General features: G+C 34.3%; 2 protein-coding genes across 8 annotated transcripts in view; both read right to left on the reverse strand.

The window, feature by feature from the left end:
* LOC136034883 (histone-lysine N-methyltransferase, H3 lysine-79 specific-like) overlaps positions 1-22095 on the reverse strand; it is an 80971-nt gene extending 58876 nt beyond the window's left edge. For 5 of the 6 annotated variants that reach the window (XR_010619266.1, XR_010619267.1, XR_010619268.1 and 2 more), the window contains exons 1-2: positions 21925-22078; positions 4408-4526 (exon numbers count right to left, since the gene is read on the reverse strand). Coding sequence is in view for 3 of the 6 variants with exons in the window: in XM_065716372.1 (XP_065572444.1) it covers positions 4408-4526; positions 21925-22014 (209 nt within the window). In the remaining 3 variants the exon portion in view is untranslated. Of the gene's footprint in view, positions 1-4407; positions 4527-21924 lie in introns of all 6 variants that reach the window. The other variant, XM_065716371.1, reaches the window with a different exon arrangement.
* A 7651-nt stretch (positions 22096-29746) lies between these two features.
* LOC136034875 (calcium-independent phospholipase A2-gamma-like) lies at positions 29747-60683 on the reverse strand. Of its 2 annotated transcripts, none has more exons than XM_065716354.1 (8): positions 60480-60683; positions 53835-54225; positions 51648-51785; positions 49312-49513; positions 46597-46874; positions 40377-40568; positions 35308-35512; positions 29747-31657 (listed from the first exon to the last, which is right to left on the reverse strand). In XM_065716354.1, exons 1-8 carry the CDS (start codon positions 60509-60511, stop codon positions 31383-31385), a joined length of 1713 nt encoding a protein of 570 aa, XP_065572426.1. In that variant the 5' UTR covers positions 60512-60683; the 3' UTR covers positions 29747-31382. The 2 variants fall into 2 exon arrangements, with proteins under 2 accessions (XP_065572426.1, XP_065572427.1); XM_065716355.1 differs by having other exon boundaries at positions 53835-54222; positions 60480-60613.
* Positions 60684-60948: the final 265 nt, after the last annotated feature.

Genomic DNA, 60948 nt, shown 5'->3' on the forward strand with positions numbered 1-60948 from the left:
ATATCATAAATCATCTTTCGTTTAAAAAACTCTAGACTCTACTAGCCATTCTTGAACTTTCGAATTCAATATATGGGTTATTTTTGAACCTGGACCTTTGGAGGAAAGTAAAAAGCAATTTCAAAACTAAAATGAGCATAAATTCTGCCTTCGAGTGGTTTACGATGTTAGCCCTTTAGGAGAATCTTATTTTCTTTTTATTCTGAACATTTTTTTCCTTTTTTTTAACTTAAAAATTCTTCCATGTTTTTGAACTTGCAGTTTTTTGGGGAACTTAAAATTTTTTTTAACTTTTTCCTAAATGACATTAAATATGTTTATAATAATAAATTCCATTATAATTTGATTTGATATTATAATTATATTTATTATGATTTTCCATTATAATTGCAAATCCGAGCGTGATTAACAGTGAAGTCCCTGAAACAACCTCAACAGGAGGCTTTTCTTCTCACTCAATTGGACTACCTGTCTTGGCTTTTTCTACAATAACCATGACTTGATGCCCACAACTATTTCATATTAATTCAAATGGGCTAAGCGCTTATGTGGCACTTGTGACGAGGCCGGACGAGAGCCAAGAGCTCATATGGTATGAGCTCTAGCAAAATTCTAAGAATCAATAGATTGATTTAGAAGAAAAATCAGACGGTTATTGCTGGTCGGGATTTACAATAAGAGCTCTGAGTCATGAGGTCCTTCTAAATATCAAAATTCATTAAGATCCAATCACCCACTCGTAGGTTATAAATACTTCATTTTTCTAATTTTTCCTCTCCCTTCAGCCCCCCAGATAGTCGAGTCGGGGAAAACGACTTTATCAAGTCAAATTGTGCAGCTCCCTAACACGCCTACCAATTTTCATCATCCTATCACGTCCAGAAGCACCAAACTAGCCAAAGCACTGCACCCCACCCCCTAAGTCCCCAGAAAAGAGTGGATCCAGTACGGTTACGTCGCTCACGTATCTACGACATTTGCTTATTCTACCCACGAAGTTTCATCCCGATTTTTCCACTCTAAGCGTTTTCCAACCTTTCCGGTTTCCCCCTCCCACTCCCCCCAATGTCAACAGATCTGGTCGAGATTTAAAATAAGAGCTCTGAGACATGATTTCCTTCTAAATATCAAATTTCATTAAGATCCGGTCGCCTGTTCTTAAGTTAAAAATACCTCTTTTTTCCAAATTGTCCAAATTAATACCCCCCAGCTTCCCCAAAGAGAACGGATCCGTTCCAATTATGTCAATCATGTATCTAAAACTTTTGCTTATTCTTCACATCAAGTTTCATCCCGATCTCTCCACTCTTAAGCGTTTTCCAAGATTTCCAGTTTTCAAGATTTCTGTTTCCCCCTCCAACCCCCGATGTCCCAAGATCGGATTCGAATTAAAAATGGAACATCTGAGACATGAGACCCTTCTATATATCAAGTTTCGTTAAGATCCGATCACCCATTCGTAAGATAAAGATACCTCAATTTTTACGTTTTCCAAGAATTCTAGTTTCCACCTCCATCTCCCCCCAATGTCACTGGATCAGTTCGAGATTTAAAAAGAGAGCTCTAAAGCACAAGAATTTCTAAATATAAAATTTCATTAAGATCTGATCACCCGTTCGTACGTTACAAATACCTCATTTTTTCTAATTTTTCCGATTTACTCCCCCCCCAACTCCACCTAAGAGAGCGGATCCGGTCTGGTTATGTCAGTCACTTGTCTTGGACTTGTTTTTATTCCTCCCACCAAGGTTCATCCTGATCTCTCCGCTTTAAGTGTTTTCCAAGATTTCCTCAGCCCAACTTCCCCCCTCCCCAATGACGCTGGATCCGGTCGGGATTTAAAATAAGAGATCTGATTTACGAGATCCTTCTAAATATGAAATTTCATTAAGATCCGATCACTCCTTTGTAGGTTAAAAATACCTCATTTTTCCTAATTTTTCAGAATTAAACCCCCCCCAACTACCCAGAATAGAGTGGATCCGTTCTGGTTATGTCAATCACGCATCTAGGACTTAATCTTATTTTCCCACCAAGTTTCATCCCGATCCCTCCACTCTAAGCGTTTTCCAAGATTTTAGGTCTCCTCCCCCCCCAACTCCCCCCAATGTAACCGGATCCGGTTAGGATTTAAAGTAAAATCTCTGAGACACGATATGCTTCTAAATATCAAATTTCAGTAAGATCCTATTACGCGTTCGTAAGTTAAAAATACCTCATTGTTTCTAATTTTTCCGATTTAACCGTCCCCTCACTCCCCCCAGATGGTCGAATCGGGGAAACAACAATTTCTAATTTAATCTGGTCTGGTTCCTGATACGCTTGCCAAATTTTGTCGTCCTAGCTTACCTGGAAGTGCCTAAACTAGCAAAACCGGGACAGACAGACTGACCAACAGAATTCGCGATTGCTATATCTCTCTTGGTAGATACCAAGTACCATACAAAAACTAAGTTCCAAAAAAAGAAAAAAAATCAAGGTTAAAAAAATTATAGGGTCAAAAAACTAAAAAATCCTAAATTCAAAAACAAAAATTTTTAAGTTAAAAAAAAATGTTCAGAATAAAAAATAAATAAGATTCGTCTCAACGGCTAACATCATAAACCTCTGAAGGCAGAGTTTATGATCTTCCAGATTTGAAATTCCTCTTTACCTCGCCCTGGAGGTCCAGGTTAAAAAATAATCCACGGATTGAACTCAGAAGTTCAAAAATGGCTAGAAGGGTTTGGAGTTTTTTAAACTGAAGATGATATATGATATTCAATCACATACAATTTGGCAACTGTAAATGTGTTTTGATAAAACAAAACTGGACAAAACTATCCAGTATAACAAAAGCATATGACAAAAAATATTCAGATTACGAACCTCTTCCAGTGGTACATTAGAATCCTTATCAAACTTCTTTCATTAGAAATATAGACACTAAGCTCAGTTTAACCAATGATAATGAGCTGGACCATTTCCATGTTTTATACCCAAACTCAAGGCCAAAAGGATTACGTGATACTCTCCAGATGCAATGGACGAAGCGGCCAGAACCACTGTGTTGTGTCAAAGACAACATGCTTGGCAATCAAATGCATGTTCCCGGAAAACATTTATCTCAATGGCATAGCAACAAGACCAGATTTTGGCTTTCAAAAACAAAGATACAGCATGAATGATTTTGCAATGCTCTCCAGATGAACGCAGCGGCCGGAATTGTTGCATTGTTTCAACAACAACATACTTAGCAGTCAAATCATTACGCAATTCAACAAAAAGAGAATACCGCAATTAACTAGGTATGATACGTTGATGCTTAACACCAGGTGATTGGCACCCGGGAACAATGTCTTGATAACATGTTCTTACAATGTATTTCTAAGAACATAATAATATCAATGACGTGTTAGCTCAATTGACTTAAGCATCGTTCTTTTATCGTAGGAAATCATCGGGTCTCGCGTTCGATTCCTACACCAGACAAAAATTCATATATTCTAAGGAAAACTGCTTAGAAGCTGAAAAATGGGTCATTGGAAAAGAAAATATGTTGCCATCTATAACTGTAGATAGATAGACAGATAGATAAATGTTTATTTACAACAAGAATTAAACCATATAAACAAACAGTGCAAATGCCTAATGGAATACCTAAGCGCATGGTAGTTAACAATAAAGCCATCCATGACTTTATTTATATAGATAGCAGCACTGGAGATGATTTTAAACCAGTAATGAAGAAAAGAGTAGTGCCTGTGGGCCATATCAGATCTATAGACTCATTACTACTCATTTCGGCAATAAAAGAAAAACGTTACAAATCTTAAAAATCTCATTCAATACTTACATTTGGTACTTTTTACTTTTACAAATCGTTAAAAATCTCATTCAATACTTACTTTTGGCCTTAGGATAGTTCTTCCCCCTCAGTGGATATATCTTCTAAGAAGAGAAAGTAAAAACTTCAGCACAGGATGCATTTCGTTTTCGATTTTTTTTTTTTCATTTACAACAGCAAGTTGTGAACCTAAAAACTCTTTTAAAAAATTATAGTTCTAAGTGCTTAGTTTCAGTAGATTGGCTAGTTGAGAAGATGCTTCTAGTCCTTCCAATAGATGACTTAGACCTGCTAGAAGCTATATTAAACCCCAAACTAAAATTTAATATGGCTTAAATAACTTTCAACTCTACGTAAATTCAGGGTAGGCGATTCTTAAAATGAATCACAAAGGATGGTTGCACTGTCGTGACCTCGAAGAAACCCAAAAAATTACTAGTGGAATAACTTCTCTTACATTTTTTTTTGTGTTACTCACTTCAAATAGGGATGCACTCAGAAATCAGACAGGAAGGAGAGAAACAAAACAAATAGCAAAAATGAATAGATGAAATTTGATTGTAAAAATAAGAAAAACTTGCCTCTTTGTATCATAGTCACTCAATATATTGTTTTCCATTGCGTATTTCATCTCAGGAAAATCTTCACATACAAGTTTGATTGTATCAACGATTTCCAAGGCTCCATCAATCCTATCCTGCTAATTAAGATAGAACATGAAACCATCATAAAAATTAGAAGATCCAGAAAACAGTGGCTCTATAGCACAATCTGTAAACTAGATACTACGAAATCTTTCGTATTTCTTATTTGCTTGAGCAGAAAGCAGTTACACTTCTATACAATGACAAGGAGTGGGAGGTAGATACCCCTTGGTTGTCAGACACTGGAGTCCTATTATTTTTTTTTTTACGCTCCTATTAAGGTACTTTATTCACTAAAACATTATTTACGTATATCTTGCCCCCCCCCCCCAGTTTATGAGGCCTAAACCGTTATAGAAGGACAGAGTTTGATTAACTTTTAATTGTTCAAACCCTTGAGATTGCTGCCATTCTAGTTTAAAACACGTGTCCTCTACTTGCAGCCTTCAATAAACAATCCAAGTTTGCCACAATGCATAAACAAAGCATTTGATGCATAAACAAAGCACCACAGGACCAGGCGATACTTCTAAAGAAAGCAAGGGGAAGCAAAGTCACACACAAAGGGGAAAAGAGAAGGGGCGTCAGTCACCTTCATACCTTTAAAGATCTAAAAAGAGGAATTTTTTAAAAACATTTAGAAAAAACCTGAAACTTTAGTCACATTTTGAGAGCTTGCTGGAGAGTTTGGCATGAGAACCCACTCTCTCAAGAAAAAGACTTTATTTTTGAACTATATTCTGGTATATTTTGTATAAGATATAACAGGTCACAAATACATTATCTCAGATTTTGAAAGACCTTGGTAGGTTTATTCTTTTCATGAAAGTAAACCACTGTGTCTTTTTGGGAGAAAGTAGATGTCTTTATGGTCAGTTAAGTTTGTTTTTTTAATTTTGACTGTTCCATCATGGAAGACGTCTACAACAGAAAATAATTTATACCATGACAATATTATCACATAAATCATTGGTAAACTGCAAAAATAAATTAGTGAATACTAATTTATGTCACTTGTTATTTGATAGTGTTACTAATTTATGTCTGTTTATAAAGTAAATTCAATGAAATCCATGGCTTTTAAAATATTAACATATACTACTACTACTACGATAGCTCACTGCAGCACCAAGACACCCGAGTCAAACAAAGCTATAAACGCTCTTCCTCCATCTTAATCTATCCAAATCCTCCCTTAACCTTCCCAACAAGTTCCTACTTCCCTTAAATTTTTTGTTAAGACATCCTCCAGCCCCATTTGGGGACGACCTGCTTTTCGTTTGGCCCTAAACAGTTGGCTGAAAAGGACATAATTAAACCACGTTTGTCGTAGTTAACTGATTGAGATACAGCCAATCAGTCTGTTACCCAAAACAATCCATAGGCAATTTCTCTGAAAACCATTTAGCAAATATGTCTCTCTTTTTCACCGCCCACGCTTCATAACAATACTTGACCACTGTCATCACCATAGCTTCCAACAGTCTTCTTCTTCTTCTTATTCAGCAGACGGGCTTTTCAGTCGATGGAATTTAGCCCTTTTCCTTTTGGCTCACTCTGTGGGATCGATAGAGCTATGGAGCTGGTTTGTCTTATATGATTTGTATCTGCTCAGACTTCTTGAAGTATATCTTTTGATACCAGCAGTTGAAATAAAAGAGAATATATATTGAGCTCTGTGCTCTGCGAGAAAGTATGGTCAGCAAGACTCTCGGCTGTTAATGGAATTTTGTGGTGTTTGAAGTATTCTAACATTTTACATCGCAGGGTATACTGTGCAGACGTCAGCATATTACATTCAAATAGGCGATGATCTATTGTTTCATTCTTAAGATTACATGACCTGCAAAGGGGTGACGAGGGAACTTCGCCACTTGAATTAGGGATCTGATATGAAAATGCCTGAAAATTTAGCCCATTTGAACCCGACCGAATTCTATCATAAATCTTGGAAAGGTGCTTACTTGGGAAAGGTGATAGGGTAGGATTCTTATTATTTAGCAGTACCTCTGTAAGTCTCCAGCGGTAAATATCTCTAATGGGGATTGGTCTCCCACTTGGCTGGTCAATATTTAAAACAGTTTTTGCTACTTCATCTGCCTTATGGTTACCTATTATACCCAAGTGGCTTGGAATATACTGGATATGAGTTAAAATACCTTTTGAAGCAAAAACATCAATAATCCTAAGACAAAGAAATGTGTCAATATCCATCTTATATTGAGAAGCTGAAGAAAGAAGCTCAAGGCTTGACAAAGAGTCAGAATATATAATAATATTTTTAATATTAACATTCATATATTCATTAACCCTGAGGAAATCTAATGCCATGATTATGGCATTTAGCTCGGCAGACATTACAGATGAATTATCCTGTAATCTCTCTCCTAAAGCCATATTATGGGTTGGGAAGAATGCTCCGCTTGCCACTTTCTCATTCATTTTGGACCCATCTACAAAAATTTGGAAATGGTTTTTATAAGCAACATTATTTAGCTCGACAAATTTTTTCTGAATAAAAGAAATGGGGGTAAGTTCTTTGGTCCACTTTGAGAAGTCAGTCTTTATTATGGGGATTGACCAACTCCAAGGGGGGGTTTGGGGGAATGTGGGTGCAATAGATTTTACTGGCACTGGGAACTTCTTCTGGATATTTGCATATTCATTTGCAACGCCTCTAAACATAGATGGATTTCTTAGCCAGTTATGCAGGGTATGAGAATCATTGGCTTCAATTTTTGTTAGGTAATTAATTAGTAGAGATCTTCTTCTTTCGTTTATTGGTGATAGTCCACTCTCAGTAAGCAGAAACTTAGTTTTTGTTGGTTTCCTAAGACCAAATATAAGACGAATTATATCATTTTGCGTTGTTTCGATTTTTTGCATGTGGGTCTTAGCACAAGCACCATAAACTATGAGGCCATAATCAATATGGGGTCTTATATATGATTTGTAAAATTGGAGTAGTGTTTTCTCATTACAGCCCCAAGGTGTGACTAGTAGCCTTTTAATTATTCTTATTTTTCTATAGCACTTTTTTATTGTGTTTGTGATGCGGAAGTTTAGTTTTTGGTCAAGTATGAGCCCTAGATAATTAATTTGATTGTCCTCTGGGATAAGTATTCCATTTAATGTTAGCCTTGCATTGGAATGATTTCGCTTATGGTGGAATTGGATAATTTTTGACTTTGTGGGTGCAGTAGGTAAAATGGGCTTTTGAGAAAACTTTTCAAATTGGAAAAGTGCATTTTGCAACTTTGAATGCGCAATCTGGAAGGTATTGCCAGTTGCCCATAATACCAGATCATCAGCGTACTGTAGATTGGTATGTGGGAGGTTCACGTCCCAGAGAAATAGTGAAAATAGGAGGCAGCTCAGGACTGCACCCTGTGGAAGGCCTTTGGTTATTGAAGTTTTGGGTGAAGAGGCTGAACCTACACAAACAATGAAACTTCTGTTTTCTATGAAGGATTTTATGAAGGATACAAGTTTGGGGGGTAGTTCAAGGTTTGTAAGTTTAACTAAGAGAATCTGGTGGTCAACATTATCATATGCTCCTTCAAAATCTAGGAATGCAGCAGTTAGGACATTATTTTTTGATGGGGATTCATTTATTGCATTTGTTAACATTATGAAAGCATCTGTTGACGAGTGGTGTTTCCTGAAGCCAGTTTGAGTATGAGGTATCAGATTATTCTTCTCAACAAACCATAGCGGCCGATGGTAAATCATTTTCTCCATTAATTTTCCCAGCACTGGGGTAATCATTATAGGTCTATATGACTCAGGGTCATGTTTAGGTTTCTTTTTCTTTAAAATTGGTAGGAGAGATGAACATTTCCATTTATTAGGGAATGTGGATGTAGCCCATGCATGGTTATAGCAATTTAGGAGCTCCCGTTTGTACAAAGGGGTAAGATTCTTTATCCATATAGGGTGTATATCATCATAGCTACTTGTAGCATTGGCCTTTATATGCTGTATTGCATTATTCAATTCATGTATTGCGAAGGGATGGTTTATATACTCTGAACCTGGCCGGGGCTGGTAAATAGGATTTGTCAAGATTTGAGTAGTGATATTTTTGTTTTTTGATGTTAGCTTATTTGAGAAAAGGGAGGCAAATAATTTTGTCTTATCAATGTCATTATCATAGTGGGAATTCTCATGTATTAGTTCATACATAAGAGGGTTGGGGGATGTTTTTTTCCCACAGATTTTGCTTATAAGTCTATGTATGCTTAGCTCAGATGTTTCTCTGGAGAGATTATTTGCAAAATTATTCCAATAATTACATTTAGCATTAATTATTGTTCTCTTGAGGTTAGCCTCTGCTTGTAACTTACTTAAATATGTGGCAGGGGATGGTTTTTTTAGGTATGCTCTCCTAGTTGCATTTTTTATTCTACACATAATCTGGCAATCCTTTGTCCACCATGCTTTAGGGGTGTGTTTAGGGATGGTTTTCCTAGGTGAAGTTTTGGGGATAGCTTGATTAGCTGCATTTGTTAATATTGATGTCATAGCTTCAGCATACGTGTCAGCAGTTACAACTGAGGTATGAGATTTCTGGGTTAAACTTAGGATTTCTTCATTGAGCTTATTTCTAAACATGGTCCAATTTGTTTTGGTGTTGACATATTTAGGGATATGTGGGAGAATTTTGGCTGGTTCATTTAAAGAGGATACTATTGCAAAATGGTCAGTGCATAGATTTTCAATTTTCTTAATATAAATTTTATCTAGTATATTTATTGAAACAATTTGTAGGTCAATAGTTGAGAATTTGCCACTTTTGGGGTTAAAATATGTATTTAGATTAGGAGGGGTAGGAATTGCTAAATCGGCATTATTTGAAATCAATCTTTCAATAAGCTTACCAGCTTTGTTTGCTGGTTTATCCCCCCACAGAAGACTGTGGGCATTAAAATCCCCGCAGATGATTATGTTTTTTTTGCATATTAGAATTAGTAATATAAGTGAAAAAGTCCATGGCATCCGTAGTCTGGCCATTAGGGTTATAAAGACTTAATATGTATGTTTTTGTATTATCTATCCAGACATTGATACCAATACCATCAACACCATTTGAAAAATCTGGGAAATTAATACCGCAAAAGTTAATATTATTATTTAAAATTATAGCTATACCAACTCCTTTTCTTTGTGAAGACCTATCCTTTCTCAGGATAGTATATCCTGGAAACTTTGTTTGTTGGTTATTAGTCAAATGGGTTTCTTGAAGGCAAGCAATATCAATGGAATTATTATTCATAAAAGATAAAAGTTCATTTAACTTATTTTCTGAAAGTGATCTTACATTCCACTGAAGTATTGAGATATGCTGCTTTGTTGTTTTAATTTTCATATTGCTGTGTATCAATGTTTAGCTTTGCTAGGAGCAGAGCAAGATCTTTTTTTGCTTGGATATGCATGTGATTGGGTAGGTACAATTTTGCCAATTCGCTTATAATTTTGGCTTTTTGTGGTTGTTTTAGGTTCATTGACTGTACTGCATTAGGATTTAGTATAAATAGGCAAATGTTAGGTGTTAATTCATTTGGATTTTCATCTGGCTTTTTGTTGATAATTTGATTAAATCCCGTTAATACTTCTGATTCTTTTCTACTTGGGAGAGGTGGCCATTCTGATCTTCTATCATTACTTGCAGAGGCTAGAAGGCTTGTCCAGGGTGAATCTCTCTTATATGAATGTGAGCTTGGTTGCTTTGAGGAAAGAGTCTTATTGGGGGTGCTTGATGCTTTTGGTAGAATGGTTTGTCTGTGGGTGAGAGGGTTGGGTGGTTTCATAAAGTTTTTGGTCAGGTGTGATTGAGCTGCATTTGCTTCCATTGCTGCAAAAGGGTAAGGTATGTTTTTTTCTGTTGCTATTTGGAGTGTTAGTGCTCGTTTTTTATATACAGGGCATAAAGTTTTATTAGTAGAATCGTGGGGACCATTGCAGTTGATACTTTTTGGCTGATTGTTTTTACAATTTGTCATTCCAGTGGGAGTCCTTACAAGAATTGCATTCATGTAATGTTTCACTGCATGTGTTTTTTGTGTGTCCTAGTTTTAAACATTTTTGGCATTGGATAGGTTTTGGCTTGTAGGGCTTGTGGGGTTTCCTTTGTCCAAAGAGGAATATCTGATCCAGGTTATTATTTTCTTCTCTTAGTGTGAATAAGAAAGACTTGCTTAACTTTTGGCCATTGGCATCTTGTTTACCCAATTGGGTTACATCAGCTACTGGGATTGGGTTACCAGTTCTGTCAGAGAGCCCTTCTTTTAGATCCTGAATAGGAATTTCTGGAGGGATGTTATACACTATTATTTTAGTTGGGTTTTGGTTTGGTGTCCAGAGAACAGATTTTATTGGTATGTTAAGAAGAGATTTTGAATTCTGTAATATATCTGCTGATTTAGAATCTTGAAGGGCTATTAGCAGAGTTCCATCACGGTTAATGTTTAATGAAAAGATTGATTTTAACACTTTGAAGATTGCAACCATCAAGAGAGCTATCTTTTTTATGTCAAAGGGGGTATCTGGAGTGATTTTTAAGTAAATTTCAAGGTTTTGTGAGGGGGATGTTGGATCATGAGGAGGGGTATTATTTTTGATTGGGGAATTTTTTCCTTTTTTTTGAGTTTCTTGATAGGACCTCTTGAAATTCATTTTCATTATCATCCTGTATTGTGACATACGCCCCGACTTCCACCATTGTATTATTCAATGACCCATCATGTGAGCTTTGAGAAAGTTGACTTGACCAGCCAAGGGGTTGAATGTTTTCGGCGGTACTTGGGGTAGGGTCCAGGGGGATTTTTTTGGGTGGTGTTCTATGCATTGCCTATTGGAATAAGCTTTAATACAATCAAAAAGAAGAAGAAAAAAATGATATTATAAAACCAGACTGCATGCACTCTTTCAAAGGGGGGGACTTCACCATCCACAAAAAAACACTACAGTGTTGTCCAGAAGATGGTTTGGTGTAAGATTGGTTCAATTGACTGCTGATAAATCTAGGTAAATATCACAAGAAATTTTATTATAAATTTCTTAAAGCGTTGCTGTTGCGGTTTTCCTTGCTGTTTGCAAGTTGTTGCTGTTTTGCATTGATAGCAAATGCTATCAATGCTGAAACTTTCAGGGCATGTTAAGGGGGATTTTGAACTAACCAAAAGGCATTGTATACATATTAATACTACTCATACAACTGATACTACTAATACTACAACAACTACTGCTACTACTAGGACTACAACTAGCAGTACTACTAAAGCTAAGGGTTTTAAGGCGAAATATTCAGAAAATGTTGAGAAAGATGTTAAGTTAAATTGAGATACTCCAAGTGAATACAGACTGTCAAAACCGCGTATCAGTAGCATCTCGAGAACGGGTTAGAGTATTAGGTTGAACCTTTCAGGGCATGGTTGAGGGGCATGTTTCACTAATAAAGATGCACTATTTGCATACTACTACTACAAATATTAGTAATACTATCACTGCTACTGCTATTAGTACTATGATTAATGGTATTAATGTGAAACTTTCAGAGACTGTTTGGATGGATGTTTTGTTAAATCTAAACACACTACTGGCATGTATGTTTTGAAATAAGCATATTAGCAATATCTCAGAAACCTATTAAAGTATTAGGTTGAAACTATCAAGGCATTAAGAAGAAACATTGAACTAGACCAATAAAGCATAATTTGAATACTATTACTGCTAGTACTGCTACTAAAACTACTTCCAACGTTCCTACCATTACTTCTACTACTATGACCACCACAACTGTTAATACTAAGGGTATTAGTAAAACTCTTGAGGATTTGTGTGGAACTGAATCAAAACACACTATGTACATGAGGGTTATCAAAGGGGTATATAAGCAATTTCCCAGAAACACCTTAGTGTATTAAGGTGAAACTTCCCAGGCAACCAATATTACTGCCACTTTTTCTACTACTACTTCTACTAATATTACTGTTACTATTAATGTTAATGTTAAAGTAAATCAAAATATTAAGTGCATCAAGGTTGTCAAAATAGAAAACGCTTTTAAGACATCCAGGTTGAATATCTTAGGACTAGGGTAAGGCATAAAGTAGAAATTTTCAGGGGAAAGCTATGTTTTTTTTTAAACAAAATCAAATGGTACTATTTGCATGCTGGTTGTCAATAAGATGTCTCAGAAATATCTAGAAAAGAACAGAGGCAATTCAGTTGAAATATTCAGGGCTACTACTATTACTATTTCTGCTTTTACTGTAACAGAACAGATTAAATCAAAACGAACTGATATAATAATAAACAAACGAGTCATACTCACAACGAGAAAAAACTAAGAAGAGCAAGGCTGGCACACCCATGCCTTCTAGAGACCAGAATATAATTCGCACTTTACTGAAAACAGTTCTTATTTCGATCCATGTGTTTTTATATCTAAAAACAATGAAAAAAAAAACACCACCATAACCAAGATCATAGGTAGCACAATAGCACTGCATAAGGAAAGAGCAAAATGGTCACAATGTGCACACTTTTCTGCCTGACCAAGACACTTCGTATAGAAGGAGTTGTCTTAAAAACTTCAGGAGCTCATTCGATTGGAAATTGAAATTTCTAGTTCCCCTTTTAAGATTTAAAGGTGATTGGAGGGCAACCAGCACCCCCATGTCCATCATTTCTACAAACACATCCAATCAAAATATTGGGATAGCCATTTTCCTTAACACAGTTCAAAGGTCCAGTAATTATGTATTTAGGGTTGTAATACCCCCCCCCCCCATAGCTCTCAGGGCAAAACTATAATTTATACTAGTTGTCCATTATTAAAATATAAGGTTTTTATGAAAGGGGTTGTCATATAAACTTTATATGTCTGATACTTTATTATAGTATCAGACAAGTAGAATCTAACCTTCAGATGATGGAGGGGGGAGGAAGCACTGTAAACTGTACACTGTGGATACTGCCTTGAGTTTTTGTTGGTGAAAACAGCCATTTTTTTTTGTTTTGCTTTTGTTATAATATTGCTTTCATTAAAGCGCAAACAAGACTGGCATTGTAATTGGGGTGCAAGGGGGACGACTTCCCAGTTCATATATCTAGTAATTTTTTTCTATTCTGAGTTGAATATCAGTTTTATTTTTGGTACATTATAAGTTCATTATTGGTTTCATTTTTTTATAATGTCTAATGCCTGTTTCTTTTAACTTTTAGTTCAATGTTCATTATAATTTCTGTTTTTTTCTGTAGTTATTATTTTTTTTTCCTCAAGACATAACTTTGCTCTATACTTTTCTTTAATAAACTTGTTTTATTTTTTGTTTTTTATTTAAATACTGAAAAAATAAGCAAATGAAGCTTGACACTTAATATAAACACTGATATTAATTACTGAAAGTCTTAGTATATTGTATTTATTAAAATTTAGAAAAAGACAAAATATTTAAAATGTATTTTGTTTTTAGTAAAGTATTAATTATGTTGTATTCTTTATAAGACATGAGGGGTATCAGCCCTACTCCTCATAGTTTTTGCTCACTTGAGCTTGATTTAATTATTTATTATAGTTTATGTTTGTTTTGTTTTTTTATGGCACTTGGTATTTAATTAGAAAAATTTAATTCAGAAAAATTAGAAAAAATGAGGTATTTTTAACTTACGAACAGGTGACCAGACCTTAATGAAATTTGACATTTAGAAGGATACTGTGTCTCAGAGCTATTATTTTAAATCCCGACTGGATCTGGTGACATTGGGGGGAGTTGGACAGGGAAATCTAAAATCTTGGGAAAAGCTTAGAGTGGAGAGGTCGGGATGAAATCTGGTGGTAAAATAAGACACGTGATTGACATAACCGGAATGGATCCACTCTCTTTGGGGGATTCGGGGGGGGGGTAATTCTGAAAAATTAGAAAAAATGAGACATTTTTAACTTACAAAGGAGTGATCGGATCGTAATGAAATTCCACATTAAGAAGGACTTCATAACTCAAATCTCTCATTTTAAATCCTGACCGGATCCAGTATCACTGGGGGGAGTTGGGGAGGGGGTACTGTAAATTTTGGAAAAGACTTAGAGTGGGGAGATCAGGATGAAACTTGGTGGGAAGAATAAGCACAAGTCCTAGATACATCACAGACATAATCAGAACGGATCCGCTCTCTTTGGGAAGTGGGGGGGGGGGGCTTAATTCTGAAAAATTAGAAAAAATGAGGTATTTTTAACTTACAAAGGAGTGATCAGATCTTAATGAAATTTCATATTCAGATTGATCTCATAACTCAGATCTCTTAATTTAAATCCCGACCGGATCCAGTATCATGGGGGATAGTTGGGGGGGGAGGAAATTTTGGAAAAGGCTAAGAGTGGAGAGATCGGGATGAACCTTGGTGGGAAGAATAACCACAAGTCCAAGATTCATGACTGACATAATCAGACCAGATCCGCTCTCTTTGGAGGAGTTGGGGGGGAGTATCAAGTCTGATATGTGTTACTGACAACCAGCATGGAAATAGTGCCTTTTGATTTAGCTTTAAACCAACATAAACTTCACTGATAGCTTCTACTTTATATCCTTTGCCATTCCTAAGATATCCTGCCTGCATATCTTGGCAACCTGGTCTTTTTTGGCAACCTAGATGCACTTATACTATTCTGATTTAATTCAATAGTAGCAGCAATAGTAGCACTAGAAGTACTAGCAAAAGTGGTAGTGATATCAGCGGCCCTGGAAGTGGGGGAGGGCTGGGGTCTGGCAGGGTGGGGGGCTACACGGGAGAATTTTTCCATGAGTGAATTTTAGTGGGAGAAAAGAATTGTCCATAGATAGTGGGCCGCTTCCTGGCATTATATAAAAAATAAATTAAATAACAAAAAAGAGTTTTTTCAACTGAAAGAAAGGAGGAACATTAAAACTTAAAACAAAGCAAAATAATTATGTATATGAGGGATATTTCCCCATCCACAATACCTTGCTCTTTATGCTAAAGTATTTTTGAACTTCTAAAAAAGCTTATTATTCTAATCAAATTGTCATTGTGTTTCAGGAGCCTTTCTTAAATAATTGGAAAATAAAGTAAAACTTCAGCGTAAGCAGCCAAATATTGACGAGGGACAGCCTAACTTCTGCCCAATAGTCTCTATAAGTTGCAAATGAATACCATTAGCCTTAGTAATAGTAATACTAATAGCAGAGGCAGAAGTATACTACTACTACAGCTTATAGTTGTACTATGCACATAATCCATTTTTATTAATTCAATACCCCATGAAAGTTTCAACCTAGTAATCTAGTCTGTTCTGAAGATACTGCTGATATGCCTTTTTGACAGTCTGCATACACATAGGGTGTTTCAATTTAATTAAAAATACCATTCAACATTTCCTGAAAATTTCTCCTTAACACACTTTCATAGTAGTAGAAGTATCAGTAGTAGTATGCACATAGTACCTTGGTTCAACATCTCCCTTAATATACACTCAAAGTTTCAACTAATACTCTTGGCTATCTCTAGGGTATAGCTGTTACATTCTTTTAATAAACTGAATTTTAACATCGTTCTTACATTCCCACAAAGTGCCTATTTGTTAGTTCAACATTCCCCTTAACAAGCCCTGAGAGTTTCATTTCATTACCCTACTTCAGCTCAATTCATTACCATTACTTCAGCTCATTACCCTATACCCATGATTCCCAACATGGGGTGCAGACCCCATTGGTGGGGCATGGTAATATTTTGGTGGGTTATGGGCAGGATGTGCATTCTTTAGCTGACTATACTTCAGGGCCTTAATTTTGAAAAAATTATTTTAATGTGAATAAGGTTAGACTTATATGCATTTAAAGAGCAAAAAAAGATACATGATAGTACTGCAATAAAGCCATGCATTATATAAAGGTTGTTTTACATAGAAAATATTATTCATTAGCATAAAATATGCTTAGAGGACAACCTAAGAAATTACTAAGTTAATGGCCTTTAAAGCTTTCTTCTAGCAAATAAATGTAAAATTTTCAAAACAACAAAGTTTAAATGTCACAAAGGGGGGAGGGGTTGTGATATAGAAATGCCTAAGTGGTGTATGGCCCAAAATTGGGAGGCAAAAACTGCCCTACACCAATTCTGGCATATTCAAGATATGCTTTTTTAACAATCAGCATACACAAGGTATGTTTTGATTTAGTTCAATGTCCCTCAAAACATTCCCTCAAAACATTCCCTCAAAGTTTCAATTTTGTAAGCTTAGCTTCAGTAGTAGTAGTTGTAGTAGAAATAGTAGTAGAATTAGCAGCTGTAATAGCAGTAGTAGTAGTTGTAGTACTGAATTAAAAATACCATTCAACATTTCCTGAAAATTTCTCCTTAACACACTTTCATAGTAGTAGAAGTATCAGTAGTAGTATGCACATAGTACCTTGGTTCGACATCCCCCTTAATATACACTCAACGTTTCAACTAATACTCTTGGCTTTCTCTAGGCTATAGCTGTTACATTTTTTTAATAACCTGAATTATAACATCTTTCTTACATTCCTACAAAGTGCCTGTTTGTTAGTTCAACATTCCCCTTAACAAGCCTTGAGAGTTTCATTTCATTACCCTACTTCAGCTCACTTCATTACCATTACTTCAGCTCATTACCCTAGACCCATGATTCCCAACATGGGGTGCAGACCCCACTGGAGGGACATGGTAATATTTTGGTGGGTTATGGGCAGGATGTGCATTCTTTAGCTGACTATACTTCAGGGCCTTAATTTTGAAAAAATTATTTTAATGTGAATAAGGTTAGACTTATATGCATTTAAAGAGCAAAAAAAGATACATGATAGTACTGCAATAAAGCCATGCATTATATAAAGGTTGTTTTACATAGAAAATATTATTCATTAGCATAAAATATGCTTAGAGGACAACCTAAGAAATTACTAAGTTAATGGCCTTTAGAGCTTTCTTCCAGCAAATAAATGTAAAATTTTCAAAACAGCAAAGTTTAAATGTCACAAAGGGGGGAGGGGTTGTGATATAGAAATGCCTAAGTGGCGTATGGCCCAAAATTGGGAGGCAAAACTGCCCTACACCAATTCTGGCATGTTCAAGATGTGCTTTTTTGACAATATGCTGTTTTGATTTAGTTCAATGTCCCTCAAAACATTCCCTCAAAGTTTCAATTTTGTAACCTTAGCTTCAGTAGTAGTAGTTTTAGTAGGAATAGTAGTAGAATTAGCAGCTGTAATAGCAGAAGAAGTATGCACAGACCACATAAGCCTTTTGCTTAGTTCAACATCCCTGTCAACAAGCCCTAAAAATTTGAACTTAATACTCTGAGAAGTTCCTGAGAAAGTGCTCATACATCCTTATGAGAACATCAGATCATATGATACATTTTGATTTAGTTCAACATACCCCTAAATATTCTGTAAAAGTTTTACCTCAATACCCTTATCCTTGGTAGTAGTAGCCATAGCAGTACTGACAGCAGCAATAGTGGTAACAGGCACAAAGTGCCTTTTAGTTAGTTCAGCATCTCCCTCAACATGTCCTGAGAGTTTCAGCTTAATATTCTAAGCTGTATGCATTTAGTGTGATTTGATTCAGTGGAAAATTCCTCTAAGCATTTCTGAAAGGTTTCACCTAAATATGATCAGCCTCACTAGTAGCAGTAATTGTAATAGCAGTAGTATGCTCATTTTGTCTTTGGTTAGCATAATAACTGTTAATGAGACATTGCTGGAACTGTACACCTCTTTCAATAATCTATATGCTCATAGTGTATTTTGATTAAGCTTCCCAGAAAGCTCCATCTTATACCCTTGGCTTCAGTAGTAACAATAGTTATAGTAGTGGTAGCAGTATTGGCCACTGTGTAGCAGTAGCAAAGTCATTCTCATACCCAAGGGAGCTTTGTGGTTAGTTTCTTGTACTTTTCTCAGGGATTTATTATGGAATACCAACCAAGAAACCCAGCTAAGGATCTAGTGTAGTCTAACACAATCCCATGCTGATTTCACATCCATCCCTGTATCATCCCTCATCAAGAAAACTACTACTACTACTAATAACTCACTGCAGCACCAAGCCACCTGAGGCCAACACAGCTATGCACACTCTTCCTCCAACGTAATCTATTTAAAGCCTCCCTCTTTACATACTCCCAGGAAGTTCCCATTTCCTTTAAATCTTTATTTATGACATCCTCCCAACCCAGACAAGGACAACCTGCTTTCCATGTAGCCCCAGACGATTGGCCAAAAAGGACAATCTTTGGTAATCTGTCATCCTTCATCCATAGAATATGGCCTAGCAATCTCAACCTTTCTTTCATTATAGCCCTAAAAAGCGGGATTGAACCACATTTTTCATACAGCCTACTGTTTGAAATATGGTCAATCAGCCAGGTACCCAGAACAATCCATAGGCAATTTCTCTGGAAAACATCTAGTAAATATTCATCTGCTTTTTGGAGCGCCCATGCTTCAGAACCATATTTGACCACTGTCATCACTGTAGCTTCCAATATTTTAATCTTAGTTTGCATACTTATCTTTCTATTTTTCCAAACTTTTTTTTAACTGTGAAAAAAACACCCTGAGCATTAGCTATTCTACTTTTAACATCTTCACTGTTCCCACCATCTTTACTAATAATACTACCGAGGTAACTGAAGCTCTCAACCTGATCAATCTTTTTGTTACCTAATGTCACCTGTTCATCTTCACTTATTCCTAGCCTTAGTGACTTAGTCTTCTTAACCTTAATTTTCAAGCTTATTTTAGCACCCTGAACTTGCAAAACCTCTAAAACTTCATTCATTTTGCTCACACTTTCATCTAATATGCTTAAATCATCAGCATAATGTAAGTCCAGGAGCATTTTACCTCCCCATTTGATTCCATGGTCTCCAATTGCCTTTCCTGTGCTCCTTAAGACAAAGTCCATCAAAATGATCCATATAAAGAGGGATAGAACACAACCCTGATTTAATACAAACCAGTTGCCAACCTCATTTCCTACCTTAACTGCAGCAGTATTATTCTTGTACATGGCACAAATCACTTTAATGTATTTTTCTGGTATACCATATAACAATAAGATCTTTGTTAATGCTCTTCTATCAACAGAATCAAAAGCTTGCTCATAATCAATAAAACTGAGGACCAAAGGTGTTTGACAACAAAGGGACTTCTCAATTATTAACCTAAGAGTGAAAACTTGGTCAACACATCCTCTACCTCTTCATCAAGAAAAAGATATTGGGTATCTCCATCCCTGCCTCATCCTTCTCTATAAAAGGTAACTAATTGCCACATTGTATCAATAAAGAAAAATGATGGGCAACCTCTGACAACAGAATACTCCTAGGCAGTTGGAAAAGCAATTTTCTCATTTACAGAAGTGAATTTTGAAATACTTTCTACCAAAGTGGGTCAGTAGATTTATTGTTAAATTTGTAGTAAACGATATAACTGGCTTTTGTATAAAGTGAATATACCACTCAATGCCTTTTTTTATGCTCTCTATGAATATCATAATTGCTTCTACCTTAAATTCAGATTTAAGCACTTTTTAACTTAACCTAACCTTACTATGTGTCATGTATTATCAACTCTGGAGTTTCTACAAAAATCCTTAGATTGCTCCAAGCTGCAATTTAAGGTAATTTACCTAAACTAACCTTATTATAAATAATTTTAGCACTGAGAAAATATAGTAGTATTTTGTCAAAAATGGCATGGAGAAAACATAGTATTATTTTGTCAGAAACAACAACAACTTGTACTTTAATTGAAAATTTGTCATCTTTAAGATCTTAAAAAGTGCTTAAATTTGGATTTGTGGCAGAAGCAATTATTATATTTGTAAAGAAAATAAAAAAAGGCATCAAGTGGTATGTGTACTTTATTGGTAAGTCAGTTGTATGAACTGTCATAATTTTTTGGAAATTTGTCATTTCAAGAGCTAAAAAGGTGCTTAAACCTGAATTTAAGGTAGAAGTAATTATTATATTTGTAAAGAACATAAAAAAAGGCATCAAGTGGTATATTGACTTTATATGAAAGCCAGTTATATGGTTTGCTATAAATTTACCAAATTATTTCTCTCATCTGCACTTGCTCCAAACCAAATCTGCAAAGATCAAACCAGATCCTTATTCCTAGAACTCTGATTACTGCTGTGTCCACAACAGACACTAAGTTTCTTAAATACATCCCTTATAGGGTTGACCTATCCATAGAAGAGAAAGAAATTAAATCAGAACTAATTGATATTTCAGGGGCACTAGTTGAAGTTTCAACAATAACTAGACTGAGTATGAAAATGAGGCCTGATGTGATTAATAGAAAAACTGCTTCATAGCCTAGGTGTAGGCAATTTCAAATAAGAATTTTGTCATTTAAGTGTTTGTATAGGACCATCTCACCAGTTAACTCACTAATGAGATCAGAGTTATTCTTAGGGAGGAGGGAATGATACACCACCAGATGGTTAATTTGACATATATATATATATATATATATATATATATATATATATATATATATATATATATATATATATATATATATATATATATATATATATATATATATAAATGTGTAAAGTGGGCAGGGTTTTGAAGCCAAGGGAAAAGTTGGGGTTGTACAATATGAATGAAATTATATTTGAAATACTAATTCTAGTTATCACTGGTAATTTCTGTATAGTAGGAAGTCAAAAAATAATTAAAAATCTCATGCATCCATTAATGTTCATATCCAAGATGGTTCACTTTAACTTTCAAGTTTAAACTAGCCAGCTGTTTGTGAACAAAACAAACCTCCAATTTTGCTTACATATAACATTACCTATAGAGCAAACCATTATAGTCCATGAGCCCTGCAGGCAGTGGGGTGAGGTCTGTATTCTATATTTATTAAATAAATATAGAATACAGACCTTGTCCTGCTTCCAATGGGGCACTTGGACTAATATGCTTGACTCTATAGGCAATGTTACCTGTAAGCAAGCCCACTTTACTCATTTTTAGTTTGCCCCATGGAGGAGGAGGGTCAACCAGAAATGGATGTGCTTCTAGAATCAGTTTTTCTAAATGCTATAGTATGGAAACTATGCTGCTTTGCAGCATAATTTTGAATTTAGACAGCTTGTGATGAAACTAAACAATTATCATATAAATAGTAGCTAAACTAGAATCCTGCCTCTCACTAGTGAGTTAGGCTAAATAGAAAGTTTTCCAAATTGTGAAGGTTGCAATTAGGTCTAGCCTAGATTAGGCTTATCATATTGGGAAGAGAATTGAAAGTGACATACAATTATATTTATTTATCACCTAGCAAGGAAAGTAAAACTTTAATTTAAACTTTAAAACAATATAATTTGTCTACTATCAGCCTAAGATAAGTTTTTTCAAAACCCACCAGCTCAATTCATACAGACCTTTCCATGACCAACATTTAGTGGCCAAGCATAGATAGCAGGTTCTCCTCCAGCAGGGCTATGGAGCTTCAGTTCAGCCCCTTGAGCCATGTCCAAAAACTAAAACTTCAGCTTTTGTTATTGACCATTTTCCTTCATGTTTAAAAATTTGAGCTACATCTTCTAAAAAGGATAAGTTTAGGCAAAAACTATCGGACCATAGAGTATACACCGATGCTCTCAGCTTAAGATTAACCATGAAATAAACGAGATTTTGAAGTGAAAGTGAAGATCGACATTAGAACTTGAGGCAAACAAAAAATCATTTCGTCTAATATATAAAATAATATAGAGAGCCCATTCCCGTTTCCTCTTCAGCCCTAGTTCTTCTGTGCTAAAGTTTTATGGTGACAAGCTGAAAGCATTTATGAGTAATACACAATGAACAACCAATTAGTTTTTAAGACATTTAAGCGGAAAACGGTATTGTTTAGAATAAAGAATCAGGCATAAGATACGATCTTTCATTTTTGAGATAATCTGAATTTTTTTATTAAAATGTCCTGGTCTTTATTTGGTGGCATCTGGGAAAAAACTAACTTTAGTGTATAAGAGCAAGGGGAAGGAAAAACACACGACCACCCAAAAATAGATACACAGGCATGGAATTAAGGAGGATAATATAATAACACTCTCACATAATGAATAACTTCTGTTTATTTTAAGTCTAAACGCCACTAAAGGTATATTTGTTTTTCAAAGCATAACAAGGGTTACTTCAATTGTAAAAGGGGCTACTTTCACTTCAAACTCATCAAACTTAAAACCGAATGTAACGTTTGCAGATTAACGGCCACAGACAAGAAATACCTAATATGTTGATTCTATCAAGCAGTTCGTGGTAACGAAGTGTGAGCAAAGTCCAGCTCAATAATAACAAAAACTCTAAAAAAAACAGAATTTTGATACCAATAGATACATCAAAAGAATTGGATTTTATACTAATTTTAAATACATACGTTTCCTCAAGTTTAGTCTTACCCATCAAAAGTTTCAAGCCTGAGGAAATTTGCCTTATTTACGAATAAAGGGCGAAAACCCCCCCGAAAAGTCAAAGAATCTAAATGAAAATTACAACATCAGATTCAACGCATCAGAAAACCCTACCGTAGAGGTTTCAAGCTCCTGTCTGTAAAAATGTGGAATTTTGTGTGTTTTGCCAGAAATTTAGTGGCCATTCTTAATGGCCAAAAACATACAGTAGGTTATCCCCCAGCAGGGCTATGGAGCCTCAGTTCAGACCCTTGAGCCATGTCCAAAAACAAAAACTTCAGCTTTTTCTATTGACCATTTTCCTTCATTTTGCTATTTAAAAGTCGCATCACGAACGCGTTTTTATCTGTTGTTTTTTTTGCTTTTTTTCCCCCAGGGGTGATCGTATCAACTCAGTGATACTAGAATGGTGGGAAAGGGCTCATTTAACAGAAACTAAAAATTATAGTGCCCTTTTTAAGTGGCCAAAGAATTGGAAGGCAACTAAGCCCCATCGCACGCTCACTCTTTTCCCAAGTTCACTGGATCAATATTTTGAGATAGCCATTTCGTTCAGCATTGTCGAAATATCTGATAACTATGTCTTTGAGGACGACTTATTCCTCTACAATCCCCGGAGGAAGGGCTACAATTAATGAACTTTGCCCATTATTTACATATTGTATTGGTTACTGATAAGTATACAGACGTTAGTGGAAATTATCAGGGGGAATTTTTCTGGTGGGGGGGGGGGTCGGGAGGAATGGGCTACGTGGGAGGATATTTCCATGGAGGAATTTTTCATGGGTGAAGAGAATTTCCATGAAGGGGGTGCTGGATTTTCCAACATTGTTTAAAAAACTATCCAAAATTAAATAAAACAGCAAGTTTTTTCAACTGAAAGTAAGGAGTAACATTGAAACCTAAAACAAACAGAAATTATTACATATATGAGGGGGTTTGTCTGTTCGTAAATACCTCGCTCTTTAGGCTAAATTGTTATTAGTAATTTCAAAAGAGCAAAATATTCTAATTAAACAGCTGTTGTGATTCCGGGGTTATTCTTAAAGAATTGGAACAAAATTCATACTTTACCATAGAGAGTGAGGTATAGACGAGGGGGAAAGCCTCCTCTTAATATGTATGTGAGGAAGTTTGCCCCCTCGTCAATACCTCGCTCTTTACGCTAAAGTTCCAATTTTGTTAAATAATGGTGGATACAAGCATTAATTTGCTTGTGTTATTTTACGGCCAATCTTAGCATTTAATTTTACCTTACACAGCTTCATAACTATGATTTTATGTGATAATAAATCAAAGATTTTTTTGTCTTCGGTTTGTAGCTGTTATTAAAAAAAAAAAAAGAAGTTTTTTCTAACTGAAACTAAGGAATAACATTAAAACTTAAAACGAACATAAATTATTACGTATATCTTTTAAAGATCTTTTTTTCATTCATTTCAGTCATTTGAGAATTGCTCAACTTGTGACTTTCATTTCCATAAAAACAGTTCCGACCTCTCTGGCCGTTCTATTACAATGCCTTACAAAATTAGATCCGCAAGAATCGCTAATTTAAGTTACGTAGGAGAATCTTTCCACTGAGATATTTCTCATGGGGGAAGGGAATTTGCCATGGAGGGGGAGCTGGATTTTCCCGATTTTATTAAAAAAAATATCAGCAATTAAATAAAAAATGAGTTTTTTCAACTAAAAGTAAGAAGCAGCACTAAAACTTTAAAGCAAACAGAATATATTGCGTATATGAGGGGGGTTGCCTCTCCTCAATAGCTCACTCTAACGTTAAAGTTTCTTTTTTAACCTTTAAAAGAGATTATTATTATGATTAAACAGCCTTTGTGATCCAGGAGTCACTTTTAAACAACTGGAACAAAAATCAGACTTATGTTATCATTAGTTAAAAAAAAGGTAAAATTAATATGCAATATTTTCTTAATTATTTATGTACGGTGAGCCAAATTCAAAGCCTGCTTTAATTCAAAAACGTTCCGAAATTAAATAAGAAAAACAGGTTTTTTACTGAAAGTAAGGAGCGGCATTAAAACTTAAAACGAACAGAAATTATTCCGTAAAGGAAAGGGACTGTCCGCTCCTCAACGCCCTGCTCTTTACTCTGAAGTATTTTATTATTTTAAAAAGTAGAATTGTAAGAGAGTCAAAATTTAGCGTAAAAAGCGGGGTGTTGAAGAGGGGACAGCCCGGATATCCCAAGAATACTTATCAGACACTCCAAATTAATAATCTTTAGCGTTGTAAGTAACGTTAGAGATTAAGAGGATTACTACTTGAAATAATCTGAATTAATTGTCAGATGAGCTACGCCGAGAAACCCCTAAAACACCAGATAGGCGAAGATAAAGGACACCACATGTCAACAGAAGTCCAATCTTTTCCGAAATGGGAAAAAAAAAAACGAAAAAATGTGTAGAGAAGCAGTAGGGACAGTAACTGGGAAGTGTGACACAACTTAGGGGATTGTTCAATAAGCTATTTTTACAGTGGAATACATGTTTTGAATGTTGTTATTCACCTAGTTGTGCAATACCGTTTCAGTTAAAAAGATGCCGAATAAGTAGATCCATTATAAAGCTGCAAGACCCGTTACACAGTTGCTAATACCGTTCTTTATATTGAAATGGCTATAAAGTAATAGATTTGTTTTAAAGAAAGTTAAAATCTTTTATGTTGTATGATATGTGATCGAAACATATTTAATCACAGTTTCTTCCAACTGTTCTTAATTGAATAGAACTACTAAAATTAATAGGTTTCTTCTGTAAAAATGTTCAAAAAAACTCCGAAGAAGATAGTGGAAAAATACAACCATCGACTCATTTAAGATACTGGATTTATGTTTAATTCATTTATTAGCTTTTCCCCTTGACAACAAGCTTTTGAATAGTTTGAATTTGATAAGATAATACTTTACAACGCCACCTTTTATTATTGATTAGACCAACATTTCTTTTTTATCAAGTTCCATGAATTTCTAATGTGCTGGGGTTTGCTCCCAAAGCTGTGTCAACCAACGGTGCACCACAGAAAATAATATCTTAGCACGTCGGCACACATGTACATGGTTACTAAGATCGGTTCTATAAGGTTACCAAAATACTAAGATTGCTACGTCGAATATCTAGAAGTTCCCAGCTTCTGCCCTGAAAAGTAGTTTCACCACTGAAGGTACAGTCTAAGCCGACAACGACAAAAGAACAGATATTCAGCTGAATTGCACTGATCATAACAGACATATGATCCATGTTGACACAAAGAGTAGAGTAACGAAGTAGTAAAAACCAGTAATTAAAAACTTGAAAATTCTTTTTACCATGCTATCTCCAGCAACTGTTGGGGCATCTGGGACTAGCTAAGAATTTAAAAATCAACAGTGAAAACAATAATGGAGTAAATAGTTCTCCCATACAGAACTTTGTACAAAGGATATATTAATTAGTGTAAGACATGATATAATGAAAAACATGGAATGAAAGTTTTCAGCATTAATATTGTAGAAGTACGAAGTCATTACTACTACAAGTGTACTCACGAGATGATTTATTTAGCTAAAAACTGTTAAACATCAAAATACCAGTTCTAAATGGCAAGGTGCCATTTTAAAGAAATAAAGCGACACTTAATCTTATTAGAACTGATTTTTTGTTATTTTGGGCATTCAAAAGCCAACTGCAATCGTTAAGTTGGCTTCATAATTACTTATTTTGAAACCTATTACATTTATTTATTTGCATCTGTGCTTCAGACCTCAATAAGCTATAATTCGTAATCTTACGTATAGAAAATAACCAGAATATTTAGCCCTTCTTTTAGCATAAAGCTAACAATGTTTTTGGTTCATTTCAAAGGTTCTATGGGTTTGCAAGATCTTCTTCATTTTTTTTTTAGAAATTCATCTTGATAATTAAACCAGCATTCAATCGGGAACAATAATTACGATTGTTCAATGAATTATTGCAAATAATTGTAATAAGCTCTGTTGACAGCAGGGCAAGTGTCAAATATCTGTATTTTGATCACTAACAACGACTAGTCCGACCAATATCGTGATTTGATTTGACCAATACTGTCGCAAGATTTCAAAGATATCAAACTAAAAAAAAAAAAAAAATCAGATAATAGAATAATCAGCGATGAACCAGCAATTCACTCCGGAGATACTAAAATAAGGCAAATTCTCTTCCTAGATTTATAGAACACGCCCTGTATTGATGAGCTTTGTTTGAAAATTTGCGGAAAACCAGTGCAAAACCACAGATACTTTGAAATTAGTCTAATCCTCCTCCACAGGTTCAATTATGTGCTACAACTTATTTTCTGGGTGGAGTCCTTAAAATTTTCTCTGAGAAATATTATGGTTAAATCATTAGCGCACACCCTGTAAAGAATGAACCACAGCCTATAGTAGCCAAAAACAAATTTACAAATATTTCTCATATAACATTGTTTTTGAAAGTCGTAATTTTTATTCCGAATCAACTGAGCAGCGATTTCGATCAATAGAAGAACTTTTCCACAATTCCGAAACCACGGTTGCCAAAAATCGTCAACAGGATATTTACTCTTCAATACGTCAAGCAACAAGAGAATTATATTTAGCACTGATAAAATTGATGTCATCCTTTTATCCATTCTCTGCTTTACGCGGCATATTCAAAAGTAAATAGATTTTATTAGAGATATACGTTCATAAATGGCTCTCCTTTCGGAAGACAAATTTTTATAAATCCAACAGAGACATTATACTAGTAATCGTCTTCCAACCTCTACCTGGTACAAACGCTGTTCTTCGAAGATTTTTTAATGAGTAAACTCTTTTTACACTTACATTCTTACTACCCTCTCTTTAGTGTTACCCTTCCCCCCAAGCCATATATAACTTTTATTGTTACTGATGGTCAAGGAAACTTAAAGCCTAAAACAATGGATAGTGACGGTATTTTGACGTTTCTTCTGCCCATGGGCTGCACATCCCCTATGTCTCACCTTCAGCTCAAATATGTCTCTGCATATCGGGGGCACCAATGAGTAATCACATCAAAGATAACATATACTACAACGAATGAGCAGTAGATACACTCTAAAACGAATCGAAATCACGTCCAGCTTTAAAGGAGCACAAACTTCCGCAAATAATAGAAGAGGGCCCAGTCACCCAAGTCTGTAAAAGGCAAGTGTGTGATTTACGCTTTTATATAAGCGACACCTATTTTGAAGAGTGCGGTTTTAATTTGTCAAAATATCAACAAAATAAAAAAGAAAATCGCAAAATAAGCCAAGATTATGGGATTGAAATAAATTTTGTTACAATAATTACATTTGTTGCTTTCAAGTTAATTTTACTATTTCAAAACAGGTATTATTATGAAAACTTTTCATTGGATTCTATTTCATTAAAACACAGAAAATTGATGCCTGAATAAAACCTTTAAATGAACATAGGTAAATTTTTGAAGCAGCCCCCTTGGTTTGTCGAAGCATTATTTAGAATAGATGGATCTGCAAATGATTTGACAGTTGGTTTTTCTGCACATTTGAGTATAATGTTTTTAAGAGAACGATTAATACTTTACTGCCTTTCATAGTACTGCAACTAGATTAATTGCTTACAAAAGGATGATATATTAATTACTGAAAGTCTAAGTAATCTTTGATATCTCGATGATAAGAGAATCTCTTTAAAACACACTTTATTTTCAGTAAAGCGAAAATAACACCCTAGCTTCAAAGGGTTTAGGTGAGTAGTACTTCTACTCTTGCACATGATAGTTTCTGTTTGCTTTAAGTTTGACTGGATTATTCATTTTATTGTCTGTTCGTTTTAAGATTCATCAATTTATCCATATAAGCATTTCCAATCTTTATGTTTGATGCAAGTACTCGTTTAATTCAAATTTCATTAATTCATTCGTAGTAATTTCTGTTCGTTTTAGTTTTTAATATAGTCCTTTTCTTTTCTTTACAAAATTTCGTTTTAAAAAATACTTTTGTAAAGTTAATTTCTTTTCGTTTTTAAACTTACTTTTTTATAACTTTTTAACTTACACTATAAAGTAAATTATCGGATTATTTTTTTTTTCTGGAAAATTGAAGATTCAGCCAAATGTCAGCCATATATTTGTGCCATAATTTTTCGGTAATATTTTTGCTATAGAATTTGGGATGCTAATCAAAAGTTTACTTCAAGAACAAGTCACTACACGAGATATACTATGTCGGGTTGTAGACCACAGAAGAGATAGAGAAAAACACTTCACTTATTTAGTGACGTCACAAATCGATACAGCCTAATTAACTTTTTTTTTGTCTTTATTAAGGTTTTGTCGGTCCTATCTGTATGTAACTTTACAGCCAATTCACAGAAACGGTAATTATCGGTAATTTTCAAATCTGAGTATGAAAAAAATTCTTTTGGCCCTCTCTTGATACAAATGTGAAGTCTAGGCAAAAAATGAAAATGGGCGAGGTGACCGTATCTATGTTTATTTATGGTTTTCATCACTTAATTAAGCAAATTTAACAAATCTAAATGTTAAAGTGTTTTTTTAACAAGGCTTTACAGATGTATGTAAAATTCGGGATGGTAATCAAAACCTTATTTCAAAAACAATTCACTACACGCCATATATTATGCCGGGTTTTAGACCATAGAAGATATAGAAAAAAAATACTGCAATTATTTAGTGACGACACATATCAATACAGCCTAATTGATTAAAAAAAATATTTTTGATACAAAAAAAGTCTATGTCATAAATGAAAGAGGACAAGGAGGTGATCGTATATAATTTTATTTTAAGCATTTGTTATCGTCAGAGCACTAAAAATCTGAGATACGGTAATTTACGTCACAAAACCTTCACTTCGAATGTTTTAAAACGGAATAAAGAAACAAAACACATTTAATTACCAGCTGACAAGATTTGCTACTCTATTATGCTTTCATCCAAGCGTGACTTCCGCAACACACCATTGCAGAAAAAAAATTAATTAGTTTTAATTTTAGTGACCATTGATTTGATACAATCGCAGTTGAAAAAAAATAACAGTATGATAGGGTGAAGGGGATTTGCAGTTTATTTTTTGAATTGTATGAGTTCGTTGCATCACTGCAAAATAATAAAAATTTTATTGACCGAGCTTCCGACGGAACAAATCACTTCAAAGTACATACTCATCCACACCATCTTAAGCATTGTCAGTTTGTTTATTACGTAGGATTATAGGAGGGGCAATCCCCCTCTTACACGGAGGGAACACACTTGTGTTCGTTTTAAATTTTGGTATTGTTCCTTACTTACAGTAAAAAAAGAAATATTTAATTTTTGAAAAAAGTAACTAGGTTTTCACAAATATTATATCATACAATTATTAAGGTTTTAATAAACAAACAAGAAAGAGGAACAAAAACAAAACAAAAACACCGTTACGTGCTTAAATACTCTTTTCTCTTTGCAGTTTCAAACTGTTGGAACATTTCCAGATATTTAAAGTTTTATCTTATGATTTGCACCCACAGATATATCCAAAAGTTTTTTAAAATTTAACATTTACCAGAGGATAACCTGCCGTACAGCTTGTAACGAGAAAAGGCACTCTGAAACTGAAAATGTCACTTGTCATTTTGAACCATGCTTGAGGGAGCGCTCACTCGACTCAAACTCTAGCTAAGAAAAAAGAAACCTGACACACGAAAACGATGTATGGAACATAAATATTCATTAGATATGCCCACCCCCTACTATACAACCCTGTGATAGCACAGCGGTTTGATGCTGTTTGGCGGGCCGCAATATTGGGCAAAAGATCTGCGCCCAGTCAATTTAAATAAACGACGAAAATAAAAAGTCAATTCGACGCCCTATGCGCCGTCAATGGCCCGAGGAGATCCTAATCGTTTATTCTATCCCATCGTCAGAAAAACATGTAATCGCCACTGTATGACACTTGGTCACCTGAATTAAGCAAGGATTTTTCAAAATTTTGAAATGAGAAAACAGAAAACGAAATAAATTCTATGAACAATTTACTTTGTAAATGATGCTCAACAAACGATACTAAAACAAAAGGAACGATAAATTTTACCACGACACGGTAAGTATACACAATTTATTTACCAACAAATGGTTGCTTGCGTTATACTGAAAACTTATTACAACACAACAGATACCTGATTTCCGACTTAAAGTGCTTGATCGAGTTTAAAAAGTAGATACATTTTCATTATCTCAACACAAACATTAAAGATGTGTTGTTTTCAGTAAAGCACCAGTGCCCATTTGAAAGTCACAAGTGTTGTTTTAAGAGTTTATTCGTCACTGATTAAAAAATGTCTTTTAATTCGATCGTTAATAATAAAGCTAAAATATTCCGGAGTAAAATAATAAATTCGCCTATGTGTTTTGCAATGCTCAAAAATGATTTCTCAAGACTTCAGGTTGATGCATAATCCTTTTTTCTTCAATCCAATCTAGTCCTCTCAGAATGCGTCCTCGTTTAACTTTTAAGCGATCACAGCATTTTTTCAATTTATTCTCATTCTTCCTCAAGTACATATCTACGTCTCGTAGCATCGAATCAAGTCTGGAGGGATCCACCTCGTCTAATCCATAAACTTGTGTCAAATACGGATTGAATCGAAAATAACTTCGAGGCGGTAACAAGTCATGCAGGATATTATGAACTCCTATAAATATAAAAACATTTAATAAACTAGATAAGAAAACCAATGACTTCGAAAATAAAGAACAATAGGACAAACCAAATAAAAGCGAAAGAAGTAACAGACAAAAACATTACTTTATATAAGTTGTAAATGTCCGTAACTTCAAGGCAATTACTAATCTAAAACAACCACGTGATGGTTCAAGACGGGTACACGATGCGAGAAATTTCTCCAGAGACCTTTTTTTTTTATCTTTTTTCATGCCTGAAACCTGAAAGCCAGCTAGTATTTCTTATTATAGAGAATGCATACACTCAATAGGTTTCATTTAGCAATCTTGTCTCACAACCGGGAATCATGTTGAAACTTTCAGGATTTCTTTTAGAAGGAGGGGGTTAAGGGGAATATCTGTGATTTAAATATCTGTGTTTGAGAAAAGCGAGTAAATTGTTTTCTCTGATCCTCACAAAAGCGTATAAGCTAGGTTTCTCTTTCTCTTATCAGGCCAGTCGTCTGACAGACTTTGGCTAATCCGTGAATAGTGCTCCAAACGGAAATAGTGAACCAAAACCTTTTGACTACTTTATTAAATCATCCCATAAACTTGTACATCACACAAATTTTATCCAAAAGGCTGCTGACATGGCCGATCAAAACATCAAGTAGCAATTGTAATACTCTGAATTTATTTGATCTAGTTGAACTCTAGGAAGGACTTAACTGCGGCAGCACACATGAGGGATTATTGGCGACTTTTCTTAATGCCCTGGGTGCCTCAGGTGTCACAGGCGCTCTTAAGGTCTAAGTAAAAATGATATCTGGTAGGTTCAGGAGATATTTTTTTTAATAGCTTACTTGACTTAAAGCTCTTGCTCGAAACCGTCGCCAGGGTAGAGGGAGCTAGGCATCAGCACAGTTAGTCGTCTCCAAAGTGGGATGTCCTGGGCAAGAGTTCGAGAAAGCGAAGCCTGATTTTGGCTGCAGCCAGCCAATAATTGGTGTTCCCAAGTTTTGTACCTCGGTAGGAGCGTCAATTTTGCACAGACAACAGCCATCGCTGGCGTAAGATGAAGTAGCCGAACCTCTTCTTTTGTCAATCCATAGTGCTATACCAGGTATACTTGGTTATGTCGGATTTCTGAAATCACGTGTTTGCGATTGTGGGTCAGACAGCAGTTCAGCATTCTTTCTCCATTGTCATTTAGGCCATTCACTGTTACGGGTCCAACGACGAAATCCCACTGGCCGGACTCATGGAAATTCTAGCCTTTATGTTTCCTACTAGGACAAGGTGGTCATGAGGAGGTACTGAGGACAGCTCAGTACTTAATAGGGTAAAGAACATGACCTTATCTTCTTCCTCGGCTAAATTTGTAGGGCCCTAACAGATGACGATTATTTTTTCATGTTTTTTCGAACTGGGTTCGATGAGCCTGGCTGTTAATGGTAAGACCGACAGAAGGGCCTTTCGGGCGGTGATATTCAGTGCTAGGCAACACCTATCTTCTCTGACTGCCACCGAAACAGAGCTATGTGTTCCTTTCACCAATAATATCTTTATTATTACCAAGGAGATATGTTTCAGTCACTCCAGCTCTAATCACTTCTATAGTTCTTTGACTAGAAGAAACTTAGAACCGGGATGATTCAGCATCAGGAAGTTCTAGGTGGCACATTAATGCCGTCTTAGTCAACGACGTTTAGAGGGCGGTCCTTAGAGGCTCCTTGGGTGGTTTAGAGGTTCCTTGGGAGGTCCAGGGTCAAAGAGGGATTTGAGATTATGTTTACGATGCTGAATTTCTGGTTCCATTTGCAGCAATAGGAGTTTCGAGAGGAGGGCTGCCAGCCCAACGTCATTCATCACTCACCAATTTGCATGGGAACCAACCCCGAACAAGCACCATCACCTCCAATACATCTAACTCGTCCTCTTCATGCAAATGAGGAGGTATCTCGTTTGTATATTATCTCAGGTGAGGAGTTTAATAACCGTAGATTTTGCTGATGAAATCTTACTTATTTCGCTTCATTGACTTTTTTAGTCTTCTTTTTTAGGCATTTGAATGAAATTAGGGCTTTTCTTGTAAACGTTTCCCCTGAATAATTTATTTTTCTTGACGAAAATATCGGACAATGAACTTTGATTTTAAATAGTCAATCCTTTCACTGTTATTTATCATATTCCATTGTTCATTATTTTCAAACCATGGGGTTTTCTTATTCGAAATACAGTAAAAAGCTTAAGAAATTATGAAGAGGATATAATGTTCTTCTTTACATTAACAGAGAAAACTCACATTCACCCCCCCCCCCCCCCAAGTAAAATTAAGATCAACAATACACCGCAATTTCAGGCAAAACCATAAGACTAACTATTAAACCCGAATAAAAATTACTGTTAAACTTTACATTAATCACCTTATTTTTCGAACCAAAGATCAAAGACCGAATTTTTTCCTAAACGGGCACAACATTTCAGGTTGAACCAAAGAAAAATTGACTTTTAATTTAAATTGGAATTATAACAAATTGAAACTTTTCTTTGGAATTATACCAAAAAGCTTTTCATGGCAAAAGGATAGAAAAAGAATAAGCGAATTGCTTAAACACAAGGCTTTGCATCTTATACATATTTCTTTCGAAGGAACAGTCATTCCTCTCTAGTACACCACGAGAGAAAGTAGGGGTAGGAACTAAGAATCGTATCTTTAACAAAACCATTTGAAAATAGAATACCATTTATATATCCAGCAATAAGGAAATTACAGTCCTAGGAATAACAAGAGCAATGAAAGATTAAGAACTTCCAAATAGCTTTCCTGTCTGAAAGTACCCATAACCTGAAAAGTACTCAAATAGACTAAATTTGAATACCAACTAGACAAGCATAACTTTGACATGCTAAAGGCAGACATGCTGCCTTTACAAGGCAGCACTGAACTGGAATAAAATCATGATTGGCTATCATAATAATTAGTTCATCAAAGCACGCTTTATGCCTTACCCGACTTAACTTTCCCGGGTATAATCTTTAAAAGATAATAACAAAATCTTACTCGGCAACTCGTCAACTGGAACATTATGGGTGCTAGGCGAATAACAGCATTAATCTCGTGTACTCAACTTTAAACATGTTTTATTTAGAGTCCCGTAAGGTGAACCACATTTCACAACGTCCTTTCTTGTTCTCGGCATATAATTTCAGCATAAAAGTCTATTTTCGAAAAAAAATTAATTTTACGTTAACATATGGCGTCGCTTGTCCTGCATTTCACTGAGTTAGCAGGTGTAATTTATCCGATAACTAATCGGATTTAAGTGGTAATCCTTCTGACACATGACTTCATTTTATCTCGTGAAACGCTAAGGATAAGTGATCGACCTTATTGGATAATTAATCGAACGATAACTGGATAATCAATCGATAAATAATCGAACACACTATTTTTGTCCTTTTATTTCCACTAGATTCATAATTTTGTGATTTACTTTAATTTATCATTTAGCAATAACTTCCTAAAGGATTTGATTTGTAATAATAATAAAAAAATAGATTTAAACTTTAGGATCTCCCCCCACTCCAAAAAAATCAGGAGTATGATGAAAACGATAGAACAATAAAAAAAATTTTGGCGATATAGCAAACCTAAGCCGTAAAAAATACAACTTACTTTCTGTATCTGTTGCGCTGTCAATAACTTTGACAAGCTTTTGTTTCAAAGATGTCCCTGTTGGCATAGCTACCTCCATTGTAGACAAAGGCTGATTTCTTCCTGTGCCTATAGATACGACACAATGAATTTTTGACCGAGGCCATAGATTTTTGGCTTCATGGATGGCAATTGATGTCGGATTATTCGTTAGTAAACCTCCGTCCTATAATAAGAAATAATGGATAGCTTAATCTACATATTCGCATTCTAATCTTGCATTTTGAGACGAAGGTAGCAATGTCATTACACAAAATCAAAAACTCTGAAACTGTACAAAACAAAGCGGAATATATCGTTTTCGTAAAAACCAGACTTGCAACGTCGCTATAAGGATTCCAGCTAATATGAATGGTTGAAAACGAAATTACCTGAAGTCTCACAAAAATATAATTAAAAGAAGTCTAACAAGAAAATCAAATACCCAAATAAATACCTGTCTAGAACAATTATAACAATAACATACTTTTGTCGGCTCATAAACAAAAAGTTTTTCTTGATTTCAAATATAATTTTGCAAGCTAGACGAATATATATATATTTTTCAAATCATTTCTAAAATAGAAATAAGCTGAATATTCGATACCTGAAGATACAAGTTCTATCCTATGACACAAAATCCGGCTGCTAAAGAGAAACATACAACAGACGAAAATGAAATAAGACGAAGAAACAAAAAGACAAATTAACTCCATTCTATCTCCTTTTTAAGTGGTTTTATTGGATTTTCTGAGGAATTCGAAAGGTTGCCGTTTTTCTTCTACATTCTTTTAATGTTAAAAACGGCTTAGCGGAGATATTTATTATAACATCTACTTTGTTTCGTTTTCCTCTTTCACTGGTTGAAAATTACTCTCGTTGTTGCTGATTCTTTTTGTTTCTTAATTATTTATAGTATTCGTTTTTGAACGTCAGGTATAGCCAGCATGGTCTGACAACTTCTTTATATCAAAGCAGAAACCAAACCTATCAGAACCTAACCGAAGTTCTATGTTTTTATTTAAATATACGCGGTTGGACTTTCTACCATTTGAATTCTTTTATATTCTCATAATTTTCTACTTCTTCTGAATGGTTACCGTCAATTTCTGTCATAAAAAAAAACTCCGTAATCCCTACTACGCAGGATAATAAGGTTTAATAGATCAAGGAATAATATTCAAGAGCTCTCGGCTCTTACTGAAAGGTTCAGTTACCAAACCTATTCACCAAACTGAATGTCAGATTACGTTGTTTTTTTTTATTATAATATATTATACCAGCAAGACGTTTTTCTACTTTATGCTTCATAACTGAAAATTTTCTCATTACATCTTAGTATGGAGTATGCCAAAGTTGGTACTAAAAATTATTCAGTACTCGGCATTCCTGATCCTATAGCGCAGGTGTCAGTATTTATTCTTTAAAGTTTCACAACGTGAATCAAACAAAAATAAATGAATGACAGCAAAATTAGAATTAACTGGAATCTGATCCGGTCAATTTCGTATCAATATAATTCAATGAATTGGACAATATTCTTTACCCATAAACAAAGACTATAAATCCCAAGACTTTGCCCTAACGTTTCCACTTCTTCTTCTAATAAAGTTGCGCAGGCAAATCCCGATTACCTTGGATGAAAATCAATGATGGTAGAACTACAGAGGGATTTTTTCCTGGAGTTGCAGTCTCCTACAGCTGTATTTCATTTAATGATACCTTGAGGGTGCATCACTAACAAAGTGTTGAAAAGCTACAAGTGGTAGTAACCCTGTTAGGACTATGCTGTTTCCACCTTCTCTTTTCTACGCATTATATATACGACGACATATTACTTTAGATTCAAATAGAATGAATATTTGAAATAGTAGGGGAATAATACAAACTTATAACGTAGAAACGTTTTTTCATCACTAGTCAAGACTGAACAAATAAAAATTTATAGAAAATATCGTAGAATTGAAAAAATTGATTTACCACCGAAAAACTTGTGGAAGATAATTCATTTGGCAAGCCCTTGAGGGTACTTGACTGAATGAAAAAGATATATGACAACCAAATCTATTCATTAAATAATTAAAGTGAAAACGTAACTCATCTCAATTTTCACCAAAAGGGGATTACTCTCATCTGCACAGTAGGTTTCAGGAAGGTAATCAAAATATTACCATAGTTAGTAAGCCATATTTATTAAAGTTAGTTCTCAAGGCCAGAACATAATTTGTACTTAACGGAAAAAAAATGAATGAGGATATCAATTTATATCCTTAATAATATTTTATTTATTAAATTTAAAAAGGTGAAAATATTTAAATGTATTATGTTTTCAGTAAAGTACAAAATTATTACATAGAATTCAATTCAAAAATCAATTTCACACTGTTATCTAATGTAGTTTCTGTTTGTTTTGAATTTCACTTATTTATTGATGGTGATTCATGGTAATTTTACACTTGAAAAATTATTTGACGATTCGGCTCTAATCAGATCTGGGTCAGGAGATGTGACAACGTCGACGCTAAGGAGGATGGAGAAGTGGTCTTCCCATCTCTCAAGCTTAGTGCAATTAGTGCAACTTTAATGTCCATCAGCAAGGACGAAAATACTTGCCAAATATTTTTATTAAAGACAGGTTGAAGTGATTTCGGTTCTTAACACCGTAAAATACCACTTGGTCATTTACGAGTATTTCCCTTAAACTTTTTGTTAAATCAAAATGAAGTTGGGAAGCTTTTGGGGATAATTTTTTTCCACGGCCAGCACCAGCATCATTTAACCAAATTCATCAATATAACATGACAATATCAAAGCACTTAAACTTTGCATGATTTCAAACTATAAACAGTTTCAGATGATACTATGTTATACAAGATTACGAACGTGAAATAAAAGCCGTTCAGACGAGTCTCATACCAGACTGAAAGGATATCCACTCAGCGGCCCACTTGAGGAAGACTACTCACTCACTGACGCCCCAATTGTCCCCGGAGGAACATACGCGAGATAATAATATTAAAAACCCAGAGTAAATAGATACACTAAGTACATAGTCCACAAAATTATAATTCATGTTAATAAGCCGCAGATAAAAAGTCTTAAGACGTAATTTCTTATTTTTTGTTGAGCAAAATATTTGAATCACTCATTTTTTATTCCTTAAGTAAAGTTTGTCTACTAGATGGCGTTTCCTAGGAAATACAGACCCAAAATTCTTCCAGTTTACTCCAAATGGTTCAACGCGTTAGCATTATAAGTTTGACCTAAAAGAGGTCATTCAAACTTTGCTACTTTTGTCCCTGTAAAAAATATACAGAAGCAATATGAAAAAAAAAATCATCATGGCCTAAATATATTTAGTCTTACTTTTAATGGCATACTTGAGCATTTTTTACAAATTTGTGCTTATCTTAATGAAACAAAATAGAACACCGAACGACTATTTATAAAGATGTTTAATTTCTATTTACGTAGCTTTATCTAAGTATCGTTTATCAACCAGAAGGGTCGTGACCCCCCACGGATTAAAGGAGTTCACAGCCTCTTAGACAAAATGTCAACTGTCAGTGATAAAAATAAAATAAAAATTATATAAACAAGGCCTATTATTCATAAATTAGTAGTTTTCAATCAACTGTGTGTATAAATGCAAAAATAGACAACAAAATGAGCACAAGCTAATCAGTGTGATAATTTTAATACTGACGTTCGTATATAAACAGCGGTAGTTTTGTTCGGAAGAGTATTGATTTTTTTTCATCTCTATGTCACATTTTTGTTTGTACAATATACAAGGTCTTTGTTCGTTGAAGGTTTTCATTCCCTGTAAAACGTGGAATTTCTCGACAGGGCTACAGCTGTAACTTGTACCAAAAGGACAATATATTTACATCATTCAACTATTGTTTCTGATCTATTCATCAATCGAACATGAATCATGATGGTGCTGGAATTTTCTATTAGAGAATGATCCAAACTTACTTAAAATATAGAAAAACTTCCTATTTTTCAATATTTTTTAAAATGATTTTCAACGTATTGAATCGCAGAAGAATGCAAATCATATTTTAAAAATGTAATTAGGCGGATGAATGAGTTTAATCTCAGCTATCTATTGATAGCATTACCATCTTACGCGGAAACAACGCGAAATTCTCGCTGGGTATGACAATACACCGGATGTTCATTTCTACTTGTATTGTCATTTTGTTGTTTGGGTGCTCGTGGGCATTTTCTTTTTCTTTCTTTACTCCTCTATCAACACGTTTAATGTTTTGTAAATAGGGTGCAAAAAAATATTATTAATATTAAAGAAAAGTAATTAGACTGGAATTATTTGATTTTAAAGGGGCCGTGAAGTGACTGACTTTATCTTGTTATACCTATTTTATGGGGCCCCAATACTATGAGACTGAGAAATGTTGACCCGAAGCATTAGCCATGGTCATCTCTTTTATCTTATGGTGTTTTTTATGTTATATTGTACTTTTATCTTTTCTTTAAATTTTAACTTTCTAGCTTAAAAGAAAATCCTGGATTGGCGCGGTGGATTGCTGCTCTGCTTCGCAATTCGAGGCCCGGGGTTGCATTCTAGCTGCCACCCAATCTTAGCCAGGCCTGCTGCCTGTCTCTGTAAAAAAAAGACCTAGCAACTGAAATTTCGACACACCAAATGCGCCATCAATGACTCTGGAGTACCTTTACCCTATCTTTTAGATTTACAAAATAAAAATGTAAAAAAAATACCAAGCAAAGAAGGCTAGAGCGTGATAGCGACGTTATATTCAGCATTCTTAAATAAAAACCAGCACATAGATTCAAGATCATAAGATCGAAATATTCAATATTTTTACAACATTCATTTATGGAGAGAAGCAACAATACCTTCTTCCTCAAAACCTCATTTATTAATTGGTAAGAATATTTATTTCCAATTTCTGTTGTACCCCCAATTCAGTTGTACAAATTCATCTTTTGTATTATATTGTAAAATAATCATAATATATCATAATCTAGAACATATTACACCTCTAAAACTAGTTTCTACTAACCTGATGCACATTGTCTTCAAGAGAAAATTCACTGAAATAGCCGGGTGCCGCTGACGAAGCCCTTGTGGCTTCCCAAGATCGATGACGACTCGATCCGTGGTAGCGAGACTGATGCCGCGGAGGTAGATTATAATTTCGAAAAATATATGGAAAAGCTTTATCTTGGTTTACAACCGAGGAGACAACACCGACCTGAAATTAAAATTCCAATATAAACATGAACCCAATTTTAGAGGGAGTATCTTCTTGGACAAGTAAGTACTTGACTTACAATATTAGGGCACTCTATACAGCTAGCGATCCTTACATTTTTGTTCCTCATTCGCAATATTAAATTCGTTAAGACCAGGGCTACCAGTCCTTGGATTTATCCTCATTACATGAGATTCCCTTTCTTAACTTGGGACCTTGAGAGTACACAAATGAAACCCAAGTATATAAAGTATATGTTATTATTTGATGTCCAATGTGCGTTCCTTAAAACCATAGGCTTTTTCGCTGGTGAATCTTGAGATATTGTTAAATTCTCAGTGGCAATCCTGCTTAGGATCGGTCTTAAATTTTAAGAAAACATCCTCAAATTTTATGTCATAAAAAAAACTTATTAGTGGAGTTTTAACCTACCGGTAAAGTTTCAATGCAAGCTGGGAAGAGAGGAAGGAAGCGGAAGGGGGCTCAACTTTATTACTAAATATACTTTCTACTTATTTAATGTAATTACCTTGATGTTCCATTCCATCAGGAAAGTGATTCTTTGTGCATTGAAACCTCCCGTTCAAATGTGTAAAAAATCCATTTTTCAAACATTTGGGGATTTAACTTCATATTATTCGATTACATCTGAATCCCGAACACTCGCTAGTAAATTGTATAAAAACAAAGCCTAGTAACGGAAAATCAAAACAATCATCTTGATATACATACTACAGATTTTGTTAATCCAGATTATTTAAAACAGCTGAGCACTAAACAACAAGCTCAGAAACATAAACAAAGACGAAAAAAACCAAACATTTTACGAACCACATATTTGTTGTTCTGTTGGCTGTTGAAATTGTTATATCACACGATCACACAAGCAATGCATCTTCTTTAGCAATTTGCTCTACTGTTCTGTGAATAGTTGAGAGCGGACAAACAAGTTAACAGAAATTCATTTAAGAATTTATAGTTACCTTTCCATATTGCTTTTTTCTTCGATTTTCTTCTTTAAACATTTAAAAGGAGTCATCTCCAATATTTTTGCTCTACAAGTTATCTTTCCAACAATTAATTTGGCTGAGAAAAAAAATCGGTTGGGGGAGGGGAGGTTTTAAAGTTCACCAGAATACAAAACCAGCCAACTCTTAGTTTTTATGTTTTCTTGTGAAAATCAAAATAAAACGAAAATTTTTATGGATTTCTGCTTTTTTTGCTATACAAAGTCTCAGCAAAGGTAACCAGCAAATTTCTAGTTTTTTTTAGCACTTTTTTCGAGAATCCAAACAAACCGAAAACAATTAATACAACTCCTATGTTTTTTCTCTGCTATTTATTTCATGGAGTTAATGATTTTGGGAAACCACATTGCGGATTTTTGTCCCTTCATAGTCGCGTAGGTTGCAATAATGGCTAGCAAGCATATCTTTCCAGATGCGACTTTTATGATGATTAGAGCTAACCATTGTTGTTGATTACCAGAAAAAATGGCATGACTTATAAAGACGAAATCCCCCCCTAAAAACCATAAGAGAGCCACAGGTCTCAGCAAATTGAAACGTCTTGGCTATTTCAAAACAAGCTTTCAACTCTACATTGAATAGTTTCATGTTTTGCCGCCAGAATTGGAATGTTTGTAATGTGTCCTTCGTTAACAAAAAAAAAGAGAAAAAAACAATGACATTAGATCTTCCTCTAGTATTAGTAAAATGCAACGTGCATTGCAGAAGTAAAATACAACGGACTAAATCAAAAATTACTTTCGAGCCACAAAATTAAACCGAAAGTTTAAAAGAAGATGACAATTTTATTTGTACGTTGTGGAGAAAAGAAAATTTCATTGGGACAATAAAAAAAATTCTTCTTCTAAAAATGTACACAGGGATCTTTATAGTTTGTAATTCAGCTCACTTCCCCTTTCAAGTCTCCTAGCTCTTTAACTTGCCCTTGCTAAAAAAGAAAACATCGAGCATTAAACTAGCTGAAAACAGCGTACTCCCGAACACTTCCATCCGCTCAGTTTAAATCCCCTGCTTCACTGACCACCACCATATATTAGCTAAAACTTTTTTATCTATTTCAACCCAGCTTAATCTGGATAACACTACCCACTACCCACTACGTCAGGATCGCAAATCAAGGCCGATTTTCTTGACACTGTTACCCAGGGTATTTATGAGGCGATCGAACTCCAGTTTAAGGCCAAATTTGAACGTATTGAAAAAAAACCTTACTGACTTACGGTCCAAAATCGTTCATAATGGGGCGAAGCTCCAGAAACTTGAAACCAAGCTAGACGATATAAGTCAGTCCGCGCTTCTTAGCAAGGTTATTGTGTCAGGCATAGACTCTTCTGCTCGGGATTTACCCCGTCTTGGTGAAAAAATACTAGATCGACTCAACATTGAAATGGGACTCATTTTAGACAAATCCGTTATCAAGAGTGCAAGACGTTTGGGATCTGCTTCTGAAACTAAGACTCCGATTGAACTTACTTTTTTTACTGAGGCATCTGCGGTGGAGATACTGCGTAGTCGTAAGAATTTGAAGGGCTCCCGAATCTATGTGAACGAGGCTCTGACCAGAGAAAGGCAAGAAATTTACAAGCTTGCGCACAATAAATTTGATTCAAAAAATGTATGGACTTTACGAGGTGTAATTTATGTTAAGTGCGGTTCACAAAACATTCCGTGTAGATCGATTTCTGACGTAGTTCAGATTCGTAATGTGTCAAAAGAGCCCGTGGCTTAATTACAAAAAATGGTGATTTAAGTTTTCCTTTTTCTTTCTTTATGGATAGTTTTCAGTCTTTTCTTGATTCTCGTTTGAAACTTGATGTTATTCTAAATTCAGCAACTGGCAGTGAGAAAGATATGCCTTATGTGAAAAATCTTCCCGAGTGTGAATTTTCTTCGGGTGGCATTCTAACCAATCAGTCTAACAAGTGTGAATTTCTGATCCGATCGTTACATGTGAATGCGCAAGGGTTGCAAAGTGCATTGAGCGAACTCAAGTTCTTGCTTACATCTAGTCCAAAGGACATTGTCGGTGTTTGTGAAACTTTTTTGTCTGCTAATACACCTCTTACAATGTTAGATCTGCCTGGGATGAAGTGTATTTCACGTACAATGTGTCAGAAAAGGAGGGGAGGGCAGATATTGTATATTCGTGATGATTGGTCTTTTCGAGTTCTCAGTGATTTTTCTGTTTCTGAGGAAGGGTTATGTGAGACTATTTTTGTTGAAGTTGACCCCTTGGGCTGTAACCCATTTATTTTTGGGTCTGTTTATAGACCTCCGTCTGGCAAACCTAAAGATTTTTTTGAAGTTTTAGAACCGCTGTTAAAAAACCTGGAAGCGTCTAGGAAACCGATTATAATTTCTGGTGACTTCAATTTTGATTTATTGAATCTCGATGTTGGCAATAATAAGGATTTTCTAAGCATAATGTTGTGTTCTAGTTTTCTTCCAAGTATATCTCTCCCAACTCGAGTCACAGCTAATAGAGCTACACTATTGGATAACATATTTTATTCTTCTGATTTAGTCCATGCAACAAGATCGTTTGTAATTTTGTCTGATATGTCAGATCATTTTCCGGTGAGTGTTCTTCTTGATTAAAAAATAGTGATAAACAACATCGTGATTCAATAAGGAATAATTCGAAAAAACGTCCTTTTGGCAAGATTGTAAAGTCCTTTGGCAGTTAATTGAGGATCATGATTGGAGTTTGGTTTATAATTCAGATGATGCAAATGCTGCATTTTCGAATTTTATTGATCAAATGATTCGACTGCGGGGTAGGACTTCTTCGACACGTGTTTTGCATGGAAAATTTGCGCAGAGATTTGACCCGTGGATTTCAGAAGGTATTTTGGTATCACTAAAACATAAAAATAAAAAGTTTAAGAATTATTTAAAATTGCAGACACCCGAATCTTTTCAGGAATATAGAGTTTATAGGAATAAGCTAAATTCTATTATAAGACATGGGAAGAGAAAATTCTATAATGATAAATTCCTGGAATATAAATCTGAAATGAGAAAGGCATGACAAATGATAAATGAAAGAATACGTCCTCATAGTCGTAAGAGTACTAGTGTACATTGTCTGGAAATAAATGGGGAAAAAATTACACAACCTAAAGATATTTTAAATGCTTTGGGAGATTATTTTAGTAATATTGGTTCTAGACCTGCATCGACTATGAGTGCACAGCTGTAATTCAACTGATTATTCAGATTATAGAGGTATTTCTTTGCTTTCAGTTTATAGTAAAATTTTGTAAAAAATTGCAAATAGTCAACTACAAAAATATTTATTCGATAATAAGATATTACACACTTCTCAATATGGATTTATAAAGGGAAAGTCAACTGAACTGGCAATTCATGAACTTTTATTGAATATGAATGACTCATTAGATGGTGATCAACATGCTTTGGCTATTTTCCTCGATGTCACTAAAGCGTTTGACACTGTAAATCATTCTTTGCTTCTTATGGAACTTAAGTCTTATGGATTTTCATCACAAACTGTTAATTTATTTCCATCTTATTTTTCTGGGAGACGACTAGAATGTATCGATAAATCCCGTGATCTTCGTTCAGATACTTTTCAGATTAATTATGGAATACCTCAGGGCTCTGTCCTTGGGCCTGTTTTATTTTTTTCTTTTTATAAATAATTTACCGGATGTTTTGCCTCTTTGTAAAATTAGTATGTTTGCTGATGATGTAGTAATTTTTTCCTCTCACCAGGACTTAGCAGTTCTTTTCCATAGCCTTGAATGCATGTTACAAGGTGTATCTTTTTGGTACTCAAGGAATTTACTAGCTCTTGATGAGAAAAAATGCCAATATATGTTGTTTTTGCAAACTGGTTTGGTCATTTCAGGTATATTCTCTCTTTTGTTGAATGGTCTTGAATTAAAAAGGGTTGATCAGTTTAAATACCTTGGTGTTATTTTAGATGAAAATTTGTTGTTTCATAGACATGTGAAGACACTGTCATTAAAAATTTCCCAAAATATTGGTATTCTATCATGTCTTTGTTATTTTTCTCCTAAAAATATTCTAAAAGCAATTTATTATTTTTTTGTCCACCCATATTTTCTTTATTGTATTTCTGTTTGGGCTTCTACTTTTCCATCTGTATTTAAATCTCTCCAAATACTCCAGAATAAAGCAATGAGAATTCTTTTTAATGTTGAGCATGAATCTTCAGTTAGACACTTAAATGGGAATTCAGGAATATATTCTTTGGATCAACTTCATACAATTTCTATTTCTAATATTTGTCATGATTATTTATACAATAGTTTACCTTCAAATTTCTCTGGTATTTTTTCAACTAATTCCCAATTTCATAACTATCCAACCACTCATTGTTCAGATTTTTCATGTGAATTTCGTCCTACGTCAAGAGCGGGTTTCAGCATCCGTCATACTAGGTCAAAAATTTGGACCTCGATTCCAATATCCGTACGAGAATGTAGCAATAAGCGAGAGTTTTTAAAATTATTAAAAAAAAACTTAACAAAGCAGTGATGAAAATAATTTTTTTCAGAATTAACGAACTTACTATTTATTAAAAAGCTGCAAAATATAATCGCAAAGTTGAAATTTGTCAAAATTATTGGGTTCGAGGATTAAAGGTATGACGGATTTATATTTAAGTTATGACGGGTTTTCAAATATTTAATTAAATATAAAATGATTAGGTCTTTTGTGTTTAATATGTTGCGGGGGATTATTTTTTGTTTTATTTTTTTTGTATATTTATGCTGATGCTGTAGGCTTGTATTTACTTTGGCTTGATTTATTTTTATTTTGTCAGTGCTAATGTAAATAACAAAGTCAGTGCGAAAGTATGCCACCAGGCATGTGCAATGGTTTGTCATACTTATTTATTTAATTATTGCAAATAAAAAATTATCTATCTATATATATATATATATATATATACAAGCTATGCTTGTGCATAGCCATTTGCAAAATCCAAAAAAGAAGTATTAACTCACCTTAGGACAAAACCCACTCCTCGTACACTTAACCATAGGCTCAAACCCTACACTGTCCTGAAGAGCTTTCTCCCATACAAGGGTGTCATAGTATGCATGCGATCGGACGAGACTTGAAATGGCATCGGATCGATTTCGGCTAAATACCTGTGTACCCATCTTTCTATATAGATAGTCACATTCTGCTAGTGGTTTTTTGTGGATTCCCAGAAGTAAAGCAAGTATAGCACCAGTGCTGACACCACAGATATAATCAAAGTTTTGATAGGTTGGACGGCCTGAAAATGAAATTGCAAATAAAAATATATTTTTATATAAATACAATACAATTTTATATAAATACAAAATAAAACAACAGTGTTTAATGCCTCGTCATAAAGTTATTTTCCTGAAATCGTCCCATAACAATTGTTGTTGAATGTGTCAAGCATATTTTTCACTAAATTCAACGTATATCTTTTCAAAAAAATAGTCAACTATTCTCAAGCTGTTTCCGCAGTCGGTCGTAGACTCAAAATATTGCATACGTTTTCTTATTTCATTTCCTTCATCTTTACCAATAGCCCAAGCTTTACGCTGGGGCTGTCTAAACCGCCTAGCAGCTACACTATGGAATAAAGAATATAGTCGGTAGGGTAGGCTATTAGTAGCACCAATCAAACAGTTCGTGGTAACGAACTGTAGTAAGTAGCGACCCGGCTCAATAGTAAACGAAACTCTAAAAAACGGAACTTTGATACTAAAAGATATATCAAAATAATCAGATTTTTATGCTGATTTTAAATGTGTAAGTTTCATCAAATTTAGTCTTACTCATCAAAAGCAGACGAGCTTGAGAAAATTTGTCTTATTTTGGAAAACAAGGGGAAACACCCCCTAAAAGTCATAAAATCTTAACTAAAATCACACCACCGCATTCAGCGTATCAGAGAACCTTATTGTAAAAGTTTCAAGCTCCTATCTACAAAAATGTGGAACTTCGTATTTTTTTCCAGAAGACCGATCACGGGTGCGTGTTTTTTTTTTAGGGGTCATCGCATCGACCAAGTGGTCCTAGAATGTCGCAAGAGGGCTCATTCTAACGGAATTGAAAAGTTCTAGCGTCCTTTTTAAGTGACCAAAAAAATTTGAGGGCACCTACGCCCCTTCCCACGCTCTTTTTTCCCCCAGATCAAAATTTTGAGATAGCCATTTTGTTCAGCATAGTCGAAAACCATAATAACTATGTCTTTGGGGATGACTTACTCCCCCATAGTCCCCCCGGGGGGGGGGGGGGGCTGCAAGTTATAAACTTTGACCAGTGTTTAGATACAGTAATGGTTATTGTGAAGTGTACAGACGTTTTCAGGGAATTTTTTTGGTTTGGGGGGGGGGGGTTGAGGGGAGGGGACTATGTGGGAGGATCTTTACTTGGAGGAATATGTCATGGAGGAATAGAAATTCCATGAAGGGGGAACAGGATTTTGTAGCAATATTATAAAAAAGACAATGAAAAAACAAATATAAAAAAGTTTTTTTCAACTGAAAGTAAGGAGCAGCATTAAAACTTATAACGAACAGAGATTATTACGCATATGAGGGGTTCTTCCCCTCCTTAGTACCTCGCTCTTTACACTAAAGTAATTTTAGTAATTTCGACTATTTATTCAACGGGCTTGCTGATTCAGGGGTCATTCTTAAAGCATAGGGATAAAATTTAAGCTTTAGTCTAAAGAGCGAGGTATTAACGAGGGAACAAACCCCCTCATATACATAATAAAATAAACGAATATAGAAGTTCGTTACGTAAGTTAATTCTTAAGTTAGGTATATTTTTTACTAATAAAAACGATCGTTAAAATCAAAAGTTCTAGTTGCCTTTTTAAGTAACCGAAAAAATGGAGGGCAACTAGGCCTCCTCCCCCACCCTTTTTTCTCAAAATCATCTGATCATAACTAAGAGAAAGCCATTAAGCCAAAAAAAGAGAATTAATATGCAAATTTTATTTTAATAATTTATATGCAAAGAGCCAAAATCAAACATGCATTAATTCAAAAACGTTCAGAAATTTAATAAAAAAAAAATAGTTTTTTAACTGAAAGTAAGGAGCGACATTAAAACTTATTACGAACAGAAATTACTCCGTATATGAAAGGGGCTGTTCCCTTCTCAACGCCTCGCTCTTTAGGCTGAAGTTTTTTACTGTTTTATAAAGTAGAATTGAGAAAAAGAGTCGAACTTTAGCGTAAAGAGTGGGGCGTTGGGAAGGGAACAGCCCCTTTCATACACGGAGTAATTTCTGTTCGTTTTAAGTTTTAATGTCGCTCCTTACTTTCACTTAAAAAAACTAGTTTTTTTTTATTTAATAAAAAAAAGACAATAAAAATTAGACTGGCTAAAACTTTAAATACTTAATAGTTAACGAATTGAAATGGAAACTTTAACTTGGTGCTCAAATTCAGAGCTGAAACCCACTAGTCTTTACTTGTCAATTATCAACCCTTCAGTTAGTATAAATTTGTATATACTAAAATAATTATTACGAATAATTATAAGTAATAATTAAATATTTGAAAACAATCATAAAAAATTGATAAAATAATCATAATATATACAAAAATAAATAATAGTTATAATAATAAAGAAACCAGAATAGCTAAAATTTTAAATACTCTTAAAAATCTTAAAAAATTTGTATGGAAGGCTTATCTCACTTGTCTTGATTTTGTACCCACCTGTCAACTCTTCAATTAGTTCCAGAATTCGAATAATGAGAACCCCGCGTGTTCCACCTCCATCTAGGGATAAAACTCTTAAACCAGGTGCATCTGGCGGATCCAAGTAGCCAACAAGAGCAAGGGCTTCTCTTACAAATGATTGTATGACTGTGTCCGATTTTGACTCTCTGACTTTTAAAAGCAGCGAAGTCACACCCTCCTAGAATATCTAACGATTAACCAGAGAAACAGCTATGATGCTGTTCCTAAAAAAATAACCAAATGGATAGAAGTGCATTTGCTGAAGAATTATTTTAGTCCGTTATATATAGTATTTGTGCATTAAGAAATGTCAGCTAGGCTAATATAAAAGGGGGCAAACACTAGTCGGTTGATCCTCCATCACAAGTATGAATACGTTAAATTTTCTGGGACTACATTTTTGTGCGTATATGAAGAATACCAGAACTCTTATTATTCAAGGTATCAAGAAAAACTTCGTAAGGCCTATAGTATGCTTCCCAAAATAAAAGGGCAATTTGATGAGAATTGCCTAGGAAGGCTCTACAACGCAAAGTTTCCGCCCCATAAATCTTTTGTTATGCTGGTTTGGAAGAATTTTAACAAGACTGGACACCTTGTAATCCGTAGACAGTTCTTTAGATATTGTAAGTTTTTCCTTGGCCTCCCCGTATGGATCAGGAATACTTCTATTATATCGCTAAGAAATACAGAGTTTTTTGTATTACCGTGAAAATGGAGAAACTTTCGTAAAGATTCCAAAAGCGTAGAGAACGTATCGTTGGTTTTCCTCTGAATTACATCCGGGTTTAAATTGTAGTGGTATTCATCAGAGGTGTCTCATTTGTTAATTTCCTATGTTGTAGTTTAGTGTGATTGATATGTTAACTCATTCTTCGGTGTTTTCTACTTGTATAGTATTTTTGTTGTGTTTTTGTGTATTTTCTTTTTTTCTTTTATACTCTTCTATCAGCATTTTTATGTTCTGTAAAGAGGCCAAAAATAAATTATTGTTATTATTACTATTATATACACATGCTTTGCATCCCGTAACTAAGAAATTTTAGATATTTAAAATCTTACTCATACTTTTCCGTGTATTTTTGTAGTTTTCCGGTTCGTTGGACTTTTTTGTTACAAGTAGAAGAGTTCCTAAAAACAGACTCGTCACCTCTTCCAGCTAGCTAAGGTAACTGAGACAACGAACATGAAGACTAGCCGCTTATATGGTTATCTGCTCAACTTAAAATCAGTAATGAAGCACTTCCTAGCAGTTTCTATTGCTTAACATGAAAAATATGGTTAGCCTTCCAAAAAAAAAAAAAAAATTAAATCCTCAATACCTCTTTACAACTTAGCCTGTGGTAAAGTAGGTATAATTTTCAAAATATTTCACTGAATTCATCCAAAGTTCTGTCAGAATTGTGCTGCTGCCCAGAATTCAGAGCTGCACCCTAAAAAATGGTGCTCTTTTGCTATTTGTTTTACTGCCAAAATCAATTGTTTTAACCCATAGGACTGCGTACAAATAGATAAAGAACTAAGAAATGAAGACAAATTACCTTTTTTGTACCAAAGATTTCGTGGTAAGGGGGGAGGGGGTGGAGTTCCTCAGGTGCTTCAATTAAACTTTCATTTGGCAGAGCAAATGAGAAGAAAAAATAAATAAATATATTTGGCAAAGCAAATAAAGAAGAAAAAATAAATAAATATATTTAGCACTACAATACTGTATTTCTGAAAAACATGACTTGAGAATAATAAATCATGAATATATGGTAAGAATAACGGACTGTAAAACCAAATTCTGACTGGAGATAATAAATTTATTAGGACAAAACAAATAAATCACTATATAAATTTTATTTGGTATGTTTGACTAAAAACGAAAGTCACTAAAGTCTTCCTAGAAATTTAAAAAAAAAATTCCCTTTTGAATACCCGCTTAAAGAAGAATAACAATAGTCCCAGCGCATTAACAGGGATTTTTCTTTTTTTAACTTATTTAGACACAATTTTTTAGTTGGCCAGGGAAAAAAATCCCCCAAGTGGGATCTAAAACAGAAGCGCACTAAATATTGGCCAGATGAAAACATCTTCACCACTGAATAATGTAAAATTTAGCTCTAGATACAAAATTCATCTCATATTAGAAGTTATCTTAAAGATATTGGGGCGAAACGAGAGTTAAAGGGGAAGGAGTACATACCATAATCTAAAACTGATAGGTAATTTAGGAATACTGACATAATTTTACATAATATTAAAGAGAACATTTAGATTAAAAACAAAAAAACAACAACAACAAAAAAACATAGAAAATGTGCACATACCCTAACAGCAACCCATCGAGCCTGAGGGAAAGCAAAAAGATGCTGACAAAAATCATCAAGTTGAACAAGCAAATCTTCGTCATTTCGGTAACGAGCTAAAGCATGAATGATTCTTTTGGTTCGAGCGTCAATACTTTCCTAAAAAGAAAAAACAAAATAGTATCTAAAGCTAAAAATAGTATTTCAAAAAAGATTCTATTATCTTCTATGTTATTCTACTATAAAAAGTTGGAATAAAACGAAAATTAGTATTTTAATAACCTAGATGCACATAGCAGCTATACTATGATAGAAACTTAGGAATCTTTTCTTAAATTTTATTTTTGTCAGTTTACTGATGTGGAAATGTTGATTTTGGGCTTGGCTTATCTCTTTTGATTGTAAAATTTATTATATATTACGTTAAAAATCAAATTGAATTAATTTAAAATTCTTGAACTTCATGTGTTTAGGATTATAAAGTTTTTCACATATTGATAATGTCTTGCATTTTTCGAATGCCTCCCTCCCTTGTCCAAACAGTATTACATACGAATTCAGCTGCATCCTAAGCCTTCAAAGTTAAACAACCAACTAATGGATAGATTGGCCAAGTAAGTAAATTACTGGATTTAAATTATATTTAGACTTTACACAATGAAGCTTGAAAGTATAAAAAAGTAAACCAAAGAAAGAGGTCAGTCTTTTGACTCATTTCTCATTCTTATAGTTTCTTGCTTGATAAGGCCTTTATTGGGATACAAATCTTGACTTGTTGAATCAAGCGAGTCCAATAATGGATCTTTCTGAGTGATCCATATAACTTCATAAAGGGCAAAAAAATATCGGAAAAATCAATAGCGTTAATATACTCACAATACACAAGAGGGGGGAGGAGGTTCTGTGACCAGCCTGTAAGAACTATCAAGATTTGCATAACTGTTGTAGATGTACCAATGGCGTGAATGGCCAGTACATCCTCTAGGAAACTTGAAGAGATCTAGGCTGAAAAAAATTGCCATCTAAAGAGTCATATTTACCTGGCGAGAAAAAGTCAGGGATGGCCATAACTGGTAAAAAAAGATCCAGAATCTCTATCTGTAAGGAAAAGTTTTTTCACCCACTTGTATTTTTAACTTGGACTTGATATACAATTAAATTGTACTTAAATGAATTACAGTAGTTGGATATAAAACAGGAAAACAAAATGTGAATCTTTTGTATAGCTAGAAGGTACAGCCCATTTCAACATCAGAAACAACTAGATTTCCTGTAAAAAATAAAGTACAAAATTACAACCTTCAAGGAAAACACATTTTTCGTGGTTTATAGCCTTTTAGGGTCAACATTTTCCTTTTACAGAAGGAAAAATTTTTTGCTTGGAGAAGGAAACTGGTGGTAGAATGACCTAAGACGTTAGAGATGTGAGAGCATCAATAAATCATCATCATTATACAATAAATGCCAGGTACAAAAAAAATCTGAATGTGAAAATAATAATAACTAGTTCAAACTTTTAAATCCTTTTTCAAGACTGGAATGTTCTTAGACTGCACTGGATAGACATAATAGAAAATAAACAAAAAAATTACTCAGAACGAAAGTCATCAAGGTAAATTTTTACCAGCGAAATAAAACAGACAAGGAATAATATACAAAGAAAAACAATTAAAGGACTAACCTTCAAAGTCCAGAAAAGAAAATTGTCAAATAAACTTAAAATAAATAGTAGAAAAGAAAAAAAATAAACAAAATAAAACAAAGGTAAGCCATCCCCCTTTATTCTCGTCTTTTTTCTTCTATTTTCATATTTAAGAAGCAATGTGTCTGTCATATATTTCTCCATTTTACTTCACTGGATGAGAGTTTACCATGTTTATTCTTATTATCCACAATTTTTGTTTTCACCAAACTGAGAAGAACCCCCTCCCCTTTGTGTGCCTGGATATACATACAGCATAGACACTTTTTTTTAAACAATCCGTGCAGAGCCCTTACAATAGACCATACAAAGATACAGAAAGCTGCAAACTTTATGGACATAAAGCCAATAAATGTAAATTATAATTCAGGAAAAAGCTTTTTCATCTAAAACAACCAGAATATCACAAATTTATTGGAGCACATTAATAACACACACACAAACATGACAATTAAAATTTTGTGATGTAAAAGAAGAAACGAAAAGCTGCAAAAAAACTTACTAACCTTTGACACAATAGGTCTAGCTTTTTGCTTCCACTTTGGAATGGCCTGTTTTCTCTCACTTGACTTCCACAATGCTCCAATAACATTTTGAATTGTACTTGCTGATGATTCAGCATTCACTGAATTGTCACTGTCATCCTTCTCATGTTTAACTTGGTTTCTACCAATCTTAATATTAGCAGACACTGCTTTACTATCAAATCTAGTAAACTTTTGTACTATATCTTTTAAGTCAATAGCTGGCACCTTATCAACTGCTGTCTTACCAACAGCAAATAAATACTCAAAAACACTAGTTTTTGATAAATGTTTGACTTTTGATTGAGGGACTAGCTGATTAGGCTCACTTTTGCTGTAAGGCCTCTGACTGGCAGAAAAAATACATCTCCTCCTTAAATAATAAACAAATCAAAATCTCAAACAATAGGCAAGTAACAAAAGAGCAATAACAAAAACAAAAGAAGTGGAATGATTAAATACGTTTTTTTTTACCTTTTGACATAGTATAGCAGGGCTTAATCTTCTTAGAATTTCAGTCCCAATCTTGGGCAATACTTCTCCTATCGCTCATCATTATTGGATTTCTTATATTATGCGTAATACATGTAAAACCCTTAGTTTATAGAGAAAAAATATAAGAAAATACAATAATGTCATTAATATACACATGCTGCATATTATAAAGTATGAGTTTCATTGTTTTATTTTTTGCTTTGTTTTAGTCATGTATCCTAGGGCTATATCTTGGACCATAAATGGATGGGTATTATCAAAATATCAACGAAGATATTAAGAAATAGTATAAAATAAGGAATCTAGCCTAATGGGACTACTTTTATTTTAACAGGATATTTCTTTCTGGGAAGCAGCCCAACTTGAATGTTACTCTACTTTCCATTATAAACAGTCATTATTTCAACAATGTAGCCCCCTTATGTTTCTGTTTTAATTTATCAACTTGTGATGTGTCATGTGTTTTTTGTTAGAATGGGTTTGCTGAATTGTAAGATAAAATGTTATTGTTTTTTGTTTTGTTTTTTTTTTTTTTTCAATATGGATTACAATAGAAGAAAACAATAATGCAATTAATCAAAACATGCTAAACATAATAAAATAAAAAATTCATTGTTCTAGCATTTTCTTTTAGTCCTTTTAGTTACATTGAAAAACTACATGGTACCAGCTTAGCAATCCTACTCTCCAGAAAGAAACACTATAACTTATGAAACCTACTTTAAAAAATTCCAAAATACTTCTATAATTCCTTAATACATACTAACAAACTTACACGCCCTCCTAAATTATATGTAGCATACCCTACTCAATGAATCTTCTATAGTCCAACACTCTTTCTACTTTTTTGACTTCTCCTAAATCTATAATGACTTTATATATATATATATATATATATATATATATATATATATATATATATATATATATATATATATATATATATATATATATATATATATATATATATATATATATATATATATATATATTGGGGGAGGGTCAATTTTTCAGAATTAAGCCTTCCCCCAACTCCTCCAAATAAAGGAAATTCGTTCCGGTTATGTCAATCATGTATCTAGGACTTATGCTTATTTTCCCCACCAAGTTTCATCCCAACCCCTCCACTCTAAGTGTTTTCCAAGATTTTAGGTTCCCCCCTCCAACTCCCCCCAATGACACCGAATCCGGCCAGGAACTGAGATAAGAGCTCTGAGACACAATATCCTTCTAAATATCAAATTTCAGTAGGATCCAATCACCCATTCAGAAGTTAAAAATACCATAATTTTTCTAATTCTTCTGAATTAACACACCCTCCAACTCCCCCAAAGAGAGCAGATTCAGTCTGGTTATGTCGATCATGTATCTAGGACTTCTGCTTATTCTTCCTACCAAGTTTCATCCTGATCTCTCCACTCTAAGTGTTTTCCAAGATTTCCACTCCCCCCCCAACTCCCCTCAATGACAATGGATCTAGTCTGGATTTAAAATAAGAGATCTGAGTTATAAGGTCTTTCTAAATATGAAATTTCATCAAGACCCGATCACTCCTTTTTAAGTTAAAAATACTTCATTTTTTCTAATTTTTCAGAATGAACCCTCCCCTCAACTCCTCCAAAGAGAGTGAATCCGTTCTGGTTATGTCAATTATGTATATAGTTGTGGCAAAAGTTGCGGTAACTGACCTGTCTTTTACTTTAGGTGAAATCAGAAATAAATCTAAAGCATATTGCTCTGGAATCAATAAATTTTCTAATTTTAATTCATATTGGAGTGTTAATAATTCATTACAAGTAATAAACTCTCTGGTAATAGTTTGAGCTAGAAGAGTGGACTTGTTTGATTTTTCTACATTATATACAAATCTAGCACTTAATTTAGTATTTAGGAATTTAAAAAAGATTTTTAAGAAAGCTTTTCTTTTGTCTAATTGGATTTTTTTTTTAATTGACACTTATTTGTGCAGAGTCTATGGGGATTTCAAATAATATTTACCCACGAGAGTTAATTCTAGAACCTAGCTATGGGAATGGCAAATATGCATACTTTTTAGATATTAATATTTTACATAATAACAAAAAAGTCTTTAAAATATATAATAAAACAGATGATTCCAATTTTGAAGTAGTTAATTTCCCATTTTTTGATAGCAATCAATATTCAAAAATTACATATTTAACGTTTTATTCCCAAATATTTAGATATGCAAGAATTTGCAGTAACTGGATTTTTTTTTTTAATTGACACTTATTTGTGCAGAGTCTATGGGGATTTCAAACAATATTTACCCACCAGAGTTAATTCTGGAACCTAGCTATGGGAATGACAATTTTGCCCACTTTTTAGATATTAATATTCCACATAATAACAAATCAGTCTTTAAAATATAAAATAAAACAGATGATTTCAATTTTGAAGTGGTTAATTTCCATTCCTTGATAGCAATCAAGATTCAAAAATTACACACTCAACTTTTTATTCCAAAATATTTAGATAAGCAAGAATTTGCAGTAACTACATTGATTTTAAGAATAGATGTCAAATAATCAGCCATAAATTAATCATAAGAGGTATTTCTACTAATAAACTTACTTGGCACTTTTAAAAATTTAATCTTCAATAAATATAATAAAAGTTGTTAAGAAATACTGAATGATATTTCGATTAACTCTCCTGGTTTATCTCTCTTTCCATAATTTAATAAAATAAAGGTAAGTTTCAATTTAAGCAGGGGTTTTGTTAATGGTGGGTAGCCTGAATTAATTTCTTGGAAGGTTTTGCACTAAATGGAATTGGGCATTTTTGATGGAAGTTTGGTATGCAAATAAGGGGTGTATTGTTCAGGATGGTATTCTTTCAGACTAGTGTAAAAAAAATTAATTAGTCATTGGTCAGAGTTGGTGAAGGAAGCTATGCATAAATTGTAGGGTATATTTTTTGTTATATTTATTTTTTGCACATATTTCCCAGGTGACACTACTCAAGGGTATGCCAAAAATTCTTATGACAGGCATGCCACTTGCTAAGGTAAAAAAATTAATGTGCAAAAATTCATATTGGCAATTGTGTATTCCTCTGAGGAGCCCTGATAGAAGATGATCACCAGGGAATATTCATTGGATTTAAAGTGCTTCTGCTTGTAGTTGTACAATGACTTACATTTATTAATGATAACTTTTCAGAATTTGGGACATTGCTATTTGGTTGATGGATTGGTTATACTGTTTTGACCTAAGTGATTGGATAGATGAGTAGGGTCAGGACCTTGTTTATCTCAATTGCTAAAGTAGGAAAATAGGTTTTTTTCCCAACCAAATACTTACCTGTAACACATTAAACAAGATTCAATAACTGAGGTAGGAACAAGGTGAATGCTCTATTTGTTGCTTTTTTTTCATTCTCTTTCAAAATATGCTATGTTTTTTTTTCACAAAAAATAGACCCTCCCCCATGGCTCCATATATAGCCCTAGGATACCAGTTTGTATAAGACTAAGGAAAACATTTAAATAAAAAATTCTTACTTTATGTTATGCAGCAAGTTTTATTACTCACATTCATTGTCTCCACATTAATACATTATCTTTAAAGAATATTAAAGGTCCAACAAACCTGAAATTCTTTTATAATGACACTAAGGTATCATGGTTTTAATGCATCAAAAACTATTTGCTATACCTTAAATTGCATTTACAGTGAGCAAAGGTGGTGATGGGCCTCAATCTTGCTGGCAGTGTTTCAAAGTTATGATAAGACATTTTAGTTTAGCCTCCATTCAGCATTGACCCAGTCTTGATCAACTACTTCCTTAAATGCTTCTAGAGTTTGAGATTGGATGGTGGCTTTAGACAGGCTGTTTTGGGGTGGAACATAAGAGACTGAGAAGAAGAGCTGGTGCTCTTGCCAAGTGCATAGGAGACCTTCCTGGTATGTCCTCTTACTATTACAATGCCTTCTTTTTGTTTATTATGCCTCCTGTTTATTATATAGTATACTGAAGAAGGGATATTAACACTACACAGTGCCTTCAGATCCACTATATAGCTTGGAGGGGCTAGGGTCATGTCAAATTCTAGGTGATGGCAGCATGGCTTTATAAAGTTTCATTATCACATAGAGCTTCTGGGTGGTGGACATTTGTTTTATGAAGCCAGGGGTTAGGTTTGCTTTTGCAACTTGAGTTTGTATGTGACAACAAAGCTTCAATTCATAGTCAATTATGACCCCCAAGTCCTTCTCCTCACCAACTGCCTCAAGCTGGGCACCTCCTAAACAATATAAAGAATTTGGACTGTTATACAAAAGATGTAGAACTTTGCATTTTGAGGCATTGAACTCTAGAGACTAATCTGATGACCATTTCAATAGCTGGTTGAAATCTTCCTGTATATTCAACTGGTTTATATTGTCTTGGGCCAGTCCTGGGAGTTTGCAATCAGTAGCATATAGCATCAAAGGATTTGTCAAGGTAGTTGTAAAGTCATTAATGTACATGCTGAATAATGTTGGACCCAGGATAATCCCAAGGTACTCTACTCTCAATTGGTTGCAATTCAGAAAAACAATATTACCATTGCAGTTGTACACCAACACTCTCTGAGTTCTGCCAGTTAGAAAGGCTTTCATCCAAGCTGCCATATCTTTGTGCACTTCATATTTTAGTTTCAAAATTAGTAGTTGGTGTTTCAAAGACTTTAGTCACAGAATCACTTGACTTGATAGATAAGTATCAATTGAACATCCCTTTATAAAACTGTATTTGCTTTTGCTAAGCAGCTAATTCTTTTTTAGGTTGGAGACCAATGCTTTGTTTATGATGCCCTCAAGTACTTTATATACAACCAATATGAGACTTATAGCCTATTAATAGCTAGCAAGGTCCCTTCTCTCTTTCTTATATATTGACTTAACATTAGCCAACTTATAGTTCAGAGGCAAGGGACATCTCAAACACTGTAGCAATTGGTTTGACAATATATTTAGCTATTTCTTTTAATAATATTGTGTGTATGTTGTCTGTTCTAGCAGTTCTGTTAGCATCAAGCTTTTTAAGCCTATTCTACTGGTAAATTTGTGATAGTTCATATAACTGACTTACCAATAAAGTGAACATACCACTTGATGCCTTTTTTATGTTCTTTACAAATATAATAATTGTTTCTACTGCAAATTCAAATTTAAGCACTTTTTAACCTAACCTGACCTAACCTTATTCTAAATAATTTTAGCACTAAGAAAATATAGCATTATTTTTAAAAAAATGACTAAGAAAAGATGACACTGAGAAAACATAGTATTATTTTGTTGAAAACAAGCAATAACTCATACTTTATTTGAAAATTTGTCACTTTTAGAGCTCAAAAAGTGCTTCAATTTCAATTTGCAGTAGAACCAATTATTATATTTGTAAAGAACATAAACAAGGCATTGAGTGGTATGTTCACTTTAGTGGTAAGTCATCATATGAACTGTCATAATTTTACCATTCTGCCTTCAGGGGTGTAATTTACTTTGAGAAAGGGGGGGGGGGGCAGCTGACCCTTCCAGACTGCGGTTTACCACTAATAACAATCCCACTCATGGGACAAGTATGAAGTAGACAATCACTTAGAATCAGAATTACATCCTGAAATATATTTATCTTAAATTGAAAATAAACTTTACCCTGTCCCCCTATTGAAGAAATATATACCCTAACTTGTGTATGGGCTTTGAAATGAAGTGCTATTATTTTGACATTGTTGAATCAGCCTCAAGAGCAGTGACTGCAAAGTAAGGGAATAGGAGTAAAGTTTGTTTCTCACACAAATCAATGTTATATGCTAGGCTATTTGAACTTAAGATGAAATTCTGTTTCTAAGGATATACTATACCTCATTTATGGATCAAATAACTACCAAAATCTTAGTGTTTCTTTCTAGATAGTGGGAATGCTAAACTGATGCCAAACAGTGTAGGCCTAGAACAAGGAATCTAGACTAACAGTACAACTATTATTTAAATAACCATTTATTTTCTGAAGATATTTCCCTGCGTGTAGCCACCCAGATCGGATTTAGGCTAATTCTAACTATAAGGTTTGTTTTCACGTTCTACCTATGCTATATTATCTTATAGCAGCACCTCTTACCTACTTAAACTGTGAATGTTGACCACTGTCATATTTTTGTATTTAAATAAGACGATTTCACATGAATATCAAAGTCCTTTTATGGGAAAAATCGAAGTTATTCTGCTGGTTATTCCGCAGTACCGCAGTAGACTTGAAATCGATTGCATCCTTATGCAAAGGATCATACGATGCCTTAAAATCCTCGTCTTCTTCACTGGTTTCCAGGCGATTCTCGACAAATTCGACTTTTTACCCGTGTTCAGGTTTTTCAGAACCCGTGGTCGACCTGATGCATTTAACTTTGAAGAAGCCATGTCCAACATGTTAAAAATCCATAAGATGAAAAAGCTTTGCAACTTCAATGGATTAAAGACGACGGTTTTTAAAGAAGGCTTAAAACGGTTTTACTCAAACCCACCTAAACCACATTTTTGACCCGCTACCTGAGTTGCATTCGATTCAAAGAAAAACTTAGTAGTCTAGCAAG

Source organism: Artemia franciscana, chromosome 13 (assembly GCF_032884065.1).
Source record: "Artemia franciscana chromosome 13, ASM3288406v1, whole genome shotgun sequence".
NCBI lineage: Eukaryota > Metazoa > Arthropoda > Branchiopoda > Anostraca > Artemiidae > Artemia > Artemia franciscana.

Bases quoted from the DNA above. Each gene is read 5' to 3' on its own strand.
- LOC136034875 (XM_065716354.1), bottom strand. From the start codon at position 60,511: ATGACAGTGGTCAACATTCACAGTTTAAGTAG. The intron at 51,786-53,834 runs GTTAGTAAGTTT...TTTTCTTTTTAG, and splicing joins CTAGACCTATTGTGTCAAAG to GAAAGTATTGACGCTCGAAC. The intron at 49,514-51,647 runs GTATGTGCACAT...TAGATATTCTAG, and splicing joins CTCGATGGGTTGCTGTTAGG to GAGGGTGTGACTTCGCTGCT.